Below are 72,089 nucleotides of genomic sequence, written 5' to 3'. Positions count from 1 at the left end.
TACAAGAGATTCACTTAAAAGTTAAACACACACACAAACTAAAAGTAAATCAATGAAAACAGATGTTTTATGTAAATGGGGGAAAATGCTGGGATAGGAACACTTCTATCTAAAAAAATAGACATTCAAACAGAGGGTATAGTAAGAGACAAGGAAGGACACCACACAATGATAAAGGAATCAACCCAACAAGAGGATATAACCCTTGTAAATATTTATACACCACCATAGAACCACTCAAATATATATTATATAAAGCAAATCTGATGGACATAAGAGGAGAGATTGACAGTAATACAGTCAATAGTAGCAAATTTTAACATTCCATTGAAAATAATGGATAGATTTTACAGAGAGAAAAACTACATGGAAACAGCATTATTAAAAGACATACTAGATCACATGATTTTAATTGAAGTTTTCAGAGCATTTTAGCCCAAAGCAGCAAAATATAAATTCTTTTCTTGTGCACGTGGAATATTTTCTAGAACAGACACATCTAAGGACAGAAAAAAGTTTCAATTAGAAATCATACCATGCCTTTTCTCTGATCACAATACCATAAAGCTAAAAATTAATCATAAGAATAAAAAAAGAAACACACAAACACATGGAGGTTAAATAACATGTTACTAAATAATGAATGGTTAACAATAATATCAGGGGGGAAAAATCAAAAGATACCATGAGAAAAATGAAAATAAAAACACAACAACACAAAGTCTATAGGATCCAATGAAAGCAGTCCTAAGAGAGAAATTCATAGCATTACATATCTATTTAAGGAACAATACAATCGCAAATAAATAACTAACCTTAGATCTAAAGTAAATAGAAAAGGAACAACAAATAAAGACCAAAGGGAGAAAAGAGATAATAAAAATAAGAGCATAAATTAAATATATAAAAGATCAACAAAACCAAAAGCAGGTTGTTTAACAAGAATGCTAAACCTTTGAACAGACACATCAAGGTAAAACAAATGAACAAACAAACAAACCAGAGGACCCAAATAAATAAAATCAGAAATAAAAGAGGAGAAGTAGCAACTGACACCAGAGAAATACAAAGAATTGTAAGAAAATATCATGAGTAAATACATGCTAATAAATTGGACAATCTGGAAAACATGGATAAATTCATAGAAACATGTAATCTTTCAAAACTAAATCAAGAAGACACAATTAATTTGAACAGACCAATTACAACTAATTAAATTGTAGCAGTAATAAAAGAACTCCTAACAAACAAATGTTCTAGACCAAAAGGCTTCACAAGTAAATTTTACCAAACATTCAAATGAGAACTAATACCTATCTTTCTCAAACTTACAAAAAATTCAAAATTAGGACAGACTCTCAAATACTTCTTATGAGGTCAACATTATCTTAATTCCAAAACCAGATAAATGCTCTACAAAGAAAGAAAATTATAGGCCAATATCTCTGATGAACAAAGATTCCAAAACTTCAACAAAATATTTGCAAACTGATTTCAGCAATACATTAAAATCATACATTATGATCAAGTGTGAATTATTTTGGGGATCCAATGTTGCTACAATATCTGCAAATCACCACATAACCAAAATGTAATACATCATATAAAGAGAAGAATACAAATCATATAATCCTATTAATAGATTCAGATCTCTTTTTACAAAATCCAACACCGATTTATAAAAAAATTCTCAGCGAAGTGGGAAAGAGGGAGCATGTCTCAACATAAGAAAGGCCATATACAACAAACCCACAGTTAACGTTATAGGCAATGAGGAAAGATTAAATTGTTTCCCTTAAAACCAGGAACAAGACAGGCATGTTTTCTTTTACAACTCTTCTTTAACGTAGTACTGGAATTTTTAGTTACAGCAAACAGACAATAAGAAAACATCAAAAGCATCCAAATTGGAAAGAAAGAAGTAAAACTGTCATTATTTGCAGATGACATGATATTGTACATAGAGAACACTAAAGATTTCACTAAAAAACTACTAGAACTGATAAATTCAGTAAAGTAGCAGGATACAAAATAAATATCTAAAAATCAGTAACATTTTTGTACATCAATGATGAACTGTCAGAAAAAAGAAATTTAAAAACAATACCATTTCTAATTGCACCAAATAAAATACCTGGGAATAAATTTTACCGAAGTGGTAAAAGACCTGTATTCAGAAAATTATAAGACACAGAAAGAAAAGGAAAAGATACAGACAAATGGAAGCATATAGCATGCAAAGTGAGAGAAAAGTAAATGAGAGTAGGACAAACTAAAAAGTTTTTGCACAACTAAGGAAATTATCAACAAAACAAAAAGACAACCCCACTGAAGAGGAGACCATGTTAGTCATTTATATATTAGACAAGTGGTTAATATCCAAAGTTTAAAAAAACCTCAAACAGGTCAGCACTAAAAAACAAACAACTTAATTAAAGAGTGAGCAAAAGACCTGAATAGCCACTTCTCCAAAGAGGACAGGTGGCCAATAGATATGTGAAAAGATGTTCAATGACACTAATAATCAGAGAAAAGCAAATTAAATGCTCAATGAGATATTACCTTACACTTGTCAGCATGGTTATCATCAATAAATCAACAAATAGCATATGTTGGCAATAATGTGAAGAAAAGGGAAACCTCACTCACTGTTGGTAGAAATGCAGTTTGTTTTCACCACTATGGTAAACGGTATGGAGGTTCCTCAAAAAACAGAACTGCCTTATGACATAGTGATTCCACTTCTTGGTATATATGGGAAGAACCCAAAACACTGATTTGAAAGAACATATGCATCCCTATGCTCTTTGAAGCACTATTTACAATAGCCAAACTATTGAAGCAACCCAAATGGATAGCAACCAATAAAAGAGTGGATATCAAAGTGGTGTTACATACATACAATGGAATATTAATCATAAAAAAGAATGTATTTGTACTTTTTGAGAAAGCATTTATAGACAAAAGAGAAACAGACACACAGATACAGAAAATAGAATGATAATTTTGGGGACTGGGTATAAAAGGTGAAGGGATCAAAAAGTCCTAATTGTTACAAGAGTCACCTGATCAGGTGGTGGAGCAGTAGATAGAGCATCAGACTGAGATGCAGCAGACCCAGGTTTGAAAGCCTGAGGTAGCTGGCTTGAGTGCAGGTTCATCCACCTTGAGTGAGAGCTCACCCAGCTTGAGTGAGGGCTCACCAGTTTGAGCATGGGGTTGCTGGCTTGAGTGTGGGATCATAGACATGACCTCATGGTCACAGACTTGAGTCCAAAGGTCACTGGCTTGAAGCCCAAGGTCACTGGCTTGAGCTCAAGTTTGCTGGCTTGAGCAGGGGGTCACTTGCTTTGCTGTAGCTACCCCCCCACATCAAGGCACATAATGAACAATTGAGGTGCCACAATGAAAAATTGATGTTTCTCATCTCTTTCTACCTGTCTGTTCCCATCAGTCCCTCTCTCTCTGTCTCAGTCACACACACACACACAAAAAAAAAAAAAAAGGAAAAAGAAAATAGAGTCACAGGGATGTAAAGTATAGAAAATACAGTCAATAATATTGTAATAGGTATGATGCTGAGGGGGTACTGCAAATATCGAGGAAACACTTTGTAAAGTGTATGATTTAATAACCACTATGCTGTACACCTAAAACAAATACATAATAACATTGAATGCAAGCTGCAATTGAAAAAAAAAATTGCATTCAGTCTGGAGATCAATTTATGAAATATTACTATTATCATCCTAGTAATATTATCATGTTTCATGAATATAGAATATCTTTATATTAATTCATATAGCCTTTAATTTCTTTCAACAGTGTTTTATAGCTCTCAGTGTATTAGTCTTGTGCTTACTTATTATTTTTATGCTATTGTAAATGATATTGTTTTTAATTTTATTTTCTGATTTTTATATATATGAATGCAACTAATTTTTATATTGATATTGCATTCAACAACCTTTCTGAGCTCATTTATTTGTTCCAATATTTTATAATGTATTTCATGGAATTTTAAATGTACAATAGTACATCATCTGCAAGTATACTTTTCCTTTTTCAACCCTGGAACATTTTATTTCATTGACCTGCCTTTTTGCTTTGGGCACTACCACTAATAAAATATCAAATAGAAGTGGCAAGAATAGATCTCTGTGTCTTAATCCTAATCTTAGAGGAAAAGCATTCAAGCTTTTACTATCTATAAGCAGTTTTTTTTTACTGATGAATTATATCATTTGAGAAATATCTTCCATGTTTGTTTGTTGAATGTTTTGTCATGGTAGGTGTCAGATTTGTCCAATTTTTCGACATCTTTTAAAATAATCATGATATTTCTCATTTGCTCTGGTGTTATGGCATATTACATTGATGTGTTTTTGTTAAGCCAATTTAATTTTAATATGTCTCAGTGAGACTCTTTGTATCGATCTCATTTGAAACTCTCTGAGTATCCTGTGTTTGAATCTTTTCTTTCCCAGATTAAAAGAGTTTTTAATCATTATTTCTTTAAATAAACTTTCTTCACCTTCCTTTCTGGTTTTTCTTTTAGGACCTCTATATTGCATATATTGAACCTTTGCTGTCATAATTTTGTTTTCATTTTTTATTTCTTCTCCAATTGGATTAATTTCACTATTTTGTCTTCACATGACTAATTTGTTCTAGTCTTCTGTTCAATCTCTCTTTTGAGTTTTCCAGTTCAGTTATTCAAAATATTCTTTAGCTTTGTGAATTTTGTTTAGTGCTTTTTTATTTAGAAATTAATTTAATGGAGTGACACTGATCAATAAGAGTACATAGATTTTAGGTGAACAACTCTATAGCACTTTAACTATTGATTGTGTTGTATACTCATCACCCAAAGTCAAATAATTTTTCATCACTGTATATTTGTCCCTCTTTACTACTCCCCCACCCCGGGTAGTCATTTCACTTTTATCTATGTTCATGAGCCTCAGTTTCATATTCCACCTATGTGGGATATATATGTATCTCTCTTTACTCCCTTCTCCCCTGCGTCCCTCCCCCTGGTAACCACTTCACTTTGCCTATGTCCATAAGTCTGTTTTATATCACACCTATGTGTGAAATCATATATTTCTTAGCTTTTTAAGATTTACTTATTTCACTCAGTATAATGTCATAAATAGCAATATGTCATCATTTCTTATGGCTGAGTAGTATTCCATTACATACATGTACCACATCTTGTTGATCCAATCTTTTATTGAAGGGCACTTTGGTTGTTTCCATGTCTTGGCCACTGTAAATAATGTTGTGATGAATGTGGGGTACATGTGTCTTTGCATAGCAGTTTTTTAGTTATTTGGGTAGAAACCTAGTAGAGCAGTGGTCCCCAACCTTTTTTGGGCCACGGACTGGTTTAATGTCAGAAAATATTTTCACAGACCAGTCTTTAGGGTGGGATGGATAAATGTATCATGTGACTGAGACAAGCATCAAGAGTGAGTTTTAGACAGATGTAACAGAGGGAATCTAGTCATTTTTAAAAAACAAAACATCATTCAGAATTAAATATAAATAAAACGAAAATAATGTAAGTTATTTATTCTTTCTCTGCGGACCGGTACCAAATGGTCCATGGACCCGGGGGTTGGGGACCACTGCATTAGAGGATTGCTGAGTTATGTAGTAGTTCTATTCTTATTAGTTGAGAAACCACCATACTTTCTTCCATAAAGGCTATACCAGTTTACATTCTTGCCAACAGTGAATGAGGGTTTCTTTGTCTCCACAGGTTCTCCAACACTTGTTATTATCTGTCTTGTTAATAACAACCAATCTAATAGGCATGAGGTGGTATCTCATTGTAGTTTTTGATTTGCATTTCTTGAGTAGCTACTGAAGATGAGCATCTTTTCATATACCTGTTGGACATTTGTGTGTCTTCTTGAGAGAAGTATCTGTTCAGGTCCTTACCTGAGAGAGAGAGAGAGAGGAAGAGGGAAGGGAGGGGTGGAGAAGCAGATGGTCACTTTTCCTGTGTGCCCTGACCGAGAATCAAACTCAGGGCATCACATGCTAGACTGACACTCTACCACTAAGCCAACTGGCTAGGAACTCTTCTTATTTTTAAATTGGGTTGTTTGCTTGTTTGTTGCTGAACTTTTTGAGTTCTTTATATATTTTTGATATTAACTCTTTATCAGAGCTGGTGTTTGAGAATATCATCTTCCATTTGGTTGGCTGCCTTTTTGTTTTGTTGTCCGTTTGTGTGTGTGTGTGTTTTGTTTTGTTTACTTGCTGTGCAGATTTTTAGTTTGATATAGTCTCATTCATTTATTTTTGCCTTTACTTCCCTTGTCTTGGGGGTAAATTCATAAAATATTCTCTACAGTCAAGTTCACAAATTTAGTACCTATGTTTTCCTCTATGTAATTCACTGTTTCAGATCTTATATTTAGGTCTTTGATCCAGTTTGAATTCATTTTTGTGCAGGGAAACAAAGTGTAATCAAATTTCATTCTTTTGCATGTGGCTTTCCAATTTTCCCAGCACCATTTTTAAAAGAGATTTTCTTTTCTCCATTATATGTTTATGGCATCTTTGTAAAAGATTATTTGTTCATATATGTGATTTAATTTCCAGGCTCTTGATCCTGTTTCATTTGTCTATATGTCTATTTTTCTGCCAACACCATGTTGTTTTGATTATTGTGTCTCTATAGTATAATTTGAAGTCAGGTAGTGTGATACTTCCAATTTCACTCTTTTTCCTCAGGATTGCTTTGGCTACTCAGGATCTATTTTGTTCCCATACAAACCTGGTGATTTTTTGTTCTACTTCTTTAAAAAAAAATGACATTGAGATTTTAATAGTGATTGCATTAAATTTGCATATTGCTTTGGGCCATATGGCCATTTTAACTATGTTTTTATTTCTTTTTATTTTTTTTAAGTGAAAGGAAGGGAGATAGTGAGACAGACTCCCATAAGCACCTCAACCAGGATTCACCTGGCAACCTCTATCTGGGGCTGACACTCAAACCAATCAAGCCACTGGCTGCTAGAGGGAAAGAGAGAAAGAAGTGGGAGAGGAAGAAAGAGAGAAACAGATGGTCACTTCTCATGTGTGCCCTGACTGGGGATCAAACCCAGGATGTCTGGACTCTGAGCCAATACTCTATCACTGAACCAACCAGCCAGGGCCCATTGTAACTATGTTGATTCTTCCAATCCATGAACATGGGATATTTTTCCATTCCATCATGTTTTTTAAAATTTCTTTCAGTAATGCTTTGTAGTTTTTAGTATATAGGTCCTTCATATCTTTTGTTAAGTTTATTCCTTGGCATTTTATATTTCTGTTGCATTTGTAAGATAAATTTTTTTCAGCTCATTTTCTGAAGTTTCATTTTTGGTCTATAGAATAGCAGTAGTATTTTTTATATTGTTTTTTTCTTTTTATCCTGAAACTTTGCTGTTTTTGTTTATTGTTTTTAAAAGTTTTAAGGTAGAGTCTTTGGGGTGTTCTAATACAAGAGCATGCCATCTGCAAAAAATGATACTTTTAATTCTTTTTTCGCCAATAAGAATGTCTTTTAGTTCTTTATCTTGTCTGATTGCTCTAGCTAAAAATTTTAGTAGTATGCTGAATAAGAGTGGGTGGGCAGCCTTGTCTTGTTTTCGGTTTTAGAGGAAAAGCTTTCATTTTTTTTTTTTTACCATTTAGTATGATATTGGCTGGTGGTTTGTCATATATGGTTATTATTATCTTGATGTTTTTGATGACACTGATTCTCTCCTCTATCTGGCCTGATCTATCAGCTAAACTTGTTACCTCATTTTCAATTCATGTATTGAGTTGTTCATATTTGTTTGCTTCTTTTTTTAAAGTTTCAGTCTCCTTGGTGAAGTACTTTTCATATTAATCAATTTGTTTGTTGTTGTTGTTTTTTTTAGCTCATTAAATTGCCTATCAGTGTTTTCTTGTATCTCATTGAGTATATTGAGAACTTTAATTTTGAATTCTCTATTGTTTAGCTCCAAGGTTTCCGTATGATTGAGACTGCTTTCTGGAGGTTTTTCATTTTCTTTCTGAACTATGTATTTTTCTCATGCAGCTGTGGTATTTAGTTTCATCTGCCTTCATGGCATTTGAGAGTGGTATTGTTAAGAAATCAAACAAAACATTACTTTAGTTGATTCCATGCATGGATTTTTCCAGGCAAGCCTGCAAGCCCTGCTGTGATTCTTTCACTACCTTATAGCTGTTTAATTGTTAAAAATTCGAAGGGAGAGATGAAGGTATCTCTCATGCTGTCATTACTCTGACATCATCTCTGTATGGTACATTTTATATTTTCTCTGTTAAAATTTTCACTTTGTTCATGCATTGTTCTTGTTTTGATAAACTTCTTTGTGATCAGTATTTTTAACTTCCCTCTTTTTTTTCAATGTGACACAATTTTATTTTAATTTATTCATTTTTAGAAAGAGAGGAGAGAAAGAATGAGGAAAAAGAGAGAGAAGAGGGTAGGAGCAGGAAGCATCAACTTCCATATGCGCCTTGACCAGGCAAGCCCAGGGTTTTGAACCAGTGACCTCAGCATTCCAGGTTGGGGCCCTATCCACTATGCCACTACAGGACAGGCCATTATTTTAAACTTTTTATTGGGTAAATCACTCATCTCTATTTTATTAAAATCTGTTTCTGGAGGTTCATTTTGTTCTTTTGTTTGAAATATATTTCATTTTTCTTCATTTTCTATGTTAGTTTCTGCACATTAAACAGAACAACCATTTCTCTCAGTATTACAGAGCGATCTCATGTAGCAAATGAATTTTGGCAATCAGCCCAACCGACCTCCCAGTTGTCTCTCAAACTTTTGTGATAATCCAATTTATTTTCTTTATTCCTAGTGGCTGCCAGTAGTCAAGGTTTGCCAAGATCGGTCAGTGTCCCAAAGGGGTGGATATTAGTCAGCACTTAGATGCAGACTGTTTAGAAGCTGGACCCTAAGGCAGCAGCTGGGAAAGAACTTAGTTATGCCCTTTTCATGGTGAATCTAAGAGCCAAATATTTTTTTCCTGCTCCCTCTGTGCTATATCCAGGTCTATAACCATGGTGGAGAGCTAAAAACTGCTGCTTTGTTTGGTGTAGTTCTGTGGAACTCAGGAAAGTAACCCCTTTTGGTCATTGGAGCTAGGTGATTTGAGTGTTCATCTTTATGCAGTAGCCACAAAAGCTGGGATATCAGATGTATGTACAAGCTCCTTCCAAGGAGATGTTGATGACTTGGTTTTATTGAAATGGTGAGTGGGAGAAGGTGGCAGGGACATTGAGGGGAGGGGAATCTGCCAGCTACCCCAGTCTCTGAGCAGGATCATAGATAGTATCTAAAATAGTACTAATATTAGAAGCTGTATATTCAGGCTGCATCTTGTATAATAAGCAGTTAGGCCCCTTTCAGGGAAAAACAGAGAGATAACTGTTTTTGCTTGTTCTTTCTGCACTGATCCCTGGGGGAATAGTCACAAAGAGTACTTATGCATCCATTAAGAACTGATTTTTGTTTATTACAATCTTGTGAGTCTCATGCAAACAAGCCCATCGGCTCTCAGAGCTAGGTGTTTTGGGCCTTGTCTTTCAGATTGGAGTCTTACTAGTTAAGATGTTAGATGTGTGGCCTAAACCCTTTGCTTCACAGGGAAAGAAATGGAAGTTAAGTTTTCCGTTCCAGTTTTATGGCACTGTTCTAGGGTTGGAGATTATAACAAGAGTGTGCCTCAGGCTTTCCTATTTGTTTTGATGTGGATATTTCCTCATTCTCCTAATGTATAGGAGTCACTTAGCTAGTATCTGGAATTCTTTCAGAGGGAATTAGTACATGTGTAGTTGTAGATTTGGTGCATCTGTGGAAGAAAGGAAGTTCAGGAGTTTAATATGTCACTATCTTCATTGCTTCAGATGTTTTAATCACAGTTTCATAAGAATAGAAAATAGTTTTAAAAATCAGAACACAGATTTATGTATATTAGTATTTAAGAAAAAATTTTACTTAACCAACTCTTAAATCAAAGAGGAAATATGAACCGAAAGTAGAGAATTTCCTGAAAGCAAGATAATGAAAACATTATATTTAAGAACCTTTGGAATAAAACAAAATATGAACTGAGGAAAACTTATACCCTTAAATATTTTATCTATTTTTTAAAAATGAAAAATTAAATTATCCACCAAATGAAAAAGTTAAAGAACAATAATGTATTAAACCAAACAAAAGTAAAAGAAGAATTAGTAAAGTCATATGCAGAAAATATAAAATTTGAAAGAGAAAAATAAAACAAATTAAATTCAGATCTGGTTCTGTGAAACAATAACAACAAATATTAAAATAGCTCGATCACTAGATAAACTATTTTAAATTGGGATAATTTCAAGTATAAAAAATAATAAGTCATAACAGGCAAAATAAAAAATTGTAGGAATGCTTAATTTTCCAAACCTGACACCATAAAAAAACACTGATTTTCTAATTACATTCTGGTTAAAAAGAAAAAGAGTTTTTTTTGAACCTACACAAATAACTGTTTTGCCATTAAAGGTAAGGAGACTCAAAAAACGTGACCTCTGTGGCATGTGAAAATTATATATCAATTAAAAAGGTTTAATTTTAATTTATACAAATAAAGTCTACAAAATTGTCATGAATTAAAAATAGCTTAAAGTATCCCTGAGTGGTATGTGGATAAATGTTTAACAGCTAGCTCTATAGATACAAACAAAACAGAAAAGCCCCTCTGATCTGCAGCATTTGCCTGTTTCTGAGGTGTAACTATTTCTGTCACTGTTAATTGCAGTTACTTATGGATTTCACAGAACATGGAGTTTGGAAGAGACAGTGGCATCTGTTATATAGTTTCCCTCATACTGATACAACAGTCATAACCTCCAAATAATAGATTCTAGTAAAAACATACTGAAATAATTGAAAGTGATTTATTTTGAAGTATTAATTACCTTTATTATATAATTGCCAATTTATGTAATTTAACTCTTAGCAGTGTATTTTAAATAGCTGATTAAATATGCCCAGAATCATATCAGCTAATTGCAGTATACCCCTCTAGTTATCTTCTGATCACCTCTGGGAACTTACTCTGCAACATATACCTACATACAGTCACAATGATAACCCCACTTGCAGCATTGTTTGTGATAGAAGAAGAAAATCCAAACATCTACTTTTGAAGGACTTATTACTCAAGCTTTGGTATTACTACAAAATGGAATGCTCTGAAGTTAAACAATTTTTAAAAGAATGAGAAAACTTTATTTATGTAAAAATATCTTCAGTATACACTATCTGAGAAACACATGGTACAGAACATTGTATATTTCTTGTATAAAAATGTAAAGAAAGCAAGTTAATTATATTTGCATAAAGAAACATACAGCTTTGTCTCAAAATCTTTGTAAACAGTTCTGATTTTTGATTCATGTCACTATATTACCAAAGCATGTAATTATCTTTTTAAACTAATAATAATAAATTTTGTCTATTTTATATAGGTGATATTTTATCAATGTTTACCAACTAAACTTGATAAATTATAATTATCTATTGTATAATTATTACTTTCACATGTGCTAAATAATTCTGTTCATATGAATTATTTTCCTTAAACATATTTACAGTATTCACTTATTCAATATCTTTCTTTGCATTGGTTGATCAGTCTTTTCTTTTACTTACTTTAGTTGTCTAAATATATCCTTGTTATAAGGGAGTATAATATACTAACATTGAAATATACTTTTCCCACATAATTTTCACAATGATCATTTATTTGCGTTTCATCAAGTACATTAACTAGCTTTTGCACAAACGACAATGAAGCTACAGTTCATGCTTCAATGTTAAAGCAAACACTTGACATTTTCACACTTTAATTTTACCCTTATGACTCATCTCTGCTTTCATTCAAACTAAAATCTTTGTGCAATCTGGGGAGGTGAAAAGATCTCTGGGTGGGATTCAAAAGAATGATTCTATTCCTAGTTCCTTCACTTTTGAAATGATCATGGTTATGTGGCTTAACCCCTTGGAGGCTGTTTAAAATTAGAAAATAGAGAAATCAAACTTTTTCTGCAGAAAGCACAAAGAAATTATCAGGACCAAATGAGATATTATCATCTGAATACTTTGACAAAAGCAGATTTGTACAACTTTATGATATTATTGCTATCAGCACAAAGAGATGTTTTAATATGCTGCACAGTTTTTGAAATGTGAATAAAACGGTACCTTTAAAGTAAAACTGGGTTCAAATTTTCTTGTATTATTGAAAATATTTATATGAGCTCTATTTAAATTTATGCCTTTTTTTTTACCAAAAGTAATATTTTATAGCAGCTACTCCCTCTGATGTTCAAATGTACTGTTTTCACATTTTCATTAAACTAGGGGATTGGAAGGGGGAGAAATCAGGAATAAAATCAAACAGGATTCACCTCTGTATCACTTGAAATATTCTTGTAATTATCTCTTTTTCTCTTAGTGTAGCTTATTCAAACATTTTTAGAGAACTAGTTTTGGATCTTTTTAAATATTACTCTTTCAGTGTCATCTAAAGCTTTTCATTTTAATGGCATATGCTATAAAAAATGCTAGGAATTGAAGATCTTTTTTCTTATAAGACAAAGGAATCAATCAGAGATGTAACTATTAGATGTCATGAGCTACTGTGGCTTCTCCACTTGGAATTTTTTTCTAGACACTAAGTGCTAACTGAATAATTGTGAAATTTATTGCAGAACATTTTTGGCAAGCTCTGCCTTCAGATACAAATCTTATTCTTACTCTGACCTCTTTGGATTTATGAATTCCTAAATTTTGTTAAACTCAGTGAATTTACTAATCTTAAATGTACACAATGCTACATAGGTTTCAAAGGAAACCACAAGCTTGTTTTCTGTTGATTTATTATCCCTTGAGTTCTATCACTTTGTTCATAAGTATGTAAGAAATGGAAGCAACCCAAGTGCCCACATGGACTAGTGGATAAAAACATTGTGTAAATAAATACAATGTAATAATCTCTACCATAAAAAAGAATAAAATCTTTACATTTACAACAACATGGATGAACCTAGATGGTTTTGTGCTAAATGAAATACATCAGAGAAAGACAAATACCATATAAATTCACTTATATGTGGAATCTAAAGAACAAAACAAATGAACAAACAAAATAGAAACAGACTCATAGATAGGGAGGGGGGACTGGGTAAAAAAAGTGAACATATTAGGAAGTACAAATTTGGTAGTTACAAAATGGTCATGGGGATATAAAATACAGCATAGAGAATATAGTCAATAGTATTATAACAACTATGTATGGTGCCAGGTGGGTATTGAAAATATTAGGAGGAACACTTTGTGAAGTATATAATTTTCTAACCACTATGATGCATACCTGGAACTAATACAAAACCATATTTAATATAAAATGTAATTGAAAATAAAAATTTTTAAGTTGGTAAGTAAAAGGATAAGAAAATACTATTAAAGTTGTTAAATACAATCCCTGTCTCAAATTAATGGTAGCTTTCAGACACATGCTACATTTCTATCAGTACTTTCTCTGAGCTCAAGCTCATTCATCCATTTTTTGCTTCTTTGCCATGAAATGTAACATGTAACCTGCCATTATTCTTAATTAATTCAGTCAATTTGTTTTGATTTACTAAATATGTTTTGATTTAATATTTATTAAATCTATATAAATATTAAATATTTAAATATGCATAGTTATTAAATCAAAATACTTTTCAGTGTTTGCATACAGAACAGGGGTATTGGCGAGGTCAAGTAAATTGAGTGAGCAGAAAGAAGAGGGTTTGTGTTTGTGGGATGCTCTGGCTATACTCTGGAGGTTCTGCACAGTCTCTTTGGGCTATTTAAGGGCAAAGCAGAAAGTAGATTTTCAAGTGTCAAGGAGTGCCTCAGTTCTTGGAAAGCCAGTCATCTTCTTAAACCAGCAGTCTGTCTATTCCTCAATGATCAATGCTTTTAAAAACTTAACCTAGGCCCTGGCTGGTTGGCTCAGCGGTAGAGCGTCGGCCTGGCGTGCAGGGGACCCGGGTTCGATTTCCGGCCAGGGCACACAGGAGAAGCGCCCATTTGCTTCTCCACCCCCCCCTTCCTCTCTGTCTCTCTCTTCCCCTCCCGCAGCCAAGGCTCCATTGGAGCAAAGATGGCCCGGGCGCTGGGGATGGCTCCTTGGGCTCTGCCCCAGGTGCTAGAGTGGCTCTGGTCACGGCAGAGTGACCCCAGGAGGGGCAGAGCATCGCCTCCTGGTGGGCAGAGCGTCGCCCCTGGTGGGCGTGCCGGGTGGATCCCGGTCGGGCGCATGCGGGAGTCTGTCTGACTGTCTCTCCCCGTTTCTAGCTTCAGAAAAATACAAAAAACAAACAAACAAACAAAAAACTTAACCTAAATATTTGTGCTTTCTGGATTGTAAATCAGTAGTTATGGTCATTCCAAATGATTAAAAACTCCTGATCTTCTTGCTCTTTTTTTGAAATTCATGGTTTTATATATAAAGTATAATCATGAAACAATCATATGAACTATGAGCAATACTTAAATAATGTGCTCATGTTTTTAAAATGGCTTTTCCAATTCAGTACTCAGAAGGTGAAAATCTGGAGTGCCTTCAGCTACACTCTAAACTAGTATCTTCAAGTAAAATGGAGGCAATAAAGATGGAAGTGGAGTGACATCAGAGAAATGGCACCAAGAGTGGTGTTCCCGATATCTCCCCTTGAAATTTCAACAAATTCAACAATTAAAGACAGAAAAAAAAATCTCAGGAGCATCTGATATATACACACACCAGACAAAAGTATGATTGGGTGAAAAAGTGGCTGAATATATAATCCATTCTAAAGGAAATGGGGTATTTCACTTTTCTCACTGATCTGAGGAAGGGGGGTTTTCGTCTGGAGCAGAGCAAAGCAAAGGTAGAGGGAAGAAGTAGGGCAAGGGTGCACGATCAAGCAGAAGAAAGAACGTACTGGCTCTGCATGAGATTGTGGACACAAGGCAAACATGGGCAGTAGGCTCTGACAAAGGTTACTGGTGCAGGGTGCCTGTAGGAGCCAGCACCAGTGCCAGCAGCTTTGTGTGCTCCCGAATCCATCACAGGCAGTATGCGAGTGGCTCCACCTGGCACCACTGGCATGGGTGCATGTACTCAAGGGCTAAAGGGCTTAACCCAAGATTATCAGTGATGGACATCTCCATGGGCTGTTGCCAGCATCTTTGTGCATTCTCAGCTCCATGACCACCAGCACAGAATGGACACAAGGGCCAGGATCCCTAGACCTGGGACTGCCCAGGCGGGGCGCCTCCACAGGGCTGATACAGGCTTCAAAGTGCATTCCTGCATTCCTGGATCTGACTGAGATCACAGACACTGTGTGCCTAAGTAGGTGGGTACAGATCTCTGTGTGCACTGCTGTAGTTGTGAGGGTTGGGTGCACCTGTGGCTTGCTGTAGGCTACCAAACAGTACACAAGGGAGAAGACTTGTGGAACATTGAGGCATACTAGACATGCCCGGGGACCCCTAGAAAGGTGTTTGATTTGAAGTTGGCTCCCAGCCTACTGCACACTGAGACCTGCTAGACCCGTCCACTGGGCCTTAGAAAGGCACTAGATCTGCAGTCAACTCCCAGCCTTGCCTGCTCTCCCTGGCGGCTCTGGTTGGCATAGCCTTAACCAGAACTGTGCTTTAAATGGTACTGGAGGAAGGACTTGGCTGCTCTAAGAGTCTCTTGCTCTGTAAGCAGTGGCTGGGGCGAACCTCACAGCTAAGTCTCCAGGCTGCTAACTCAGGTGGGAGAGACATGGGGAGAGGCACATGGAAAACTGAGATTCCCATTGTCAGAGCCTAAGCCCTAAAAACCTCCACCTACCAACGGGATCAAGGCCCAGCCTATATGATTGCCACAGTGACACAACAGCAAAACTCTGCTCAAGAGCCCACAGGAGCAAAAGCTGTAGTACAGCACCACCTGTCAAAAAAAAAAAAAAAAAGAAAGAAAAAAGAAAGAAGCTACCTCTCAAACCCAGGAAAAAATTACATTTTATAACTTTTTTTATACTTTTCAATTTTGGTCATTTTATCTTCTTTTCTTTTCCTTTTGAACTTTATTATCCATAGTTGTTACATTCCTCATTATTGTGTTTTTATGATTATTTCATTTCAAAAACCTTTATTTTTTTCTTTTTCTCTCATTCAATGATCATTTATCTAACAAATTATTATATTTTGGATTCATATTTTTCTTTGTGGCATTTTGCATGTTTTTTACTTCAAGTTTTATATCTGTCATTTTTTCTCATTTCCTACTTCTTGTTCTCTGTAGTTTTTGTTCCATTTATCATTATAGAATTTTCATTTATTCACTGTATCCTTTTATTATTTTATTTTTTTCAATTATCTCTTATTAGTGTTATTAACAATACCACTCTCAAATGCCATTAAGAAAAAAATCAAATATCATGGATATAAAAGACAGATATGTAGCTCAGATAGATGATAAAAAAAAATCCGTAGAAAATAATTTTAATTGCTTGGAAACCTTGGAGTTAAATAACAGAGAATTAAAAATTAAAGTCCTAAAAATACTCAGGAAAATATAAGAAAGAACAAAAAGGCAATTTAGGGAGCTCAAAAACAATTTAATGAACAAAAAGAATACTTCACCGAGGAAATTGAAACTATAAAAAACAACCAAACAGAGATGAAAAACTCAATACATGAACTGAAAAGTGAGGTGACAGCTTAGCTAATACAACAGGCAAGATAGAGGAGAGCATGAGTGACATAGAAGACAGGCAACTAGAGATACTACAGAGAAAAGAGGAGAGAGACTCGCTAATTTTAAAAAAATGAGAAAGCCCTACAGAAATTGTCTGACTCCATCAGGAAGAGCAACATAATAATAATGGGTATATCAGAAAGAGAAGAGAGAGAAAATAGAATGGAGAACATATTCAAACAAATAATCAATGAGAACTTCCCAAGCATGTGGAAAGAATAAGATCCTCGAATCCAAGAAGCAAACAGAACATTGAGTTATCTTAACCCAAACAGACCTACTCCAAGGCAAATGGTAATAATATTATCACAAACCAATGACAAAGAAAAAATCATCAAGGCAACCAGGGAAAAGAAGAATGCAACATATAAAGGAAAGCCCTTTAGGCTATTATCAGATTTCTCAGCAGAAACTCTATAAGCAAGAAGAGAGTAAATCCCAATAGTTAAAGTCCTGAAAGAGAGAAAATTCCAGCCAAAAATGCTATATCCATCAAAACTATCCTTCAAATATGAAGGGGAAATAAAAACATTCACAGATATAAAGAAGATGAAGGAATTTATCACCAGAAAACCCCCACTTCAGAAAATACTAAAGGTGGTTATCTGACCAGATACAAAGAATAAAACAAAACAAATTACAAGTAAAAGCTCCAACAAGATCACAATAAAAAAAAACAAGATTAATCTCTGACAACAAAAACAAAAAAAGGGGAGAGCACAAAGATTAACAGTAGCAAAGGAGGATGGAGTGCAGAAGCACTCATGAAATAATGTACTACAATAAATATGATATATATCCTTTTTATTACCTAATGGTAACCACCCCTGAAAAAAAAACACTACAAAATCACATAGCTTAAAAAGAGAAGAAACAGAGGAAAGAAGTATGGAATACAACCAAACAAACACAAATGACAGAAAAAGAAAAGAAAAGAACCAAACAACATACAGAGCTATTTATCAGAAAGCAATATATAACATGGCAATAGGAAGCCCTCAAGTGTCAATAATTACATTAAATGTAAATGGATTGAACTAACCAATAAAAAGACACAGAGTAAAAGAATGGATCAAAAAGAAAATCTAACTGTATGATGCCTTCAAGAAACACATCTAAGCAACAAGGATAAAAAAAAAAATCTAAGTGAAAGGTTGGAAAATGATTCTCCAAGCAAATAACAACCAAAGAAAATCAGGTATAGTCATAATCATATTTAACAATGCTGACTACAAGACAGCAAAGGTAATCAGAGACAAAGATGGTCATTTCATAATGATAAAGTGGACATTGAATCAAGAAGACATAACACTTCTTAATATATATGCAGCAAATCAAGGAGCACCAAAGTATATAAGACATCTACTAATTGATCAAAAAATAAAAACCAACAAAAATACATCATACTTGGAGACCTCAATACACTGCTGACGGCTCTAGATTGTTCATCCAAACAGAAAATCAATAAGAAATATTGGCCTTAAATGAAACACTAGAACAATTGGATATGATAGATATCTATAGAACATTTTATCCCAAAATGTCAGAGTATACATTTTTCTCCAGTGTACATGGAACATTCTCAAGAACTGACCATATGCTGGCCTACAAAACTAACATCAACAAATTCAAAAAGATTGAAATCATACCAAGCATATTCTCTGACCAAAAAGATTTGAAACTAGAATTCAACAGAAAAAAAGTAAACAAACCCTCAAAAATGTGAAAATTAAACAACATACTTCTAAAAAATGAGTGGGTCAAAGAAGAAATAAAAGCAGAGATCAAAATTTACATACAGACAAATGAAAATGACAACACAACATATCAGAATCTCTGGGATGCAGCAAAAGCAGTAATAAGAGGGAAGTTCATATCACTACAAGATTATATGAACAAACAAGAGAGAGCCCAAGTAAACAACCTAACATCACATATTAAGAAACTAGAAAAAGAAGAACAAAGGCAAACCAAAACCAGCTGAAGAAAGAAAATAAATATCAGAGCAGAAATAAATGAAATAGAGAACAGAAAAACTATAGAAAAAAATCAATAAAACAAGGAGCTGGTTCTTCAAAAAGATCAACAAAATTCACAAACCCTTGGAAAGATTCACTAAGGAAAAAAGAGAAAGAACTCATATAAACAAAATCCAAAATGAAGGAAGAGAAATCACCACAGATATCATAAATATACAAAGAATTATTATAGAATACTATAAAAAACTATATTCCATTAAATTAAACAATCTAGAAGAAATGGATAAATTCCTAGAACAATACAATCTTCCTAAACTGAGACATGAAGAAGTAGATAACCTAAATAGTCCCATAGGCAGGGAAAAAAATAGAAACAATTATAAAAACCTCCCAAAAAATAAAAGTCCAGGGCCAGATGGCTATAATAGTGAATTCTATCAAACATTAAAAGAAGATTTGGTTCATATTCTACTCAAAGTCTTCCAAAAAATTGAAGAAGAAGCAATACTTCCAAACACGTTTGTTTTTTTTTTAATTTTATTTATTTATTTTTTTAATGGGGCAACATCAATAAACCAGGATACATATATTCAAAGATAACAAGTCCAGGTTATCTTGTCGTTCCAGTATGTTGCATACCCATCACCCAAAGTCAGATTGTCCTCCGTCACCTTCTATCCAGTTTTCTTTGTGCCCCTCCCCATCCCCCTTTCCCTCTCCCTCTCCCCCCTCCCCCTGTAACCACAACACTTTTATCAATGTCTCTTAGTCTCATTTAATATCCCACCTACGTATGGAATAATGCAGTTCCTGTATTTTTCTGATTTACTTATTTCACTTCGTAGAATGTTATCAAGATCCCACCATTTTGCTGTAAGTGATCCGATGTCATCATTTCTTATGGCTGAGTAGTATTCCATAGTGTATATGTGCCACATCTTCTTTATCCAGTCATCTATTGACGGGCTTTTTGGTTATTTCCATGCCCTGAAACTGTGAACAATGCTGCAATAAACATGGGGCTGCATGTGTCTTTACGTATCAATGTTTCTGAGTTTTAGGGATATATACCCAGTAGAGGGATTGCTGGGTCATAAGGTAGTTCTATTTTCAGTTTTTTGAAGAACCACCATACTTTCTTCCAAAATGGTTGTACTACTTTACATTCCCACAAACAGTGTATGAGGGTTCCTTTTTCTCCACAGCCTCTCCAACATTTGCTATTACCTGTCTTGTTAATAATAGCTCATCTAACAGGTGTAAGGTGGTATCTTATTGCAGTTTTGACTTGCATTTCTCTAATAACTAAAGAAGATGAGCATCTCTTTATATATCTGTTGGCCATTTGTATTTCTTTCTGGGAAAAGTGTCTGTTCATGTCCTCTTCCCATTTTTTTATTGGATTGTTTGTTTGTTTGTTGTTGAGTTTTATGAGTTCTTTGTATATTTTGGATATTAGGCCCTTATCTGAGCTGTTGTTTGAAAATATCATTTCCCATTTAGTTGGCTTTCTGTTTATTTTGTTATCAGTTTCTCTTGCTGAGCAAAAACTTCTTAGTCTGATGTAGTCCCATTCATTAATTTTTGCCTTTACTTCTCTTGCCATTGGAGTCAAATTCATAAAATGCTCTTTAAAACCCAGGTCTGTGAGCTTAGTACCTATGTCTTCTTCTATGTACTTAATTGTTTCAGGTGTTATGTTTAGATCTTTGATCCATTATGAGTTAATTTTAGTACAGGGGGACAAACTGTCACCCAGTTTCATTCCTTTGCATGTGGCTTTCCAGTTTTCCCAGCACCATTTATTGAAGAGGCTTTTTTTTCTCCATTGTGTCTAGTTGGCCCCTTTATCAAAAATTATTTGACAATATATATGTGGTTTTATTTCTGGATTTTCTATTCTGTTCCATTGGTCTGAGTGTCTATTTTTCTGCCAATACCATGCTGTTTTGATTGTCGTGGCACTAAAATATAGTTAGAAGTCAGGTATTGTAATGCCCCTAGCTTCATTCTTTTTCCTTAGGATTGCTTTGGCTATTTGGGGTTTTTTATACTTCCATATAAATCTGGTGATACATTTTGCTCCATTTCTTTAAAAAATGTCATTGGAATTTTGATGGGAATTGCATTAAATTTGTATATTGCTTTGGGTAATATAGCCATCTTGATTATATTTATTCTTCCTAACCAAGAACAAGGAATATTCTTCCATCTCATTATATCTTTTTCGATTTCCCTTAACAATGGTTTATAGTTTTCATTATATAAGTCCTTTACATTCTTTGTTATGTTTATTCCTAAGTATTTTATTTTTTTGTTGCTGTTGCAATCATGAAGGGCATTATTCTTTTGAGTTCCTTCTCAAATGTTTCATTGTTGGCATATAGAAAGGCTATTGACTTCTGTATGTTAATTTTGTATCCTGCGACCTTACTGTATTGGCTTATTGTTTCTAGTAGTCTTTTTGTGGATTCTTTGGGGGTTTCGATGTATAGGGTCATATCATCTGCAAAAATGCCTTTTATTTCTTTGTCTTGTCTGATTGCTCTGGCTAGAACCTCTAGTACCACATTAAATAAGAATGGAGAGAGTGGACAACCCTGTCTTATTATGGATTTATGGGGGAAAGACTTCAGTTTTGTTCCATTTAATATGATGTTAGCTGATGGTTTATCATATATGGCCTTTATCATGTTGAGATACTTTCCTTCTATACTCATTTTGTTGAGAGTCTTAAACATAAAATTGTGTTGTATTTTATCAAAAGCCTTTACTGCGTCTATTGATAAGATCATGTGGTTTTTGTTCTTCGTTTTGTTGATACGGTGTATTACTTTAACTGTTTTACATATGTTGAACCATCCTTGAGATTCTGGGATGAATTCCACTTGATCATGATGTATTATTTTTTTAATATGTTGTTGTATTCGATTTGCTAGTATTTTGTTTAGTATTTTAGCATCTGTATTCATTAGAGATATTGGTTTGTAGTTTTCTTTTTTTGTGCCATCCTTGCCTGGTTTTGGTATGAGGGTTATGTTGGTCTCATAAAATGTGTTTGGAAGTGTTACTTCTTCTTCAATTTTTTGGAAGACTTTCAGTAGAATAGGAACCAAGTCTTCTTTGAATGTTTGATAAAATTCCCTGGTATAGCCATCTGGGCCTGGACTTTTATTTTTCGTGAGGTTTTAATGGTTTTTCCTATTTCTTCTCTACTAATAGGTCTGTTTAGGCTTTCTGCTTCTTTTTGACTCAGTCTAGGAAGGTTGTTCTAGGAATTTATCCATTTCTTCTAGGTTGTTGAATTTAGTAGCATAAAGTTTTTTGTAGTATTCTAAAATAATTCTTTATATATCTACGGTGTCCGTGGTGATTTCTCCTCTTTCATTTTGAATTTTGTTAATATGAGTTCTTTCTCTTTTTTCCTTGGTAAGTCTTGCCAGGGGTTTGTCCATTTTGTTGATCTTTTCAAAAAACCAGCTCCTTTTTCTATTAATTTTTTCTACAGTTTTTCTGTTCTATATTTCAGTTATTTCTGCTCTGATTTTTATTATCTCCTTTCTTTGGCTGGTTTTGGGTTGTTTTTGTTCTACTTTTTCTAGTTCCTTAAGGTGGGAAGTTAAGTGGTTCACTTGGGCTCTGTCTTGTTTGTTCATATATGCCTGAAGTGATATGAACTTCCCTCTTATCACTGCTTTTGCTGCATCCCATAGATTCTGATATGTTGTATTGTCATTTTCATTTGTTTGTATATATCTTTTGATCTCTGCACTTATTTCTTCTTTGAACCATTCATTTTTTAAAAGTATGTTGTTTAGTTTCCACATTTTTGTGGAAATTTTTTCCTCTTTTTTGCAGTTGAATTCCAGTTTCAGGCTTTATGATCAGAAAATATGCTTGGTACAACTTCGATTTTTCTGAATTTGCTGATGTTGCTTTTGTGGCCCAACATATGGTCAATTCTTGAGAATGATCCATGTACATTGATGAAAAATGTATACTCAGTCACTTTGGGATGAAGTGTCCTATAGATGTCTATCATATCCAGGTGCTCTAGTGTTTTGTTTAAGGCCACTATATCTTTGTTGATTCTCTGTTTGGATGACCGATCTACAGCCATCAGTGGTGTATTGAGGTCTCCAAGTATGATTGTAATTTTGTCAGTTTTTGTTTTAAGGTCAATAAGTAGCTGTCTTATATATTTTGGTGCTCCTTGGTTTGGTGCATATATATTAAGAATTGTGCTCGCTTCGGCAGCACATATACTAAAATTGGAACGATACAGAGAAGATTAGCATGGCCCTTGCGCAAGGATGACACGCAAATTCGTGAAGCGTTCCATATTTTTCAAAATAGTTCACTACAATGAACAGGGTAGGAACCCTTTTCATTACTCAAAGGTAACCACCATTGAAAAAACCACCACAGAAGCACATGAGATAAAAAAGATAGCAACAGAGGAAAGATGTATGGAATACAACCAAATAAAAACAAAAGATAGAAAAACGAAAGAGAGGGATCAAACAAGACACAAAACTAACAGAAAGCAAGATATAAAATGGCAATAGGGAACTCACAAGTATCAATAATTACACTAAATGTAAACCGATTAAACTCACCAATAAAAAGGCACAGAGTAGCAGAATGGATTAAAAAAGAAAATCCAACTGTATGCTGCCTACAGGAAACTCATCTAAGTAACAAGGATAAAAACAAATTCAAAGTGAAAGGCTGGAAAACAATACTCCAAGCAAATAACATCCAAAAAAAAGCAGGTGTAGCAATACTCATATCGGATAATGCTGACTACAAGACAGGAAAAGTACTCAGAGACAAAAATGGCCATTTCATAATGGCTAAGAGGACACTGAATCAAGAAGACATAACAATTCTTAATATATATGCACCAAACCAAGGAGCACCAAAATATATAAGACAGCTACTTATCGATCTAAAAACAAAAACTGACAAAAATACAATCATACTTGGAGACCTCAACACACCGCTGACGACTCTAGATCGGTAATCCAAACAGAGAATCAACAAAGACATAGTGGCCTTAACCAAAACACTAGAGCACCTGGATATGATAGACATCTACAGGACATTTCATCCCAAAGTGACTGAGTATACATTTTTCTCCAGTGTACATAGATCATTCTCAAGAATTGACCATATGTTGGGCCACAAAAACAACATCAGCAAATTCAGAAAAATTGAAGTTGTACCAAGCATATTTTCTGATCATAAAGCCTTGAAACTAGAATTCAACTGCAAAAAAGAGGAAAAAAATCCCACAAAAATGTGGAAACTAAACAACATACTTTTAAAAAATGAATGGGTCAAAGAAGAAATAAGTGCAGAGATCAAAAGATATATACAGACTAATGAAAATGACAATATGACATATCAGAATCTATGGGATGCAGCAAAAGCAGTGATAAGAGGGAAGTTCATATCGCTTCAGGCATATATGAACAAACAAGAGAGAACCCAAGTGAACCACTTAACTTCCCACCTTAAGGAACTAGAAAAAGAAGAACAAAGACAACCCAAAACCAGCCGAAGAAAGGAGATAATAAAAATCAGAGCAGAAATAAATGAATTAGAGAACAGAAAAACTATAGAAAAAATTAATAGAACAAGGAGCTGGTTCTTTGAAAAGATCAACAAAATTGACAAACCCTTGGCAAGACTTACCAAGGAAAAAAGAGAAAGAACTCATATAAACAAAATCCAAAATGAAAGAGGAGAAATCACCACGGACACCGAAGATATACAAAGAATTATTGTAGAATACTATGAAAAACTTTATGCCACTAAATTCAACAACCTAGAAGAAATGGATAAATTCCTAGAACAATACAACCTTCCTAGACTGAGTCAAGAAGAAGCAGAAAGCCTAAACAGACCTATCAGTAGAGAAGAAATAGAAAAAACCATTAAAAACCTCCCCAAAAATAAAAGTCCAGGCCCTGACGGCTATACCAGCGAATTTTATCAAACATTCAAAGAAGACTTGGTTCCTATTCTACTGAAAGTCTTCCAAAAAATTGAAGAAGAAGCAATACTTCCAAACACATTTTATGAGGCCAACATAACCCTCATACCAAAACCAGGCAAGGATGGCACAAAAAAAGAAAACTACAGACCAATATCTCTAATGAATACAGATGCTAAAATACTAAACAAAATACTAGCAAATCGAATACAACAACATATTAAAAAAATAATACATCATGATCAAGTGGAATTCATCCCAGAATCTCAAGGATGGTTCAACATATGTAAAACAGATAATGTAATACACCATATCAACAAAACAAAGAACAAAAACCACATGATCTTATCAATAGACGCAGAAAAGGCTTTCGATAAAATACAACACAATTTTATGTTTAAGACTCTCAACAAAATGGGTATAGAAGGAAAATATCTCAACATGATAAAGGCCATATATGATAAACCATCAGCTAACATCATATTAAATGGCACTAAACTGAAGGCTTTCCCCCTTAAGTCAGGAACAAGACAGGGTTGTCCACTCTCTCCACTCTTATTTAATGTGGTACTAGAGGTTCTAGCCAGAGCAATCAGACAAAACAAAGAAATAAAAGGCATCCATATCGGAAAAGAAGAAGTAAAGGTATCACTTTTTGCAGATGATATGATCCTATACATCGAAAACCCCAAAGAATCCACAAAAAGACTACTAGAAACAATAAGCCAATACAGTAAGGTCGCAGGATACAAAATTAACATACAGAAGTCAATAGCCTTTCTATATGCCAACAATGAAACAACTGAGAAGAAACTCAAAAGAATAATCCCCTTCACAATTGCAACAAAAAAATAAAATACTTAGGAATAAACATAACAAAGAATGTAAAGGACTTATATAATGAAAACTATAAACCATTGTTAAGGGAAATCAAAAAAGATATAATGAGATGGAAGAATATACCTTGTTCTTGGCTAGGAAGAATAAATATAATCAAGATGGCTATATTACCCAAAGCAATATACAAATTTAATGCAATTCCCATCAAACTTCCAATGACATTTTTTAAAGAAATAGAGCAAAAAATCATCAGATTTATATGGAACTATAAAAAACCCCGAATAGCCAAAGCAATCCTAAAGAAAAAGAATGAAGCTGGGGGCATAACAATACCTGACTTCAAACTCTATTATAGGGCCACGACAATCAAAACAGCATGGTATTGGCAGAAAAATAGACACTCAGACCAATGGAACAGAATAGAAAATCCAGAAATAAAACCACATATATATAGTCAAATAATTTTTGATAAAAGGGCCAACAACACACACTGGAGAAAAGGAGCCTCTTCAATAAATGGTGCTGGGAAAACTGGAAAGCCACATGCAAAAGAATGAAACTGGACTACAGTCTCTCCCCCTGTACAAAAATTAACTCAAAATGGATCAAAGATCTAAGCATAAGACCTGAAACAATTAAGTACATAGAAGAAGACATAGGTACTCAACTCATGGACCTGGGTTTTAAAGAGCATTTTATGAATTTGACTCCAATGGCAAGAGAAGTGAAGGCAAAAATTAATGAATGGGACTACATCAGACTAAGAAGTTTTTGCTCAGCAAGGGAAACTGATAACAAAATAAACAGAAAGCCAACTAAATGGGAAATGATATTTTCAAACAACAGCTCAGATAAGGGCCTAATATCCAAAATATACAAAGAACTCATAAAACTCAACAACAAAGAAACAAACAATCCAATAAAAAAATGGGAAGAGGATATGAATAGACACTTTTCCCAGGAAGAAATACAAATGGCCAACAGATATATGAAAAGATGCTCATCTTCTTTAGCTATTAGAGAAATGCAAATCAAAATGGCAATGAGATACCACCTCACACCTGTTCGATTAGCTGTTATTAGCAAGTCAGGTAATAGCAAATGTTGGAGAGGCTGTGGAGGAAAAGGAACCCTCATACACTGTTTGTGGGAATGTAAAGTAGTACAACCATTATGGAAGAAAGTATGGTGGTTCCTCAAAAAACTGAAAATAGAACTACCTTATGACCCAGCAATCCCTCTACTGGGTATATATCCCCAAAACTCAGAAACATTGATACGTAAAGACACATGCAGCCCCATGTTTATTGCAGCATTGTTCACAGTGGCCAAGACATGGAAACAACCAAAAAGCCCATCAATAGATGACTGGATAAAGAAGATGTGGCACATATACACTATGGAATACTACTCAGCCATAAGAAATGATGACATCGGAACATTTACAGCAAAATGGTGGGATCTTGATAACATGATACGAAGCGAAATAAGTAAATCAGAAAAAAACAGGAACTGTATTATTCCATACGTAGGTGGGACATAATAGTGAAACTAAGAGACATTGATAAGAGTGTGGTGGTTACGAGGGGGAGGGGGGAATGGTAGAGGGATAGGGGGTGGGGAGGGGCACAAAGAAAACAAGATAGAAGGTGACAGAGGACAATCTGACTTTGGGTGGTGGGTATGCAACATAATTGAATGACAAGATAACCTGGACTTGTTATCTTTGAATATATGTGTTCTGATTTATTGATGTCACCCCATTAAAAAAATAAAATTATTAAAAAAGAAAAAAAAAGAATTGTTATGTCTTCTTGATTCAGTGTCCCATTAGCCATTATGAAATGGCCATTTTTGTCTCTGAGTACTTTTGCTGTCTTGTAGTCAGCATTATCAGATATGAGTATTGCTATGCCTGTTTTTTAGGGGGTGTTATTTCCTTGGAGTATTGTTTTCCAGCCTTTCACTTTAAATTTGTTTTTATCCTTGTTACTTAGATGAGTTTCCTGTAGGCAGCATACAGTTGGATTTTCTTTTTTAATCCATTCTTCTACTCTGTGCCTTTTTATTGGTGAATTTAAGCCATTTACATTTAGTGTAATTATTGCCACTTGTGAGTTCCCTATTGCCATTTTATATATTGCTTTCTGTTAGTTTTGTGTCTTGTTTGATCCTTCTCTTTCGTTTTTCTAACTTTTGTTTTTATTTGGTTGTATTCCATACATCTTTCCTCTGTTGCTGTCTTTTTTAAATCATGTGCTTCTGTGGTGGTTTTTCAATGGTGGTTACCTTTAAGTAATGAAAAGGGTTCCTACCCTGTTCATTGTAGTGCACTATTTTGTGAGTACTTTCGCACTCCATCGTCCTTTGCTACTGTTAATCTCCATCCTCTCCCCCCCCCTTTCTTTTTGTTGTTGTCACAGTTTAAATTTGGTTTTATTGTGTTCTTCTTGGAGCTTTTACTTGTGGCTTCGTTTTTTTTTGTTGTTGTTGTTCTTTGTATCTGATTGGAGAACCCCCTTTAGTAATTCCTGGAATGGGGGTTTTCTGATGATAAATTCCCTCATCTTTTCTGTATCTGTGAATGTTTTTATTTCTCCTTCATATTTGAAGGATAATTTTGATGGGTTTAGTATTCATGGCTGAAAGTTCCTCTCTTTCAGGACTTTAAATATTGGGGTCCACTCTCTTCTAGCTTGTAGAGTTTCTATTGAGAAATCGGAATATAATCTAATGGGCCTTCCTTTATATGTTGTATTCTTTTTTTCCCTGGCTGCCTTGAGAATTTTTTCTTTGCCATTGGTTTGTGCCAATTTCATTGTGATGTGCCTTGGAGTAGGTTTGTTGGGGTTAGAAAACTCAGAGTTCTGTTTCCTTCTTGAATTTGAGGCTTTAGTTCTTTCCACAGGCTTGGGAAGTTCTCATCTATTATTTGTTTGAGTATGTTCTCCATTCCATTTTTTCTCTCTTCTCCCTCTGATATACTTGTTATTCTTATGTTATTATTTTTGATGGAGTCAGATAATTCCTGTAGGGCTATCTCATTTCTTTAAATTTTTGAGTCTCTTTCTTCTTCTCTCTGTTGTGCCTCAAGTTGCTTGTCTTCTATTTCACTAATCCTACCTTCTATCTGGCCTGTTTTATTAGCTAAGCTTGTTACCTCGTTTTTCAGCTCATGAATTGAATTTTTCATCTCTGCTTTATTTGTTTTTATAGTTTCAATTTCCTTGGAAATATATTCCTTGTGTTCATTGAGTTGTTTTCTGAACTCCCTAAATTGCCTTTCTGTGTTTTCTTGTATATCTCTGAGTATTTTTAGAATTTCTATTTTAAATTCTCTGTTGTTTTACTCCAAGGTTTCCAAAATATTAAAATTTTTTCTCCATAGATTTTTCCTCAGCTATCTGTGTTACCTCTGTTTCTTTTGTATCCATGATATTTGATATTCTCTTCCTTAATGGCATCTGAGGGTGGTTTTGTTGATAGTATTAATGAGATTTAATAAAGAATAAAAAGTTAAAAAATAAATCAAATGGAGTTTTTTTAAAATTAATAATAAAGAAAAATAAAATAAAATAAAAACTAAAAAAAATAAATTATTCCCCCCTCCTCTTTTCCTCTCCTCTTCTCTCCCCTCTTTTGAGAAACTCTTGTGGTGAACTGTGAATTATATTGTACTAAATAGAACAAACAATGCCTGTAATGGAGGGCCTCAATTGGAGAGAATTTATAAAGCGGCAAAAAAAAAAGAAAAATATAGGGGTTATGGACCCACAAAAAACAAATAAGGAAACAATTTGGGTCAAGAATAAAATGACTTGCTTTTAGGTGTTGGTTGACTAAGAGTTATGATGAGAGGAATAAGAGGGAAACAGAAAAATGGGGGGATAAATTAAAAAATTACTATTGTATTTAGTGGAACAAGAACTAGATAAAATGGAGAGCCAGGGATGGGAGCACTGCTAGTGAGTTAAGAAGGTGAAGTAAAAACCCCCCAAAATGCCACAAACATAAGTTTGAGTCCCAGATAAAATAATTTGTTCATTATTGAGGTTTGAATGAGAGGAGATGTAAAGGAGAAAGGAAGAAACTAATATAGAGGGAGAAAAGAAAGAGAGAGAGAAAAAAAAGAGGTTACCACTGAAAGAAGAAAAAAGAAAAAAGAAGAGACAGAGTTAAGGATTTTGGAGTGCAACCCTCATAGAGAGAAAGGAAGAGGAAAGAAAAGATAATGGGAGATGTAACATTTATGGGTAGTGTAGTTCAAGGAGAGGAGAGAGTAAGACCAGCAGAGAGTTAAATGACCAAATTGGAGGAGGAAATAAAAATCAAGAATGAAGATAAGAGAAACAAACGAACAAATATAATAAAATGAGATAGGTTATATAGTCTGCGGATTATTCTTGATTTTGAGAGGTTATCTTCTTGCTTTTTCTTTTCTCTCCCTCTTCCTGGTCGGTGACTCTGTACCCCGGGTTCTGCCCCTTTGGCACGCTCAGGTAGAGGTTTGCAGTTGATAAGTCTCTATGGCGATGTCATGTATTGTGCTTCAGTCTCGTTGGCAGTCAAGGCTCATTAGCATTTATAGGCTCCGACAGTGAGAGAGTTCATGTTCCTGAAACCTATCTCCTAGTCTTTCCTTCCTGAATTAGTATCCTGGTAATCCAGCTATGGGGTTGCTGCTGTTCTGCCTGGATAGTAAGAGGCTCAAAGAGCTGGCAACTCCCCACTCTATTCCCACTCAGCACAGGGCTCTGGGTAAGGCTCAGTCAGTCAGAGCTTCTAGCATAATCAGGTGGGGCTTCCACCCACTCAAAGACCTCTGGCTCTGCCACTCTGTCTGGTAACATGGGTGGGCACCCACTCCCGGGGCGCTTAGAGGAAACTCTCGCTCACTATCTGCACGCGCAGACCAGGATATCAGGCCGGCAGTCTCACACTCTGAGTGAAACCCCTGCCCGCACGGAAAAGTTCCAGCTTTTAATTGGCTCTGGCTCCCTCCCCATGCGCAGCTTTTTCAGGGCACTGGGGCGGCCTGGAGATTCTGCTTTTGGCCCACACAAAGGCCCGTGACTCTGTCCCTCTGTGGGATAACACGGGCGCGCACTGCCGAGGCACTTGGAGGAATATCTCGCCCACTATCTGCGTGCATGACCAGGTGATCGGGGAAAATTGCTGCCCCACTTGTCTTTCTTTGTCTGGGTTTGGTGCGAGTGTTAGCTTTTATTGCCTGGGTTGCCACAGGCACAGTTTTTCCTTGGCTTGGATCTCCGTGCCACAGCCTGGTTCAGCCGTTTGTGCCGCGGCCTGGATCTATTCATCCCCTTTGCCCGCCTTAGTTTCTATATTCTCAGTTCCCAGTGAAAGCAGCTCTATTTAGATTAGTGAGGAAAGCGGAGCATTTCTTACTTTTTATTTCCTTCGGGGTTTGATTATATATTTAGCCAATTTTTCGCTCGACCATACCTTCGGGTATATTGCGAAACATCTGGAGGCTCCAAGGATAGGTTTTTCTGTTTCTGGTTGAAGATCTTGTTGAGTTTTGGGGGAGATTTATCGGCATCACTGCCTACCACGCCATTACTTTGACCTTATTTTTTTTTAACCAAGTTAATGGCCAAAATAAAGAGAAGTCAAAATGGGTAGAGCATTAATAGGCCTTCAGGCCACCCCGGTTGCCAGGGGAACCTGGCCTGTGTCTCTGAACACAGTGAGAAAAACTGCTTATGTGGAGAGAGTCAGGTTGTCAGAAGTATTATATTTTATCATAATATTGGAGAAAATCTTATAAAATACAAAAAAAAAATAAACTGCTAAAATGTACACTATTATACACTGATATAAAGCACTACTAGTGAACATACTAGGATTTTATCTGTCATTCTGCTCAATGTAAACATTATGCTTGTAACTACTAGTAAAGCACATTTAAAGTTGAAAAATGTGTTTTCCGTGATTTTTATTGGTAGTGCTACAAAGCATCTTGAGTGGGTGATGCTTTGGCATTTCTGTCATATTAACTAGAAATGCACTGGCAAATTGCAACCAACTTATTTTCTTGTGGATCTAACAGCAGAGATCAACCTACAATGAGTTTATAGCTGAAAGGATCAGTTACATTTGTTTAAGACTCTAGGTGCAGCCAACACAGCCTTGAGAAAGCCAAAATGCAGATCTCTTCACTCACCAGGTATTGTTAAATGTCCCCAAGTTACAGATAAGAAGGTAAGACTTGGGGGTGCAACAATGAACAAGACAAAGGCATTCTCTTCCCAAAGAATATGTATAATTGGGTGTGAGAGACAGGATCTAATTTTTAAAAATGTGATGAATAATTAATGAACAAATATAATTGTCAGGGAAGTGTTATGCAAGAAAAGTGTTTTATAAAACAGAGTAGAAAAAAATGGCTCCCCTTTTTAAAGACACTTTATTAGTATCTGTTAGAAATTGGCATAATAAATATTCAAGATCCATTCATGTCTTTGGCATGAAAGCATATGTAAGCTATTTCAGGTGAGCAATACCCAACTGAGGGGCCCCGTAGACTGGATGTTAGGGAATCTTACTTTGTCCAAAGGCATCAGGAAAGTCCTTGACAAATTGGCGTTGAAGCTGACATTTAAAAACTGTGTGGTAGTTCTCAAGGAGAAGAGATAGAAAGGGGCCATTCAGGCAAGAAAGAGGATATCTGAAGGACATGGATAAACAGGAATAGGGTGCATTTGTGGAACTGAAGGGAAGCAAAAGCATCTGAATCTGATGGCCAATGAAAGTATGACACAAGATAAAATGGCAGTTAAGGCCCAGATCACTCTGGGCCCTAACAAATATGTTTAAGATTTTTGGATTTCAGCCTAAGAGTAATTGAGAGCCATTGAAGAATCTCAAGCAAGAGAGTGGTAGGCTTAGATCTGGGATTTTTGAAACATTACTTACCTTTAACTTGTATAATGTATTGAATGGAAAGAACAGGTGTGACAAACTTCATTTTGAATCAATATCATGCTCTGTTAGAATAGTGGACACTTGGTTCTGTCCAAAACATTCAAGGAGACATTTGGTCTACACCAAAAGGTCCTTGAAATTTTTTCCTATCAAAACCTACATGAGCATATTAGGTCTACATCAAATGGTCCTTGATATTTGGCCCTATTCAAAGTGTCCATGCTTACAAAACATCCCTGAGTTAAAATAGTCCATAATATTTATTTATACTTTGGGATTATTTATATTTACAGGATTAATACATAAAATTACAATTATGTTTTATTCATCCAATGTGTTACGATTATATTGGCCTTGGCAGATTGGCTCAGTGGTAGAGTACTGGCCTAGCATGTGGAGTCCCAAGTTTGATTTCTGGTCATAGCACACAAAGAAGTGACCATCTCCACCCTACCCACTTCCCTCTTTCTTTCCCTCTCTCTTCTCTGTCTCTCTTTCCCTTTTGCAGCCATGGTTTGAACAATTTGAGCAAGTTGGCCCTGGGTACTGAGGATGGCTCCATGGCCTCACCTCAGGCTCTAAAAGGTTTAGTTGCTGAGCAATGGAGCAGCAGCCCCAACTGTTCAGATCATCCTCCCATAGGTGGCATGCTGGGTAGATCCTGGTCAGGGTGCATGTGGGAGTCTGTCTCTGACTCCCTGACTCTCATTTAATTAGAAAAAATAAATAAACAATTATATCGACAATAATAACCCTCTTACCTTGGTAGTCTAGCTGGTAATGACACATGGGATTAGGTAGGTGACCAAATGTCTATGGACATTTTGGACAGAATCCAATATCAGGGACATTTTGGTTTGATTCAGATGTCTCAGGGGAACTTTTGGACAGGACCAAATGTCCTGCAAGGGCACTGCTATAACATTACACATCTTAGTATGCCACATTGGTGAGCAAGAATTTATCAGGAAGAAAAGACATAAAAGCACACATGCAAAGACATGAAAGCTTGACACATAGTTGTCTGTTTGCAGTGTTACTAGCACGATGGTACCTAGGTGAAACTCAGGTGAAAAATGTAGAGAGATGGAAGGGAGAGTCACAAGATCAAGTGCTGCACATACTGAGAGGCAGTGCAGGGGTTGTGGGTGGATTACTATGTGGAAATGGTGCTTCACTGATTTGAGGAGAGAGAACAGTAGTAAAAATATTGTAATAGTCTAGGTGAGAGATGATTCAAGGCAATTGCTGAGAAAATAGAGATGAGATGATAGCTTTGAGAACCATTTAGAAAATTAAATTGGCAAAAATTGTGCTTTAAATGTATATGGAAGTTATGGAAAAGGAAGAGCCTAGAATTACAATCAGCTTATGCTTGGGTGACCAAGTAAATGATGGTGCCATTAACTGAAACAGGAAATATAGGAGAAATCACAGCAAGCTGGGGGGGTGGGGCATAATGAGCTTAGTTTTTTTGAGGCTGTATTTGAGTCACCTGTGAGGCATTTTTTGTGTCCATGGTGTAGGAGCATCTAATGCTGGGAAGATTCAGCGTTGGAGAGACAAAGGGCAGTTAGAGCTATGCAAGGGAATAAGGCTGCCAAGGTGAAAATGGCAAGAAAATCAGCTGATGAGAAAATGCTGCAGAAACCTTATCATTTAATAAGGATCTCACTAAATTACCCCCTCCTATATCTATTGTCTTTTGGCAAAGAGTAGTTCTATATTTCTTCTCTTATGTGAAATCATTCAGTTCAGTCAGTATATGGCAAAGGCCAGAAAAACCTGTGGTTGAACCCAGCTTTAGTATTATCAACTGTGTGAGCCACCTGAATGCAGACAGAAAAAAAACCATCCCCAAACTAACGAATGTTGTATGGGAGTGCAAAAAGGGGATATTGTAAACACTATTTCAGAAGTGTATAGCACAGGACAGTTGTATCTTCAATGCATGAAATTATAAATAAATATACTATAATAATATAAACTATGCACAGATATCCATAAAGATATATATCACAGATATACAGAAAGATAAATGGATCATTCTGCCCTTCCCAGTCATTTTCTTTAACATATTATTTTTACTTCTTTTCTGACTTGGATACCTCTGAATCTTTGTGAACTTCAAACAAAACATCTTGCTGGGCTGGTGTGGTGGTAGCATGGGATCCTACTAGCAGGCAGTGAGCTCCCTGATGTCTGGAGAAAACTGTCTGCCAGCTTGCTTACAGAGAGAAGGCTCTCAGACACGTGCAGGTCTCAGCAGTTCCACTGTTCTGAGAATGCAGATATCTTCTAATGAGAATTTGCAAACAGACTTAAAAATATGCATAACATTTGATAATACCTATTTTCAAAACTTCTAAGGTGTCCAGGATTGAAGGGAGATTACTGGGGCAAAGGGGAGTTTTTCCATTCTTCATATAACACTGCCCAAGAGACCTGGACATTTTCAGGCTGTGGCAAGGCTCTAGTGATTAAAATCTCTCTTTTGGAGTAACAGTGTCTTGAAAGAGATAGGAGCCTTTTTCTGCTATCATCCAATGAATAGAATGACTATATCAGCTATTAGGGTGTCCTGGTGTGGGCATGGATGTAAGCTGTGGGAAGCAGTGGGGAACTGTATTTGTCTTAAGCAGTCAGTCTTAGACAGGAATCTGCTTGGTAAAAGCCAGGTGCCTTGGTCTCCTGGAATGCTGTCTGGAATACCCAATTAGGAAAGGGGAACATCCCCACTCTCCTTCAGAATCCTCATCTCAGTGGCTGAGTCCTGGCTCCCCTCCCGAAACCTACCTTTGCTATTCGACTTTTTTGCCATTTTCCCAGTGGATCCCTTTGCCTGATGGCCTCTTTCACCCAGCACAATCTGACAGCTTTCCTTTGACTGGCAGAGTTATGCAAAGAAAAAATGATGTCTGAGTTTCTATATGGGGGTTCGGATTCTCAAAGGTACCAGAGAGAAAGCGCTACAGTCAGGGATAAGGAATGGCTGAAAGAATTAATGTAAAAGAAAGAGGCATCATCACCTACTTGGACTAACACTGAAGCTTGAGTTAAGAGAGTGTTGTGTTCCTCTGCAGGTAATACCACACAGGACAGGTAACACCTGCAAGGTTCAGTCTGCATAGACTTAGAGGTTATGTATATTAAATCAATATTTTATTATTTGTCTTATTCTAATTGGATCATTTTGCTACTGTATTTGGATGGGGCATTCAAATAAATACAACTACATTTTTCTCCTCACCTGAAAAGAGATGTGCGCTGAGAACTGTGCCTACAATAAATTCTAAGTATATTAAGAATAATCTACATGGCATACTCGCACGAAACAGGCACATGCTGCCTTACTATTAAACCTACATGACGCAGCGAGGCTCACTGTGTTAGGACGGTGAAAAGACTCCAGAGCCACCCAAAAGAGACTGTTGCGTGGGTCTGAGAACTTCATACGAAGGATGAATCCGAGCGGCGAGTGTGGGGCGCGGAGCCGCACCCCCAAGCTGCTGGCTGGTTGTGAGTGAGCAGGGCGGGGCGAGCGCACCATCCGAGCTCGGCGCCCGCGCGCCCCTTGCACCCGCCACGTCCTCGTCGCGTCCTGCCTGGCTGAGCGCCTCCAATCCTGGGAGCCGCTGGCCGAGCCGCGGGTATCACGCTAGGCTGAAAAGGCGCCCAGGGGCAGAACGTCGAGCTGGGGTCTGAGAGCCCGAGCAAGGCTGCGGGTGCGCGGCGTCCCTGAGAGCTAAGCAGGACCGGGGAACGCGCGGTTCAGCATCCGCAAGGGCGACCTCTGGACCTCTCTGCGCGTCTGAGAGCCAGAGGTGAGCTTTGGCTTTTGGAGACGAAGTCCTTGGGAGCTAGGACACTGTGCTCTAGGTCTCTTGTCCCTAGGGTCTCAGAGCTGTAGCTCTAAGGACCTTTCCACCGGGGGATCCTGCATAGGAAAGGGAGAGGGCATCTCAGGAGTCAGGGAAAAGGAGCGAAAGCTCTCCGCCCCACCCGACGCCTCACCTAGCAGCGCGTCTGTTACCTAGGGTGGCAGCTAGACATCCTTTTCCTTGTTCCGCCCCGGGGACGTGCGGCCGGGGTGGGCATTAGCGGGTCCTGGGTCCCCAACATCACCGGCGCGCTAACCTGGAGGCGGGCAAAGTTTGCCTTTCCAGGTCCAGCCTATTCTCTCGCTCCCGCAGTCCCGCAGGTGCAGCCTTTCCTCACTCTCCACCTGCAGCCACCCAACCATGGAGTTCCCGATTCAGATCTTTCGCGGCGATCAGGGCCCCACCTGCGCTCCGAGCACCTGCCTGCTCCCCAACAGCAGCATTTGGGTCACGAACTGGGCCGAGCTGGACAGCAACAGTAGCGCGGGCTCTGAGGACGCGCCGCTGGATTCCGCACACGTCTCCCCCGTTATCCCGGTCATCATTACCGCGGTCTACTCGTTGGTGTTCGTCGTGGGCTTGGTGGGAAATTCCCTGGTCATGTTCGTGATTATCCGGTGAGCTCTGGGTCCTGGCGCCACAGTGGCTGGAGCCAGGTGGGCGGATCGGGGCCGGCCACCAAGACCAGCAGTGGGGAGCAGCCATGTGTTGGGGACTCTATTCTGTCTGTGCAGGGCTCCAGAGATTCTCTAAGGGAGGTCTCTTAGACTTGAAAGATTTCCTAGGAGAGTTTTTGGTGAGGGGCTGCGAGATTCACACAGGGCGGCCAGAAGCTCTTGAAGAGGTAAAAGTTATCCCTTTCTCCCAATTCCTCCTGAAAATTGTGCACAGGGTAAGTACCACGGTGTGACACACGGGCAACGTCTTCTGGAAGAAAACTAGTCCATTCGTCTGGGTTTTGCTTGGTTGTCTGTGCCAGTTTGGAACATTTTGTTATGTTTTTTTTGAAAATATTTCTCTTTTTTTTTCATTTATGATTTTAATTTATTGTGTTTACATAGATTCAAGTGTCCCACCGAGTACATCCCCCCACCCTCGTGTTCCCCTCAACTTCCCCCTTCCCCCCCATTCCTTCCCCCCTTCCCTGCAGGATTTGCTTTCCTGCTCTCTATAACACTGTGTTATGTATATATAATTTCACCAATCTCTTAAGATTAAATTCAGACCCACCCAATGCGCTGTAGATAATTCAGAATTTCCTGTGATTCATCAGATTAGTGTTATGCTTTATGAAGCAAAAACCAATATAGCATTTAGGGTTGTTGATATCCATACATAGCCTTTTTTTTTTAAGTACTGAAATTCTAGTTGTTTAGAATATCAGTGACTTTGTAAATAAGCCATCTAATATTAATCTTCTAAATGTGGTTGTGGAGGTTTTCAAAATTGCTTTACCTTTTATTTTCCACTGTGAGAAATTGAAGGTTTAATTTTATTGTTCTTTGGTGGAATTAGGTTAAATTCAACTTCCAATAATAAATATCCACCTATCCACATAATGCTAATTTTCTGGTAATTGAAGCGATTCTTATTTTGGCCTCTCTCAACAAAGAAAAAGAAAAGAAATTCCAACTTTGTTGTGGCTGCCCATTACAAAATATGTGTATTTCACTCTCTGGGAGACAAAGCTCTGGAGATGCACCTTTGAGAGTAATAAGAAATTTATAATCCTCTGAGAAGTTTCTGTGTAATAAAGTATGCAAGTCACTCTATTTAGGGGCATTGAGAGGATGAGGAACTAATTTTTTAAAATCTTGACTTTAGTTCAAAAACAGGCTTTTTATTTATATGAATTTTAAGAATAATATCTACAGTAGCAGGAGTCTAATTCTCTTGGAAAACCACCGTCACACAAATGTCTTTTATTTTATTTTATTTTATTTTTTGGCTTGGGAATGTCATGTCATTTATCCTTATTCATGCTCTGGAACTAAAAACCATGATTTAAACCTCCAAATACATTTCAAAGCCAGTTTTTTACTTACAGTTAGTGTCTGTACCTTGGTACCCTTGGTTTCCATAATTGCTTCTTGTATTTTACAGGAATTCTATCAGTGATGAATAAAGGTTACAGAAGGGGGGAATATTTTAAAAACAAATTGTTTTTCCAAGTCATTAGTAATTTCAGGCTGCTCTCATTAGAGAGAATATTATAGTAACTAAAAGAAAAGATAGCTGTATTCCGTATTGTAGTTAAAATTTTTTAAAGATTTTTGGTACAGAGGCTGTTTTGTAAAAAGACAAGTGGATACCAAGAAAAAACCCAACCCTGTTTCTACTCATGTTACATCTAAATGCTTGAGTAAAACAGATATAGTTTACTGTCATTTGAAAGAGCACCTGAAGTTTTTGCTTGAGAAGAACTTCTTAGCTTCCCTACAATTTTTTATATGGCCCTGCAGACTAGGATTAAAAAGAATAACAAATCCTAAAATTCTATATATATGTGCAAAGGCAATGAGGAATATTAGACATGTCAGAAAAGAAAAAAAGAATTACTATAGATTTACTAAGATTTGATATATAGAATATATATACTAATCCAGGACTAAATTTGTTAGAAGGGGATAAATTCAGCTAAAAATACAAAAGAACTTAGATAGTTCACATATAACATCACCATTCTTCCACCTCTTTCTAAATTACTTGGATATTAAATTTGCTAATAAATGAAAAATGAGGAGTTATACTGTATTGTCATCCTGGAATGCTAACCTATTGAAATGATAGTTCTCTTAAATCTAGACCTAAGAGGACTGTGGAGTATTTAGAATTTGTTTAGACTGATATATAGCCAAAGAATTGAAAAATAAAACCTCAGAAGAAAAGTTAGTGGACTTGGGTTTAATTGGCTCAGATGAATAAAGGACAGAAGATCGGAGAGGGTGGCATCAAGAGGGTCCTGGAATTTTGTCAGAACTGAAAGCAGAATCTAAGTGTGGATTAAAATGCACTGTTTACAACTGATGTTGTAATGAGGGCTGAGCAACATTGCTGGAAAATATGGAGGCTCACTTTTGAGAAGAACGCTATCTTAGTAAACATGAAGAAGGGTCCTGGTATAGTTCAGTTATCTAAGAACTCATTCTGGAGATGGAATTTGGATGCTCACATGTGGCATTGACTGTTTTTTGACCTGCCTTACAAATTAAAGTTTCAACTGTTTACATCATGTAATGTGTGTGATCTGCCACAATTCCCGATTATTAGAGCACATTAACCTTTCACTGAAAAAAACCTTAAAATTTGTTGTTCCAACCTTCCCTCCCTCCAGGTTTTTCGGTTTGTGGCCTTGGGGTGGGAAGTTCTTCCTCAGCCTTTGGTCCATGTCCTTATGTCCTACCAATACTATGTGCCTGTGGGTGTGACACTCAGGATCCAACCTTGTGTCCTCTTCACCTGTACTCCTGTCCACATCCCAGACCTTGCCAGGCAGCCCCATCTCTAACATCTTAAACATCCGTTCTCCCACCCTTATTACAAATTCCCACACAGACAGCTGTCTTTTCCTTAGCAAAAATAATTAAAATTTAATGAGCACTTAAGATATGCTAAGCTGGTGAAGCTACCTCCTTTGTGTGAATTATTTTATTTAATCTTCACAGCCAATCAGTATATTAACATGACCTCTTAACATATAATGAAACTAAAACAATGAAAGATTAAATAAACTAAGGTCACACCTTGCTAACTTCTGGGGTTAGAATGATCCCAGAAGCCTGACCCCATATCCTGTGCTTTGAGTTATTTCGCTTTTCATTTTCCACTATGCCACTTCTACAAACATTGGGCTACCTTCTTACAGAGCAGTTCTTCATCTTCTCCCAGACTATTTCTTCTTTCTTACCTAGCCTAGACCCAAGGAGCCTTAACTTCAGCCTCTATCAATAATATACTCAATCACCTTACCTTTTTTATCTTCTGCTACTGTCTTCTACCAAATCATAATCCTATATCAAGCCCATAACCTTTCTTTTTCCTATACCCAGCTAACTGAATGCTGCTGAATAAAATCAACTTTATCTTTGTCAGGGCAGCAGTTTTTCTGTCTCTCCTATTTTCCAGAAGAAATCAATTCCTTTTACCATTTCCCATTTTAAAAAACCCTAACTTAGTTGGTACTAATCCCCAAGCCTTCTTATCTGACCATATTCCCCTCATGGTAAGCAAATGGTCTTCACTGCAATACAGTAGCATCCAGATGCTAGGACCACTCCTTCTCTTACTTACATGCATTAGCAGCTATCCTTCCCTCATTCCCTTTCAGCTGAGTTGAAGAGTTCCCTTTCTTTTATTCCAGGTAAATCCTCCTCCTTTGTTTTGAACTTCATTTTCCACTCTTTCCTGGCCTCTTTACCGTATCGGTGGTTACCTATTTTCTACTCTATTTGCAGTCTCTCTTTCCACTGCTTTTGTCTCTTAAGCACCTAGACATATTTAAGTATCTCTCATTTTAGAAATAATCTATGCCCATGAACCTTCCATTTTTCTGAGTTCCCTTAGCTAATATCTTTCATCCTCTTGTCTGTCATAGGTCAACTTCTTGGAGGAATAATTCCTACTCTTAATTTTCCTGTCTAATGCATGTTCCTCAGCTCAGTGCACTTATATTCTCTCCATGACATAGCACTCACATTTTTTTAAATGAATGCTCTTTTATTATTTTATTTTATTCATTCATTTTAGAGAGGAGAGAGAGAGAGAAGGAGGGGAGGAGCAGGAAGCATCAACTCCCATATGTGCCTTGACCAGGTGAGCTCAGGGTTTCGAACCAGCGACCTCAGTGTTTCCAGGTCAACGCTTTACCTACTGCGCCACCACAGGTCAGACATCACTCACATTTCAGATGCTCACATTAGGCTGTTTATCACTTGATTTCTATGGAGATTTAGAATGCTTGACCAATCTTACATTTCTCACTTTCTCCAACAGCATCTTGTCCTTGACTTCCTTATAGATTCTTTAGGTTTCTCTTCAGTCTCCATTACAGATTCCTCTTCCTCTGGTGTTTCTTAAATAGTCATATTTTCCAGAGCCTTCTTAGTTCTCTTCAGTTCTACTTGGCTTACTCTCTGCATTAGGCAGTTTTCCACTAGAGAAGCAGATCTAGTAAAGGAAGTACATGTTAAGAGTTTATTGCAAGGAATTTGCTTACATGATTGTAGAGCTGGCTAGGCAAGTCTAGAACCCATAAAGCTGATACCAAGAAAGGCAGGATGTCATCCCCAGGGGGAATTTTGTCTATCTCAGGGAAGCCTTAGCTGTACTCTTAAAGCCTTTCAACAGTTTTGATCTGGCCCACCAGATTGGGATAACATCTCTTGTTTAAAGTCAACTGATTATGGACTTTGACCGCATCTACAAAACACCTTTACAGCAATATCTAGGTGAATATTTGACTGAATATTATGGAGGCATAGTCTGGAGAAGATGGTACATCAAACTGACCATCAGACTCTTTCTTTTTTTTTTTTTTTTTGTATTTTTCTGAAGTGAGAAGCAGTGAGGCAGAGAGACAGACTCAGGCATGCACCCAACCAGGATCCACCCGGCAAGCCCACCAGGGGGCGATGCTCTCCTGTCTGGGGCATTGCTCTGTTGCAACTGGAGCCATTCTAGCACCTGAAGCAGAGGACATTGAGCCATCCTCAGCACCTGAGCCAACTCTGCTCCAATGGAGCCTTGGCTGCGAGAGGGGAAGAGAGAGATAGAGAAGAAGGAGAGAGAGGGAAGGGTGGAAAAGTAGATGGGTGCATCTCCTGTGTGCCCTGGCCAAGAATCAAACCCAGGACTTCCACATGCTGGACTGACGCTCTACCACTGAGCCAGCCGGCCAGGGCTCACCATCACACTCCTAATGGTATTATCCATTCCTCTAGCCATACATTCAGGTAAATTCTGACCAATGCTAAATCCATGAATCTCTCTCCTAGGTATTCTTAACTAACTGCAGACTCATTTGGCTGACTTCCTTCTAGATGGCTCTATATGATTATCTTGCAGGTACCTCGGGTTTCTAGAGAATCTGCGTGTATTAACTTGTAAGGGCTGCTATAACAAAGTACCACAGACCAGGTGGCTTAAATAACACATTTATTTTTTCATACTGCTGGAGACTAGAAGTCTATGATCAAGACATTAGCAAGGTTGGTTTCTTCTGAGGCCTCTCACCTTGCCTTGCAGGTGGCTGTTTTCTCTTTGTGTCTTCCTATTGTCTTCCCTCTGGGTGTGTCAGTGTCCTAAATTTCTCTTCACATAAGGACACCAGTAAAACTGGATGAAAGGATATCTTAAGAGCCTGTTTTACTTTAATTTTATCTCATTTTGCCACTTTAAATGCTCTTTCTTCCTATACAGTCACATTCTGAGGAGCAGGGGTTAGGACTTGAACACATGAATTTGGGGGCTACATAATTCATCTCTAAACACTGCCTATTCTCTTCCTGTTCTACTTAAGAGAATACTGTCCTCAAGCTTCAGTATTCATGATAATATATATTTTCTTTTAATTTATAGAAAATCTTTACCTGACTCAGTCTGGGCCTCATGGTTGAACCTGTGCCAGTCTGACCAAAACCTTGTGGCTGTAACCAAATTGAAGAAGTATGGAAGAAATGAGGTGGCCCAATCAGAGTGTCTGCTATAGTGCCTGCCCTTTTTTCCTTCCCAGCTGTTTTATTCCTTCTCTCTTAAGTATTATTGCAGTTTATGTGCACACATATTCCATAGTCTCTCAAATGTCAAGATAGTGTATCTTAGATAATATCATCAAGCTACACCTAGAGGAGAATTAGAGAAAAGTCAGAGATATGTTGTATAATTAGACATATGTTGTTCCCTATTATTTAACATCAGTCTTACCTTAGGCTTTGGTTTAAAAAATGTGTTTGGTTTATCCTGAATTCTCTTTCTTGGGATCAACATTAAACATTTCCTTTAAGGCAAGAATAGCAAAGAAAACTTAAGAAGTTACTTACAAAAGAGCCTGTCTTACATTTCTCAAAGTAATTTTATCATTTGACAAGCTCCAAAAAGAGAAAATTGATTTTATTGCAAGTGTTTATGTGGATTAGCTATTTTCTTCTCTGTGGGACATGTGATTGCAGATGAAGTACAAATTCTTGTGGAACTGTTTCAGAGACGAGAGACTAAATAGCACCCCCCCCTACACACACAAAATAAAAAGAAAAAAAGAAAACAAATTTTGTGATTAGTATAGAGCTCCTAAACCCTAACAGACTCCATAAAAAGTTGTAGTCTCCATGATTACTTCTTGATTATCTTGACTTTACAAGATAACAGGTTTTCCTGGTGCCTGTCTTAAAATTACTTCCAGGGGGAACTTATTTCTTGCTGGGAGATGATAGAGCTTCTCCATTTTCATTCAGCTTCATCTCCTGAGCAACAGGATCTTTATGTGAATTGTGCAGTTGGCACCTCTTTTTCTCCCCATTAATTTATGAATACACTCAATTGTAACCCTGGGAAGCTCTGTGCTCAGCTAAAAATCTGAAATTATATGGCTGCAAGACAGGCCAAGCCTGTATGAACAAAAGATCATTTCAGAATAACATTTATTTATTCCTCAACAGAAAACCAATCAATAGATTTTGTTTGTTTCTTTCTTTTTTTGGAAGGGGTGCTGGCTTATGACTTAGATTAGGATAATTTATATAGGAAGAATATAGATTTTAAGAGTGGACAAAATATTGCAAAAGGCTTGCTGATCAAGCAAGTTAGAATTTACATGAAAGATAAGAAAATATAAAACATAGTGAATTGAGATTTTTCAAAGGAATTGGTCTACAGATAGGCAAGGAAGCCATTAGATTAAAATGGCCAGAGGTGAGCATTTAAAAGTCAGCTATACAATAGAAACAATTTTCTGAGTTCCTGTTGAGCTCATTAACTTACTATTAACTCATTTAACAAAACTCAATGTTGCTTTCCACCTAGTGAAGAGCTCACTTCCTCTGACAGAGGACAGAGCAGACGGGAACTTGTGTTTCCTCTCTGCCAGGACCTTTTGGTCTACCTTAGCTAGGTCAGTTTTTAGTATAAAAATGGAAAAATAATTTAAGATATCTACGTACATATCCAGGTGGCTATACACTAGGAAACAACCCTTCAGTCATTTGAGATTTGTAGTTTTCCAGTAGTGTTATTGGCCTCTCTAAGCACACTACATACAAAGTTGAATTTACTTAAACATTGTTCTGAAAATCAGGTCCCTGACTACAGGCAGAATGAGCAGTTCCTGGGGTACTGGCTATTTCAGTAAAATTACTACTTTGACATTCCCCTTCTTCCCCTGTCCCCACCACTGACCTGTTTAAGGTGTGATGTTATGCATATTCACTACTCTGGCTATGTGTCACTACTTGCCCAGTGACTACAGTCTCCACAGTTGTACTCAGGGACATACTTTACTTCTTAATTCTCTTTCTAGTTTTTGCTCTTTGTATGGGAGATTAATTCTGGGGAAATGAAGGGGCTTGATGTCTTTGGGAATATGACTCCTTTAAAATACTATAAATTGAAGTAATTTTAAAGTCAGATCATTGGAGATACAATAACTAAATTTCCCTTCTTTTTGTAAAATTAATAAGCTACTTCCCTTTAGGAAAGAACCATAATTTCAATAATAAATAGTTCAAAATGACAGAGAGCAAATTAATTTCAAGATAAACTGAAGGTATCTGCAGGATGTAATGAAGCACACTTGTTATGTTTTCAAATTAATTCTTCTGAGAATTCACATCAGTACAGCCATCATTATTTTTCACCATTTTAAACATAAAATCTAGAAAGTCATATGTCTACAAAACATGCCCAGGAAAAAGAGTAAATTATGCTTGTTGTTGACAATGAAGAGAAAAGAGTGCTGAAACTTGTCTTTCACTATGCTAGTCTTCCACTGTTGGTTAAAAGGATTGCATTTTTTCAGGGACTGCAGACCTTTCCTCCTGCTGAATCTGGTGTTTGGGGATCTTCAGATTCCTAGTGCAGCTCTAACATTGTAAATTAAAGTCTGGCTTGTAGGTATTTATTGTTTTCATTATATTGGAACTATAGTTTGATGGCTACTCAGAAGGCTCAGATTTTAGTTCCCCTGTCTCATGAATTGGTGGTTTCAGGCAAGTAACTTCCTCTTTACTCAGTTTCCTCACCTGAAAAATGTGTACTGCCTTTAGAAAAAATCAAACATCATAATGTACATGAGCATTTGTCTATTAGCAGTATGCTAATGTTTTACATCAGTATTACCTTCTGAACCATGCCCTGTTTCTTCATGTCAAATGTTATGTGCCCTCATGATACAGATGTGACCACACTAATCAGAATGTTTTCAATTTTTAGCTAATGGATGTGGCAAAATTCTAAGAATCACATTATTTCTCTGATAAAACTTCTGACTCCTTAAGAAGCTTTGGAATGACAGTTCTGAATTCCTTTATTTATTAGAAATGACTCTCAGAAAACCTGAGAATCATATTCAGAAAAAAATGGGGGAATTTGTATCTTCTGGGATTGTGATATGGATTATCAGAACTGTAGCAGATAATTAATAATAATAGTAACAACAATAACAACAACAGCAGTAACATCAATAATAACAACAGCAATAGTAGCAATGATGACAATGACAGCTGGCATTCACTGAGCAATTATCAAGTACCAAGTCCTGTGCTAAGTAATTGGTACTTAGCCATCAAGATCATAGATTTCTCATACTGTTATAAACTTAAAAAGGAGCTTCTGATTAATCATTATTTAAATTGGAAAAAAGCACACTTGGACAATACACTTTAATAGCAAGGCAAGATAATAATCCAAGAATGATCTCCCTGTATGTCGTCTGAGCACACAGCTGGCACATGGAAAGGGCCCTGAGACCACTGTGTCACAAGCTCAACATTCTTACCACTGGTACCTATTTCTTGGGTGACAAGTGTAACATTTTCCCAGAAACCTTGTCTGGAGACATTGATTCCTCATAGCTCATAAGATAACTTTGTCCCCTTTGCCATCACACAAGGGTATATGGTTACCAAATTAAAAGCTCTAGTACTCTGTAAGAAAAACTAACTCAAGACAAGGTCTTGCGTTAAGGTGTCAGAGGGAGCATTTTTAACTCCTAGAGACACCCTCTGCCATATTGACTGATGGCTCCCACTCTCAGTTCCCTAGTTGACCCCTCTTTTTGGCCTGCTCCACCATCTCTCCTTATACACCAGACTGTCATTTTCAGGTTTGTAACCCTGTCAAGTTTAGTGAGGGCAGCCCACAGACTTTGCTCTTTTAGTGCCATATGTTCCTGTGGTGTGTGTGCTAAAAAGTGCAACCACTTGCTTCCAGCCCACTTCCAACTTCTCCACATAAGTCCCAACTCCCCCCAACCCCCAGATGGTGCCATTTCACTTGAAATACTTGTGAATTTTTGTAAAGCAGTGTAAATGAAGTGGAAAATATTTTCATATCCTATCATAGTAAGAAAGCTTACTTGTGTTTTTTTCAACTGTGGATATACAGTGACTGGAAGGACTACTGTTTCACTTTGGATTATATACAAATAATACCCAACAGCATAACCAGACTATGGTTTAGGGTGAGGGCATTGTCTTATAATTATTACTTATAGGATCCAGTCCAGTGTAGTCCAGAAAAGACTGTCAATAAATATTTGTTGAAATCATGTTTATTTATTATTTTAAATTATGCCTGTTATTTCTCCCTTTTCTGGTGTTGTAGGGTTATAAGCATGTGTCTTTCAGAAATGTGTAAGAGGGGCCTGCCTTCCTGCCCCTTCCAGATCGTCCCACTGAATTCCTGCCTCTGCTAACACTAGACAGATTACTTACCTGAGTCTGTCTTAAGCTATTTTTGAGAAAAGACATAAATCTTCAGTTAACCTGAAAGAGAGTTGTGAGAATCAAATAAGATACATGGAAGTAAAAATATTGAGTTTCATAAAATACAGTGCTGGGGAGAGTAAGAATGGGGAAGCTGGGATTAGACCTCTGGGTTTGAATTCCTGCCATGCTCTTCATAGCTATATAACTTTGGGAAATTTACAGAATAGGGAATCCTACAGAATTTATAGAATAGGAATACTGATATTTACCACACAGAGTGACGGTGAGGACTAAATGGAAAACAGCATGTGGAATGCACAGCAGACTGCCTGACACAGGGAGTGTTTTAAAATAAATGGTGATTATTATTGTTGTCATTATTATGAACCTTCTCAAAATAGGAAGGTGATGCTATGACATTGGGATGTTATCAGATCCAGGACTCTCCACAGCAGGAGAGCACAGGGACCTCTCTAAGTCCTTTGTAGCTCACATGAGTGATTGGCTGAGCTTGTTAAAATTAGTGTAATTTGTAGACATTTTTGTTGTGGGTGCATTTGTATTCTGAGATCTGATGACAGAATTTGAATTCTTTATTACTTGTTAAGAAATTTTATGCATCCATTTGTTATAAGTATTTTTTGAAAAGCCAAGAGCAAGTTACCATTCGACATTTTATAATTACTTAAAATGTACATTATATTCTTATATTATATTATATTCTGCTCACAAAAATTAAGGACTATTTTATTGCTTCATATTTATTTTGAAATATCCCCTAATTTTTGTGAGCATTAGATGATATTATATTAACCATATCATACCATAACATTCTATTCTTCTTCTTCAAGTGTGTAAGATACTGGGCTTCATTTTTACTCTTATCCTTTATATTCAAACTAAGTTAGAAAATACAACCATGGGCCTTAAGAATAACCTATGTTCCTTTCTGCTTCCAGTAGTAACAGGTGGCTTTCATCCACATAAGAGAGAAAAGAGGAGTTGGGGAACATGAAATAAATTATATATATTCTCCAGATTATGTGCATGCTTCTAATTATTTCAGGAATTTTATAAAATAGGCATTCTATTTCTCATTTTATAATTGGGAAACTGTAGTTCAGAGTTTTTAGTGACTTCTCCAAAGTTTATCATATGGAAGGAAAAAATGACTAGAACCCACATCTGCCTAAGCTTGTAAGGCAGAGATCAGTCTAATTTTATAAAGAAAAAGGAGAATACCAGAAAAACTATATGAAAATAAAAAAGTCAAAGATATTGCCTACTAAAATCTTTGCTAATATTTGGGCTCTGGGGGAAAAAGTTGAAGAAGTAAAAGGTGAGTTGGTAAGATGCAGTATTTAAACATAAAACCGTATTTTTAAGAAGAAACTATTTGAATAGATAGCGTTTCAGTCTTGTGAGTTAGAAATATTTGACTCTGTTTCAGTAAATATACCATATTTTCCCATGTATAAGATATACTCTTTTTTGAAAAATTTGGGGTCTAAAAACTGGGTGTGTCTTATAGTTGTAGAGGTTTATACTTGCATTTTCCACTATTTTGCACTTGTTTTTTTTTTTGGTTTTTTTTTTTTGTTTTTGTATTTTTCTGAAGCTGGAAACGGGGAGGCAGTCAGACAGACTCCCGCATGCACCCGACTGGGATCCACCCGGCACACCCACCAGGGGGCGATGCTCTGCTCATCTGGGGCGTCGCTCTGTTACAACCAGAGCCATTCTAGCACTTGAGGCAGAGGCCACAGAGCCATCCTCAGAGCCAGAGCCAACTTTGCTCCAATGGAGCCTTGGCTGCGGGAGGGGAAGAGAGAGACAGAGAGGAAGGAGAGGGGGAGGGGTGGAGAAGCAGATGGGCGCCTCTCCAGTGTGCCCTGGCCGGGAATCGAACCCGGGACTTCTGCACGCCAGGCTGATGCTCTACCACTGAGCCAACCGGCCAGGGCCTTGTTTGTTTGGGGTTTTTTTTTAATTTTTTTTATTATTTTTATTTTTGACAGAGACAGAGAGTTAGAGAGAGGGACAGATAGAGATAGACAGGAAAGGAGAGAGATGAGAAGCATCAGTTCTTCGTTATGGTACCTTAGTTGTTCATTGATTGCTTTCTCATATGTGCCTTGACCAGGGGACTCCAGCTGAGCGAGTGACCTCTTGCTCAAGGCAGCAACCCTGCACTCAAGCCAGCAACCTCGGGGTTTCAAACATGGGTCCTCAGCATCCCAATCCGATGCTCTGTCCACTGCATCACCTCCTGGTCAGGCTTTTGCACTTGTTTTTGCAATGACTGTTGTAGATTATTTTACTTTCATTTCCTGCTTTTTTTGTTTGTTGTCTTTGCACTCATTGTTTTGCACTTGTTACCGGTATATTGTTAGGTTACGTTTTGCCACATTCTGCATAGAAATGGTTTAGAAAAGATTTTTGTACAGTGCTGAATTGAAGTTAAAAGTGATCCAGTTTACAAAAGTAAATGGAAATCATGCTGCTATATGTAAGTTTGGTCCTCTGCCAACTGAGAAATCAATCCAAGACTGGCTACAGGAAGAAGAAACCCTACTGAAAATGCCAGAGCAGAAGAAGATCACAAGAGGCAAGTCAGAAAAATGGCCTGATTTAGAGAGGGATTAAAGATATGGGTTGAAGAGCAAAGAGCAATTGGAATTTCTTTGTCCACAAAGATGGTTCAGCATGAGGCAAGAAGAATTGCTGAGGAAGAAGAATGTTCTGATTTCAAAGGTGGACACAATTGATGAATCAGGTTCATGAAATGGAATGGACTAAGCATGCGTACACACACCAGACTCACCCAAAAGATGCTTGAAAGCTATGGGCAGAATGGCATTCCTTGTTAGAAGACACATCAGTTTGAGTTGGGACATATTGCAAATATGAATGAAGTCCCTCTTCAATTTGATGTCCCAAGTCACAGAACTGTTGATAAGGGGGTAAAAACTGTAACTGTGAAGACAAGTGGACATGAAAAGAGTCATTATATAGTTGTTCTAGCTTGTGCCAAGAGAACAAAACTGCCTCCTATGCTGATTTTCAAATGCAAAACAATGTCAAAGAAGACATTCCTCAAGGAGTGATTGTCCACGTTCATGACAAGGGTTGGATGGATCAAGATGGGATGAAGATCTGGTTTGAGAAAGTTTGGAAAAGGAAACCAGGTGGGCTCTTACACAAACCTGCCCTATTGGTGCTTGATCAGTTCAGGGCACACATAACAAAAAACACAAAGAAGATTGCTGCAGAGCAAAAAACAAAACTTGCCATCATACATGGAGGCTTGACATCCTAGCTCCAACCACTTGATGTCAGGATTAACAAACCCTTCAAAGCTGCCATGAGAGATGAATGGAGCCAATGGATGAAGTTTTCTGGAGACAATTTTATACCAACCAAAAGAGTGATGAAACCAACTGTAGGAGAAGTTTGTACCTGAGTGAAAATATCCTGGGATAATATCAAGATTGAGATCATTGTCATGTCATTTACTGTGTTCAATTTATGTTTAAGACTCTCAACAAAATGGGTATAGAAGGAAAATACCTCAACATGATAAAGGCCATATATGATAAACTATCAGCAAACATCATATTAAACGGCACAAAAATGAAGGCTTTCCTCTTTAAATCAGGAACAAGACAGGGTTGTCCACTCTCTCCACTCTTATTTAATGTGGTACTAGAGGTTCTAGCCAGATCAATCAGACAAGACAAAAAAATAAAAGGCATCCATATCAGAAAAGAAGAAGTAAAGGTATCACTTTTTGCAGATGATATGATCCTATACATCGAAAACCCCAAAGAATCCACAAAAAGACTATTAGAAACAATAAGCCAATACAGTAAGGTCACAGGATACAAAATTAACATACAGAAGTCAATAGCCTTTCTATATGCCAACAATGAAACATTTGAGAACGAACTCAAAATAATAATTTTGTTCACGATTGCAACAAAAAAAATAAAATACTTAGGAATAAATTTAACAAAGAATGTAAAGGACTTATATAATGAAAACTATAAACCATTGTTAAGGGAAATCAAAAAAGATATAATGAGATGGAAGAATATTCCTTGTTCTTGGTTAGGAAGAATAAATATAATCAAGATGGCCATATTACCCAAAGCAATATACAAATTTAATGCAATTCCCATCAAAATTCAAATGACATTTTTTAAAGAAATGGAACAAAAAATCATCAGATTTATATGGAACTATAAAAAACCCCAAATAGCCAAAGCAATCCTAAAGAAAAAAAAATGAAGCTGGGGGCATTACAATACCTGACTTCAAACTATATTATAGGGCCACGACAATCAAAACAGCATGGTATTGGCAGAAAAATAGACACTCAGACCAATGGAACAGAATAGAAAACCCAGAAATGAAACCACAGATATATAGTCAAATAATTTTTGATAAAGGGGCCAACAACACACAATGGAGAAAAGAAAGCCTCTTCAATAAATGGTGCTGGGAAAACTGGAAAGTCACATGCAAAAGAATGAAACTGGACTACAGTTTATCCCCCTGTACTAAAATTAACTCAAAATGGATCAAAGATCTAATCTAAACATAAGACCTGAAACAATTAAGTACATAGAAGAAGACATAGGTACTAAACTCATGGACCTGGGTTTTAAAGAGCATTTTATGAATTTGACTCCAAAGGCAAGAGAAGTGAAGGCAAAAATTAATGAATCGGACTACATCAGACTAGAAGTTTTTGCTCAGCAAGAGAAACTGATAACAAAACAAACAGACAGCCAACTAAATGGGAAATGACATTTTCAAACAACAGCTCAGATAAGGGCCTAATATCCAAAATATACAAAGAACTCATAAAACTCAACAACAAACAATCCAATAAAAAAATGGGAAGAGTACATGAGCAGACACTTTTCCCAGGAAGAAATACAAATGGCCAGCAGATATATGAAGATATGCTCATCTTCTTTAGTTATTAGAGAAATGCAAATCAAAACTGCAATGAGATACCACCTCACACCTGTTAGATTAGCTATTATTAACAAGACAGGTAATAGCAAATGTTGGAGAGGCTGTGGAGAAAAAGGAACCCTCATCCACTGTTTGTGGGAATGTAAAGTAGTACAACCATTATGGAAGAAAGTATGGTGGTTCCTCAAAAAACTGCAAATAGAACTACCTTATGACCCAGCAATTCCTCTACTGGGTATATACCCCCAAAACTCAGAAACATTGATACGTAAAGACACATGCAGCCCCATGTTTATTGCAGCATTGTTCACAGTGGCCAGGACATGGAAACAACCAAAAAGCCCATCAATAGATGACTGGATAAAGAAGATGTGGCACATATACACTATGGAATACTACTCAGCCATGAGAAATGATGACATCGGATCATTTACAGCAAAATGGTGGGATCTTGATAACATGATACGAAGTGAAATAAGTAAATCAGAAAAAAAACAGGAACTGCATTATTCCATACGTAGGTGGGACATAAAAGTGAAACTAAGAGACATTGATAAGAGTGTGGTGGTTACGGGGGGAGGGGGAAGAGGGAGAGGGAAAGGGGGAGGGGGAGGGGCACAAAGAAAACAAGATAGAAGGTGACAGAGGACAATCTGACTTTGGGTGATGGGTATGCAAAATAATTGAACGACAAGATAACCTGGACTTGTTATCTTTGAATATATGTATCCTGGTTTATTGATGTCGCCCCATTAAAAAAATAAAATCATTAAAAAAAAAAGAAGTGTGTTATTTCAAATGCCATAGATGGAACTGAGGATGAGGCAATATATGAATGCAGTGATTCATCATCAGACACAAACGAGGACAAGCTAATGGATGGGAGTTTTGACAGTGATGAGGACTTGTATGAATTTTATGATGACTAAAAAACTTGAGTTCAATAATTTTATATAATACATTTTTTTCCAAATTTTGGGCCCCCAAATTAAGGTGCATCTTATACATGGGAGCATCTTATACAGGGGGAAATATGATACTTGTTTTGTTATCTATGCGTTTATAAAACCTATGCTCCGAGCATTGACTTTGCACATTTACTCACTTCTAAAACCTGTGGGCCATTTAAAAATATTTGAGTAAAAACTATAAAGCAAAGCATATTTTTAAATCAACTTCTCCACTTTCCAGATTAAAGTGCTGGTTAGTCAATAGAGTATCAAAATGGAAACCAAAAATTATTGAAGTCTAGTACCAGTTCTTATAATGCCTCATCCAAGCACAAATACATTTCCTAACAAGAAGAGAAATGAGGAATAAAATATTGAGTATTGGATGGGGGACCTTGAGAAACTGAGACTGAAGTGTGATTCTGTGTGTCAGATATTTTAAATCAGGCCATCTACTACCTTTATCTTATGTATTGCCAGTTCAGTTTTATTAACCTTTTTTAACAGAAGCTGAAACCCAGAAAAATCTTATACTGAGTTCAGATTCAGGATTATCTTACTTCATATTAGAACATACTATTTTTAATGGGAACCAAGGTTGTTCTATAATTTTATGGTAAAAGAGGTTTCTCATGTGGAAATTTATGTTTTGAATGACACCAACACAGTGATCAATGATGTAGAGCCGAAACAGAAGTGGTTTTCCATAAAAAAGTTCCTTTGAAATGACCTTTAATAAAAATCATCACCATAACATTGAGGAAGACTGGCTCTTTGAAGGTTCACGGGGCATGACTGAATTAATTGTGATAAAGTCTGCAAATCAGAAATGTGTAGAAAGTAATTAACATACAGAGTTTTTCCAACATATGTTAGCTTGTTGCCTCTGAAAATCTGCTGATAGTTTGGAACATTTCATGCCCTATAAATCCCTGAGGAAACATCCTAAGTAAAAGAATTTTCTTAATTTGGTTTTAGCTGAAAATGGAATTGTTCTAAATTTCATGTTGTAATGAAAAGAATAATTTGGGCTTAAAGGCAATCTTTCTGACCTACTTTGAAAATTACTCTTCCCTCAGTTGGAAGATGAAACAAATTATGTGCTTGAAAACTAACCTAAAATGGAAGTAAAGAAAAACAATTCTTATCTATTTACATTACATTTAGTTATATGACATTTAAGGGGAGAACTCAGACTGCTCTGTTTACATAATGCATTGAAAATGAAAAACCAGTGCACAGTGACAAACAAAAATCAACAGTTAGTTGCACTTTAGCCAGTCTGTTGAAAAGAGCTACACTATGTATATTCACCTATTTATCTCTGCTGTTTTCTTAACCTGTTAATTTTTAATTTAAATGTATTTTTTTGCACAAAGCACTAGAATAAAAGCTAAATTCAGAACTTTTTGCCCATTTTTATACTAACCCTAAAGTCTAGAATAGTTCTTTTTCTAATAGACATTCAATAATACGTAAAGAATAAGTGAATGAAAAACAAATTTAATAACCCAAAAGTTTTTTGCAAGCACATTTACCTCATGGACTTGACATAAAATGAAGGAAAATTATCTTGTTTCTGGTTTTTTAGATACACTAAAATGAAGACAGCGACTAACATTTATATATTTAATCTGGCTCTGGCGGATGCTTTAGTTACTACAACCATGCCCTTCCAAAGCACAGTTTATCTGATGAATTCCTGGCCATTTGGGGATGTGCTGTGCAAGATAGTCATTTCCATCGACTACTACAACATGTTTACCAGTATATTCACCTTGACCATGATGAGTGTAGATCGATACATTGCTGTGTGCCACCCTGTCAAGGCATTGGACTTTCGCACACCCTTGAAGGCGAAGATCATCAATATCTGTATTTGGCTCCTGTCTTCATCTGTTGGCATATCTGCAATTGTCCTTGGAGGAACCAAAGTCAGAGAAGGTAAGGAGGCATTTTTATTTCATTTTTTAAAATATAACTTCTAATGAAACAAACTTAATTTGGGAGTGATTAGGACACACATCTAGGAGAAAAGTCAAAAGACAATGGAAATAGAATGCCTAAATCCATGGAAGATAAGAAATAAAACAAATTTGTGTTTATTTTCACATTTAAACACAAGATGAGATAATGACATTACCTGAACACAGAACCCCTCCTACCTCCTATACTGCTCAAAAACATTAGGGGATATTTCAAAATGAATATGAAGCTATAAGTATATAATTTTTGTGAGCAGTATGTTTTGGAAGTGCTATGAGAATCTGGAGGGATAAAGCTGAAAGTAAAAAAACCACAGGCCTATGGATTTTTGAGATACAATTCCATTATATTCTGTCAATTCTGAGATACAACTCCTAGCTCCTCCTCTTTCTCCTACAAAGGGCCAGGTTATTATTAAAGACATACTGCTCTTTTCCTTCTTCTTAGTAGTTTATCACCCGAGCTCTAGCTTAACAGCTACATATTGCTGTAGGCCATTCAAAATCAGGTTCACTGGTGGATGGTAGAGCAGATGACCAGACCATTAAATTTTGTATGTATTAGTTCTTACCTCATGCCAACAAGATACTTGATGTTTTTCCTTTACTTCTAGGACAGTGGTTCTCACCTTGGGCTGCACATTGGAACTACTTGCATACTTTAGAAAATAATACTGCCTGGATACCACCCTGCAGTGTTTGGTTCAACTGACCTGAGGCATAGTCTCTGTGCCAAGACTGTTAAATCTCCCCAGACTGATCCTGACCTGCAACTATGTTGAGAACTACTGTTTTAGGAGTTTTGCTTTACTAGTAAAAAATAAAAGAGTGAAAATATATTTGGTCTTAATAGAAACTCCTGGAGAAAGGGGAGTAAACAACCATTTTGGACTTTATGTTATTAACTGCCTTAGCAGTTGTCTAAATGTGACAGTGTGTTAAGAATGTTTATGGTACCTATGAGTACAGATAATTGAATATGACTTTCTAGGTCATAGTGAAAGAGCAGATGCTAAAATCATAGCTTATCTTGCATGGTACACATTTTTTTTAATGGAGCATAATTTTTTTTATTCTGATGCTATGAAATGAATTTCCAGCATAGCCACTGCAAGTGTTAAGAAAGGCAAAATTTAAGAAATGCAAACTTTGTCAAAGAAGAGTATTCATATAAGATTATTTACATACAGGATTTTGTTTCTACAGATGTAGAACAAATAGAAATAAAATTGAAAGAAACTAAGCTTTAGGTGTTTAAACATAATTACTTTGATATAAGAGGAGATGCTGCATATATACTATTATGAACTTGAAAGAATAGGCTAAATAATAAAAGAAGATGGATGATTTTTCCCAGAGAAAAGTAAAGAGCTTATTTTTATATTTCATGTTATTCTTGTAAACTTAACCACTACCCTCCTCTAATCTTTGTCAGAAAATGACATCCTAGAAGAAATGGATTTCAATTAAGTTTTTGAAAGAGAAAATGAAGATAGATATGAGTTTTCCAGGAAGGACTTTCTATAGATGAATGTGTGCTGATGCAATGGAAGAAAAGATCCACCAGTGTAGACAGAAGATTCATTTATTCAGCAAATAGAGGAAAAAATGGGAGAAAACTGAAGTGGTCTTGTCAAAGGGCTCTATGCTTTCTTTGTGTCTTTATTTTCTGAAGCTGATTTTGTTCACATAATAAGAAATCGTCTCTAGAACATTTTGGTGTTTTCTATCACACATATGTCAAGAGTCCTGGATGACAAAGAGAAGTGTGTTTTGTGTTTAGATAATTTCTGTAGACCAATCAGAGCTGAGTGGTGTTAGTAGTTCATAGTGTTGTTTATGGAGAATGCTTACTGAAAGGAATCAGCCATTAATTGCACTAAAGTTCAGAAAACATTACTAATAAAACTGTTTCACTATTTAAACCCACTCTTGGTACTTTTCAAGCATATTTTTCCAATGTCAGAAGAAAATATTTTTATTATTAAAATAGTACTCAATATTGCTCACAATTACTTTACCCATAAGGAAGTATCAGTACAAAAAGAGTTTTGCCTGCCCTGGCCGGTTGGCTCAGTGGTAGAGCATTGGCCTGGCGTGCAGGAGTCCCAGGTTTGATTCCCGGCCAGGGCACACAGGAGAAGTGCCCATCTGCTTCTCCACCCCTCCCCCTCTCCTTCTTCTCTGTCTCTCTCTTCCCCTCCCGCAGCCAAGGCTCCATTGGAGCAAAGTTGGCCTGGGCCCTGAAGATGGCTCCATAGCCTCTGCCTCAGGCGCTGGAATGGCTCTGGTTGCAACAGAGCAACGCCCCAGATGGGCAGAGCATCGCCCCCTGGTGGGCATGCCGGTTGGATCCCGGTCGGGTGCGTGCGGGTATCTGTCTGACTGCCTCCCCATTTCCAACTTCAGAAAAACACACACACACACACACACACACACAAAAAGAGTTTGCCTGCTTTGTGCTATATGGCTTCTCAGAGACAAGAGGAAAAAATGTGGGCTGGCTGATGCTTGGGGAAGAGGAAAGCTCTGGAGGGGTGAGCAGATCCACAATGAAAGCATTAAAAAGGTACTTATCTTGGGTCTCTGCTCTTTCTGATCTCCGTTCTTTGTAATATTATGGTCACTCCCCCAAAAAAATACTCTCCATTAAAAAGAAGCAGGGAAAATATAGCAGTTTTCTTAAGTTACCACATAACAATATTTGTTTTATGTTACATAGTCAATGTTGGTAAAAATGAAAAATGTGTCTGATTTATGAATTTCCTTGATGATGATGATGATTCTCTTCCTCCCCTTTCCTTCTTTTAAATTTTTCTCCTTCTCCACCTTCTTTTTTTCTTTCTCCAAAACTTTATTTATGTTTCAACAATATCCTTAATCACTAGGGTCACCATTGGTTCCATTAAATCATAATACCTGGATCATATTAAGACAAATTTCATTTTTACTGACCTACTTAATGATTCTTGTAAACCAGTTAGTGTTTTTAGGACAAGTCGCCTGTTGTTAAATTAAATGGCTGGTTTGCAATATTTAGTCATTTATTACAAATAAATACTAGCTTTTATTACCAGAACCTTGGGTCTGGGAGAAATTTAAATAAATGGAAATGCAAATATGAGCTCATATTTGAATGAACAGTTTAATTGTTGTGAAAGTAATCAATGTCAAACCAGTCTCCACAACTAGATAATTCATACTGATGGCTAATTTAATTTATTCTGTAGTTTAGTGTATGTTAGTAATAAATGGTGATTTACTGGTTCCATGTTCCATGATAGGATGGTTGATATACATGGCATTTACTCTTTTATTTTTTTATATTTATTCTTAATTAAATAATCTGCTTCAGGTAATGTCATCTCAGTATAAATTAGACCTTTGCAACCAAAATTATTAACATTTACATTTAAAACACTTTGCAGCCATGGTAATTATAATTTTCTTTTTGTGGTTTTGTTTGTTTTGTTCACCTCTCGCAGACATGGACACCATTGAGTGCTCCTTGCAGTTCCCGGATGACGATTACTCCTGGTGGGATCTCTTCATGAAGATCTGCGTCTTTGTATTTGCTTTTGTGATCCCTGTCATCATTATCATTATCTGCTACACCCTGATGATCCTGCGCTTAAAGAGCGTCCGACTCCTTTCTGGCTCTCGAGAGAAAGATCGCAACCTCCGTCGAATAACCAGGCTTGTCCTGGTGGTGGTTGCAGTCTTTATCATCTGCTGGACTCCCATTCACATTTTCATCCTTGTGGAGGCTCTGGGGAGCACTTCTCACAGCACAGCTGCCCTCTCTAGCTATTACTTCTGTATCGCCTTAGGGTATACCAACAGCAGCCTGAACCCCATTCTCTATGCCTTTCTTGATGAAAATTTCAAGCGGTGTTTCAGGGACTTCTGCTTTCCAATTAAGATGAGGATGGAGGGGCAGAGCACTACTAGAGTCAGAAATATGGTTCAGGATCCTGCTTACATGAGGGATGCTGATGGGATAAATAAACCAGTATGACTAGTCGTGGAAATGTCTTCTTATAGTTCTCCAGGAAGAGAAGAGTTAAATGATCTAGGTTTAACTCAGATTACTACTGCAGTCTGAGATGAAAAAGTGGGATTTCTAACAAGATTTTAGGAATCTCATGGTTTAAAGTCATAAATAAAGCTGCATTAGTCATCCAGGTCAGTGGAATTATCAAGGCTTATGGGATTGAGTACCAAAGGTTCGAATAAGCAGATACAGCCCCTCGGTAGGACAGGGAAGCAAGGATGGCTCCCAGGTCCTTTGATGAACAAGAAACAAGCATTTTTCTTCTGGTTACCTATATTTTATTCAGGACATAGCTGCTGTGGCTTTCCTATGCAATATGTTTTCAGAAGTTCCATTTAGAAAACAAAAACAAACAAACAAAAAACCACATTGGTTTTAGAGTTTAGTGGGCATCCAATCCAGATGCTTAACACTGACAGTAACAACCTCAGTAAGAATGACAACCATTTCCACGGTTTCTGCCCAGCTTACTTTATGCTTCATGGACATACAGTTCATGTAGCTGTGTTGTAAGGATTCTACCTTAAGTTTGACTTGGACCCACACCTGAAGTGTCTGATGTTTATATATAGTAGAAAATTATCTTGATATTTAAACATTCACAATGTGGTTTCCAACATAGTTGAATTCCTTGAAAAACTATTCTTTAGCATGCTATCTAGATAAATAATCTCATAATAAAGCATGTTATGATGTTAAGAAGCGTAAAATGATTTAATTATCACCAAAAGTATATATATGTATAGTTTCATCTGTAAGTAATATAGTATATGTGTAAACAAGAATTGGGTTTGCCTTCTATTCAGCCAGTTTTTTGAAAACATGTTGATAATATCACTGAGTTATTTAGAGTTGATGCAAAGACATTTTCCTGCAACATAAACTTTTCTCTGGGAATCAGAGATGCCATCTCTTTCCGACTCCCTGAGCACCAATTAGTCTTCTATAGTGCCTGTGTTAATGAATCTCACAATATTTAACCCCAAGGTTGTAGCTTTTGCAGAATCTAGTCTATATACAACATCTCTTTATGAATATATAACTATTACCATATTCTCTATATTCAGGAAGGGAAGGCATTTTGCTCATGTAAATCTTAAGATATTATTTTGTGTCTTTTAGTAAAAAGTAGAATTGCTACTGACCATGAGCTGAATGAGGACACTACGTTACTCTTGGTGATTGGACTTACCTTGCACTGTGTTCTGAGACTAGCATACCTGAGAGAATAATGTCATGAGCATCACATTTAGGGTAATTTTGCTAAAGCTTTCAGATGATATATAACTTCCCCCTTTCTTTCTCTGAAACATACTGTTTCAGAAGTAATGGCTTTTTCTGTAATTTGCCTGGGCAGAAGAAAGGGATAATTTAAAAATAACACCCATCTTTTCTTTAGCTTATATATTATGTTATTAAGACAGCACCCTCCAAAATTTAATTGGAAAATCAAAGTTATAGACTTATGTAACTATAGATATCATTACTTCTATAATTCTGTTCAAGGTGTGCTTTCTCTTATGTATTTACTCTCTCCTTTTGTATTGAATTTTTTACATGTGGCTTCAGAATTTTAGTGGGATGATATTTGTAAATCCCAGATTTTAATGACACCTGATAAAGATGGCTTATGGCAGCAAGGTAAGGTTTTTCATGAGGAATACATAGAGCTCTTTTGAGCAATTCTTAAGTTTTATTCATTTTTCTTAGGTATCCTTATAGTCTTATAAAATAAATGTGGATAGCAGTGGCTTTATTATTGGTTGACGTTCACCCTATGGTTAAAAATCTTGACTATCATACAGGAAGGATATCTACATGACAAGTAGTTCCAGGTATAAACCCTACTGAAATGGAAAATATAGAAACCTCTTTATTTCAGTAAATTTCAGGAGATTTTCTTTTTGTGTGTGTGTGAATAAAACATTTTTATTTCTTTCCATTGAACTTTTCCTTGGTCCTTTATTTTATTTTTTTATTTAATTCATTATGTTTACATAGTTTTCTAGTGTTGCCATGATGCATTCCCCCTCCCCCATATTCCCCTCAACATCTCCCTTTCCCCCCCTCACAAAAGCACCCTCCCCCTTTCCTTCAGGTTTATCCCATCCTATCATCCCCTTTCCCTCTGTCTCTTTTCCTCTGTTCCTTTGATCTCTCCTCTGTGTCAATTCCATTCCTCAGTTCACATTGTTCCTTGGATTCCACAAATGAATGAGGTCATATGATATTTTTCTTTCTCTGTCTGGCTTATTTCACTTAACAGAATAGTTTCCGGTTTCATCTATGTTGTTGCAAAAGGTAATATTTCCTTCTTTTTCATGGCCTCATACTATCCATTGTATATATGTGCCACTGCTTTTTAATCCACTCGTCCACTGACGGACTAGATCTGGGCTGTTTCCAGATCTTTGCTATTGTGAACAATGCTACCATAAACATTGGAGTGCATTTCTTCTTTTGAGTCAGTGATATGGTGTTCTTGGGATATATTCCTAAGAGTAGGATGGCTGGGTCAAAAGGCAGTTCCATTTTTAATTTTTTGAGGAATCTCCATACTGTTTTCCACAGTGGCTGCACCAGTCAGCATTCCCACCAGCAGTGCAGGAGGGTCCCCTTTTCTCCACATCCTTGCCAGCACCTATCATGTGTGGTTTTGTTAATAAGCGCCATTGTGACTGGTGTGAGGTAGTATCTCATTGTGGTTTTAATTTTCATTTTTCTAATGATTAGTGATGTTGAACATTTTTTTCATCTGTCTATTGGCCATCTGTATGTGTTCTTTGGAGAAGTGTCTATTCATTTCTTTTGCCCATTTTTTGATTGGCTTGTTTTTCTTCCTGGTGCTGAGTTTTACAAGCTCATTATAAATTTTAGTTATTAACCCCTTATCAGACGTATTGTCAAATATGTTCTCCCATTGTGTGGTTTGTCTTTTTATTCTGTTCTATTGTCTTTAGCTGTACAAAACCTTTTTAGTTTGGTATAGTCCCATTTGTTTATCCTGTCTTTTATTTCACTTCCCCGTGGAGATAAATCGGCAAATATATCGCTATGAGAGAGGTTGAAGAGCTTACTGCTTATGTTTTCTTCTAAGATGCTTATGGTTTCACGACTTACATTTAAGTCTTTTATCCATTTTGAGTTTATTTTTATGAATGGTGTAAGTTGGTGGTCTAGTTTCATTTTTTGGCATGTATTTGTCCAATTTTCTCAACACCATTTGTTAAAGAGACTGTGTTTACTCCATTGTATGCTCTTACCTGCTTTGTCAAATATCAATTGTCCATAAAGGTGTGGATTTGTTTCTGGGTTCTCTGTTCTGTTCCATTGATCTATATGCCTGTTCTTATGCCAGTACCAAGCTGTTTTGAGTACAATGGCCTTGTAAGATAACTTGATATCAGGAAGTGTGATACCTTCCACTTTTTCTTCTTTTTCAAGATTCCTGAGGCACCCAGGAGATTTTCTTGAAGGGTTCTTATATAGTACATAAAGATAAAATAATGGAATCAACTTATAGTAACATGTTCTCATTAAATTAGTACCTCACATGTCTTCATAGCATCAGTTGCCATTATTGGAGCCTGAGTTTTGCTGATTATCTTCATCTCTCATATCTAAGTTTGCAGCCCAAGGATAGGGAAGTAGCTTTAATTGCCTATGAGGAGTGTTATAAACTCCATTATTGTTAACACCAATTTCCCCAAACTGTAAGAGGAGAAAGGATAGCTATGTCATTTTAGGATACTACATTAAAGAAAGATCAGAGAGCCATGTATGTTAGGAAAAATACCACTTAAACAAATTTGTTTCTTTGTTAAAAGTGTGTATGTGCACAAGACTGTGCATGCATGTGTGTGAGTGTGTGTATGATAGTATGTGCGTGCATGAATAAATAGGTGAGAATTTATGTGCATGTGTGTGTATGTGTGTGTGTGTAGTGTCCTGAATCAGTGGTCATATTTTGATTCCTTTATCATTCCATACAATATATTTGTCTAAGCCTGTCTCTCAGGTACTGTCTCATTCTTGATGTTCCTATCCTCCCCTCACAACAAAGAGGGCACTCTTCACTATCTCTTTGAGAACAGAACTAAATGTATGAGAATAACTCTCTACATGAGCTTTATTTTCTAACCTGAGTAACAACTTCTGGAAGATAGAATATAATAAGGAGTCAGAAAAAAAAATCAGAGAGATGAAATAGACATGCAAGAGGCATGTGGGTAAAAAACCACAATTCTAACTGGGAGGAGAATATTAGTGTTCCAAACCACTCTTAGAAACCTAGGAACACCCCCTATGTGAAAAGTTTAATAAAACTCCAGGCTTTATACTAAAAAAGGAAGCATAGTTTAGAAAGATAGTTTTGAAAAAAACAAGAAATAGTCACATAAATATTAAGAAAGTGGCTCCATTCTATGATGTATTACTGAGAAATAAAGTTCCTAAATTTGTATAATCATTATCAGACAATTTATAGATATTTTAATCTAGTGTTGGAACAAAGTAAGATGAATTACTGAAATAAAAGAAATACATTGGCTGGCTTTAAATTAGAGCTTTTTTTGGAAAAACTGACAAGTTTATATGTCTACTTGATGAGATTTATTTCTAAACAAGAACTGTTTGAAAGATTCAGCATAAATATGAAATCTTGTCCTAAAAGCAATTTCATTCTCTGAAACAAATGTATATTCACATATGCTTTACTATAATGTTTATTATCTTGTACTTTTAGAAGTTGGTAAGTATACATTGTATATATGATTGTGTGCCTTGCAATAAAATAAAAATTATACTGCTAAAAATCACAGCAGAGGATTACTGTGGTAAATGATTTATTCTTCAATGCCTGAAATGATGCTGTGCTTGAGCAAAAATAATGTTAATTGTTTCTTAAAACTATTCACAATTTTTCAGACTTTGTATTAATGACAATTCTGTGGATGATTAATGGAAGGACCAAAACATGTAGAAATCTAAACTATTATTTTAAATTTTCAAACCTATAAGTTGCTTACCTGTTTTCACAACAATGCTGCCAAGATCCCAGAAACAAAATTACGTACTTCTCTTCCTATGAAAACCTATGTATTCACAATGAAAATATGCAAAATTCAAAATCAACCTGTCCCACCAATAGCAACATAAACTCAACCTAGAAACAAAAGCAGCCTTCTGCTCTGATCCCAATGCAATATAACCACCTCACTGCCGTGAATTATCTGTTTCTAAACCTCATGGTGTTTGTATACACAAAGAGCAATTTAAAAACCAGCATCATGGTTAAATGAAAAGACATGAATGGATTTAATGTCCAAATGATAATGTCAGGACTTTGCTTTTTCCTGATTTTTTTTGTTCTAGTGCCTTCAATGTTCCCTTTGTTCTCAGGAAGTCTCCAAGTGTAATACTGGCAGCTCCAGGATTATGTGGTTCAACAGCTCATGATATCTGAGGAACAGAGAGACACTCTTTTCTTTCCAGCACCCATCCATCCAAGGAAGACGTTCTGTCTTATCCCTGCATCAGTCATTTTTACTTGGGGTGGGTGGTAATGTAGTATTGCAATGAGCCAGGCTTCAGTTGTGTGTTCTCTCCAGCACCACTTGTCTGTTAGCTGAGAGGAGTCAGGAAGGGTTAGTTTCCTCAAACCTCACAGAATAAATATCCATCAGAAAAAGAGACTATTACTGGAAAGAGAAATACGACATCTATTTACCACAGTGTCCATCTAGTCAAACTTTATCCTTTTCTCAATGGTTTTACAGGAAGAAGGAAAAGATTTTGTGGGAATTGGAAAATAAGGATAGTAACTCTGAAAGAAATGTACATGTAAAAGGTATTTGCAGGTAGAGGTGAAGGGTGAGCTAAGATGTTGAATGATAGGAGCATCAGAGCAGCAGTATCATTAACATAGGCTGTCACAGGATTGAGAGACATGGCATTCCTGAAACCCACTTACTTGTCTCTTTTCTGGGAACTGGGCTCCAGATTTACATATTGTCAAGAAGAAAACCCACACTAAAATATTTATAGTCCTGAGTATTAATTCTAAATAGCAATTAGAATTCAAATTTATAAATTTTATGTTAATAAAAAATAATAAAATATTCTTAAAATAAGTAAGCAAAATTTAACACATAAACCATAAAATAAGTAATACTTTTGAAGAGTATTAACACCAACAGTATTTTATAAATAATACAAGGTGACATCTGTTAGAAAAAAATAGAGGGGGAGAGAGAAGAGGGAGGGAGAAAGGGTAGGGGAGGGGCACAAAGAAAGCCAGATAGAAGGTGACAGAGGATAATTTGACTTTGGGTGACAGGTATGTAACATAATTGAATGACAAGATAACCTGGAGATGTTTTCTTTGAATTATGTACCCTGATTTATTAATGTCACCCCATTAAGATTAATAAAAAAAGAAAAAATAGATATCTGCAGATGTTAGAAATAACACTAAAATGGCACTTCTAATAAAAAAAATGTACAAATGTTTACCCTGCTGATTAAATTAATGTTTTTCTTATTCCCCCTATATCTTCTGTATCTTACACCTTTTAACATTTTCTATAAAAATGAGACTTTGTCAAAGATGGCTATTTGTACTTAAGTTTATCCTACAACTATTAGTAAGTATCAGCTCTAACTTAGACCTCATTTTAAGGTGGATAGATCTAGGGGTTTTACTGGCATGAAGAAGAGGTTATGAAGCAAAGACAGTGAGGGGAAAAGACATAAAATAATGTGTCTCCAATCTATACAGAGGATACCATTCTTCCTTGTGAGCCAACACAAAACTGTGACATATAACAGTTGAAAGCTTGTTTCCATTTGAGTGAAAATTGAGTGTTTTCGTGCAGAAATAATTTGAGGAATGGTACATTAATGAACGCTAAATAGATTTTTTTTCCACAGGTTCTTTTTATTTTGGAATTCTGCTTAGATGAACACACTATAATAAGATGACTCTCTCAAGGTACTTTGTCAGTTATGCTTTCTTTATGATATTTTCTCCCTCATCTTTACTTTCAGATTAAAAAATAGATCTTTGTAAGACCAGTTGCCGCAGCCACCATCACAGCTGTCTGGCCCATGCAGGTTCTCATTTGATTTGGAAAGATGATAATGAAACAATGGAGCCAAGAACTGGTGGGCCATCACCTTTAATCCTAGCTTGCACCCAGCGGGCGAGAAACACACACAGTGAGAAGACACTTCCCTTTCCATTCAGGGCTCCCAAAGCCACTGACTTATCCGAGTTTCCTAGAATCAAAGGTTTCTACCTCACCAGCCTTATTCACCTCTGTTCCCCATCTCCTTCTCTCTGCGCAAACTCTGCACAAACTGGCTTCTCCTTCAGCACTCAACCATTTGGCTGCTTCTCCTCTCCTTCACATGGCTTTTTTCTGCTCTCCTCCAGCATGGGTTCCTCTGCCCCATTTTATTGTATAGAAATCATAACATTTAATTCAATATACAAACAAGGAAGTCTCTGATACAAAGTCACTTATCTGAGGCATAATGGGTTTCCTCATGAGACTGCACCACCCCACATCATGCAACAGTCAAGGGTGTGGGGAAAAGCTTAGTTTTGAAACTAAGCGTTAGGCTACAACAACCCTGCCTGCTTACAGCCTGTCCCCCACACCCAATGCAAACTATAAGTGAGCAAACATATTATCATATTTACAAACTTACTTGACCAACAATCTTAATATTCCTTTAGGTTGTATTTAGAAATATTTCCTCTGTGTATAAACATTTGTTTCTAAGGACTACTTTTTTAAGGAATACATGATATTTTCACTTTGATTAGTACTCAGGCAAAAATGCATTTGACTTGTAAAAAATTTCTTTATTATATCACTCAAATATTAATTCAAATGTTATTAAAATCTGGAATAATATGCCATACCAAAAAATATTTGGTCAGTAAATAAAAATGTTTGTGGGCCAATATTGTCTTTAATACTACATTGTTTTGGCATGGTTCTCAGGTATTTTTAGGCTTTCATTTTTAGTGATTCAGGTGCATATTATATTGAGTTTTCCTGGCCACATTTACTTTACCAAGCTTTGCTGGTGTCTTTCTTCAACTAATATAAAACTGATCCTAATAATAGGCAATAAATGGGTAACATTCATTGTCTTACATCACACTTTCTTTTTTATAGTAATACAGAAGGAGCAGAGATCCAGTCATAAAGAATTGATAAACAATACAACAAGTTTTGTTGTCTTTGGGGAGAGGCCCATGCATGGTATAAATAATTTGACTGGTAAATAGTCTCAGACTATTGAATCTTTTCATACTTCTGCTGTTGGTAAACCACATGGTGTATACGATATTGAAAGTATGTTTTCAAGATCTGACTCATTGTGGCAGACTGTATTTTCCAAATTGGCATGACAATATTTTCCATTCCATGTGATTTTCAGTGTGATCTTGGCATTCTTCTCTCTCTCTCTATCTCTCTCTCTCTCTCTTTGAATCTAGTTTAACCACCGTTACATCCATACACTTTTGCTTTTCTTTCCTAAAATACTGGCTCTTGGAACCAGCCGCCAACTTGTGAAGAAGCCCAAACCAGCCCTTGCAGAGAGGTCTCATGGAAAGTTTATAGATAAATATAAGAACCAGCTGAGGCCCCAGTCAATGGATGGCATCAACTGCCCAACAAGTAAGAGAAGACACCTCCCTGTGGTTCCACACCCTAGCTGAAAAGTCACTTCCAGCTAAGAACCCAGACATTATAAATCAGAGCCAGTTATCTTTGTCTCCAAATATCAGTGAGCATAAACAATGGTTTGTTTTACACTAGTATGTTCTACAGCACTTTATGTAACAAAAATAATAAAATGCATACAGACAGTAGTTAAGTTTCACCACCTTCCTCCACTTAAACCTTCATTGTTCATGTCTTCATAGTACAATTAGGGAAAACTACTCCTTTGTGAAAATAATCATCATGAGAAGATTTAGCCTTTCTTCCCAACCTTGTTAGTATACCAATTCACATTCTTTCTAAGGAACAAGAATAAATAGCCTGACCAGGCGGTGGCGCAGTGGATAGAGCGTCGGACTGGGATGTGGAAGGACCCAGGTTCGAGACCCCGAGGTCACCAGCTTGAGCATGGGCTCATCTGGCTTGAGCAAAGAGCTCACCGGCATGGACCCAAGGTCGCTGGCTCCAGCAGGGGGTTACTCCGTCTGCTGAAGGCCCGCGGTCAAGGCACATGTGAGAAGGCAATCAATGAACAACTAAGAAGTCGCAACGCGCAACGAGAAACTGATGATTGATGCTTCTCATCTCTCTTCGTTCCTGTCTGTCTGTCCCTGTCTATCTCTGCCTCTGTAAAAAAAAAAAAAAAAAAAAAAAAAAAAAAAAAAAAAAAGAATAAATAAATGCTAAGACTTCTAAGAAACTCACATTAAATTTCCTTCTTTCCTACCAGCACTGGATTATAAACGTTAGTTAATGGACATAATAACTAAAAGACAGCTGAGTAGTGAAAAATAATACTAAAAATAATTTATTCACAACAGAGGAAAACAGTGAATATAGACATCTGATCGTTTCCTCATTATAATAGTTTGTAGTAAAAAATAAGGTCATCATTGCATATAATCTCTGACTTTTTTTTTTGTTGTTGTATTTTTCTGAAGCTAGAAACCGGGAGAGACAGTCAGACAGACTCCCGCACGCGCCTGACCGGGATCCACCCAGCATGCCCACCAGGGGGTGACGCTCTGCCCACCAGGGGGCGATGCTCTGCCCCTCCCGGGCGTCTCTCTGCCGCGACCAGAGCCACTCTAGGGCCTGGGGCAGAGGCCAAGGAGCCATCCCCAGCGCCCGGGCCAACTTTGCTCCAATGGAGCCTCGGTTGCGGGAGGGGAAGAGAGAGAGAGGAAGGAGAGGGGGAAGGGTGGAGAAGCAGATGGGCGCTTCTCCTGTGTGCCCTGGCCGGGAATTGAACCCAGGACTTCTATATGCCAGGCCGACACTCTACCACTGAGCCAACCAGCCAGGGCCTATAATCTCTGACTTTTAAATATTATTGTTTCAAATTATATAAATATTATTCCCAATAACATCATGGGAAAGTTAAAAGACTATATACAGTGTGTCCGTAAAGTCATGGTGCACTTTTGACCGATTACAGGAAAGCAACAAAAGACAACAGAAATATGAAATCTGCAACAAAAAAAAGGAGAACTCTCCCAGTTTCATACCTATTTAGTGCAGTTCGATGTGGGCTCACGCACAGATTTTTTAGGGCTCCTTAGGTAGCTATCCCGTATAACCTGTACAGACTTGTCACTGGCTGATGGCCCTCCAGAATGGGCTTTCTCCACCAAACTGCTGGTTTCCTTCAACTGCTTATCCCACCGAGTAATGTTATTCCTATGTGGTGGCGCTTCATTATAAATGCGTCGATATTCACATTGCACTTTGGTCACAGATTCAAATTTAGCAAGCCACAGAATACACTGAACTTTCCTCTGTACCGTCCACATCTCGACTGGCATGGCCGTGGGCTGCTCCGCTGTATACACGGTGTTACGTCATCATCTGCGCATGTGCACATGCTGCCACTTCATCCTATAGAAACTGGGAGGGTTTTCCTTTTATTTGGTGCAGATTTCCCATTTTTATCATCTTTTGTTGCTTTCCTGTGACTGGTCAAAAGTGCACCATGACTTTATGAACACACTGTATAGTATGGCAAGTCAGAGAAATTTAGATTTGCAATCCCTTCCAATTACTGGCTTTATGACTTTGAACATGTCATGTAACTTTTTTTTGTCTTAGTTTCTTTTTATTTAAATTAAATTTTATTTAGTAAATTAACTTTAACAGGGTGACATTGATCAATAAGAGTACATAGGTTTCAGGTGAACGTTTCTATAGTATTTGAACTTTTGATTATGTTGTATACCCATCACCCAAAGTCAAATCATTTTCTGTCACTTTATATTTGTCCCTCTTTACACCCTTTCATCCACTCCCTTGCCCCTCCACATTCCCCCACATCCCCTTTCCCCTTCTCCATGTTCCCTTCCACCTAGTAACAACTTCACTTTTACCTACGTCTGCAAATCCCAGTTTTATATCCCACCTTTGTATAGAATCAACAGTTCTTAGCTTTTTCTAATTTATTTATTTCATTCAGTATAATGTTCTCAAGGTCCATCCATGTTGTTGTAAATGATACTATGTCATCATTTCTTATGATTGAGTAGTATTCCACTGTATATATCCTCTTTATCTAATCCTCTATCAAGGAACTCTTTGGTTATTTCAATATCTTGGCCATCGTGAATAATGATGTGATGAATGTGGGGGTACATTGCCATTGCATACCAAATGTTTTTCGAGTTTCTGGGGTAGATAACCAGTAGAGGGATTGCTAAATCCTAAAGTAGTTCTACTCTTAATTTTTTCAAGAATCAGCATTATTTATTCCATAATGGCTGTAACAGTTTACATTTCCACCAGCAGTGAATGGGGGTTTCTTTTCTTCCACAGCCTCTCCAACACTTGTTATTACCAGTCTTGTTGATAATAGCCAATCTAACAGGTGTGAGGTGGTATATCAGTGTAGCTTTGACTTGCATTTCTCTAATAGCTCGTGAAAATGAGCATCTTTTCATATATCTGTTAGAATTTTGTATATGTTCTTGAGAGAAGTATCTGTTCAGGTCTCTACTCCATTTTTTAATTGGATTGTTTGCATGTTTCTTGCTGAGCTTTGTGCATTCTTTATATGTTTTATGTATCAACCCCTTGTCAGAGCTGGAGTTTCTAAATATCATCTTCCATTTGGTTGGCAGACTTTTTATTTTGTTGTTGTTTTCTTTTGCTGTGCAGAAGCTTTTTAGTTTGATATAGTCTCACTCATTTATTTTTGCCTTTACTTACCTTGCCTTTGAGGTGAAATTCATAAATTGTTCTCTATGGCCAACATCCATAAGTTTAATACCTATATTTTCTTCTATGTAATCTATTGTTTCAGACCTTATATTTAGGTCTTTGATCCAGTTCAAATTCATATTTGTGCAGGGAGACAAACTGTAGTCAGCTTTCATTCTTTTGCAAGTGGCTTTCCAATTTTCTCAGCATCATTTATTAAAGAGGCTTTATTTTCTCTATTGTGTGTTTTTGGCTCCTTTTCAAGGATCATTTGTCCATATATACATGATTTTATTTCTGGACTCTCAATTCTGCTCCATTGATATATGTCAGCATGAAAAGGAAAAGAGAGTAACTTTACAGTGGAGAAACATGACAAACACTGCCTCAGCCAGGTGACCAAGGTCAACATCAGCCGTATGTCATGTTGATAGTATGTACCCTTGATGGCATGATGACAATGGCATTTTACATTTGTCTTCCTTCCAAAACACCATAACTCAAGGACAGGTCATGATAAAAAGTACCAGAGGAGATGACATCAGAGTAATGGCACGGTAGGAAGCGATACCGATAAATCTCCCCCAAAACTCAACAACATCTTCAACCAGAAACAGAAAAACCTATCCTTGGAGCCTCCAGATGTTTTTCAATATACCCGAAGGTATGGTCGAGTGAAAAATTGGCTAAATATATAATCAAACCACGAAGGAAATAGGGAGTAAGAAATGCTCCGCCTTCCTCACTAACCTAA

At 36.7% G+C, this 72,089-nt stretch overlaps 1 protein-coding gene and 1 non-coding gene across 2 annotated transcripts; both read left to right on the top strand.

Moving 5' to 3' along the window:
- The first annotated feature begins 23,085 nt into the window (after positions 1 to 23,085).
- On the top strand, positions 23,086 to 23,192 carry LOC136332633 (U6 spliceosomal RNA). Its single transcript, XR_010730800.1, has one exon. It is a non-coding gene; the product is annotated as a U6 spliceosomal RNA (small nuclear RNA).
- Positions 23,193 to 36,328: 13,136 nt separating this feature from the next.
- On the top strand, positions 36,329 to 59,369 carry OPRK1 (opioid receptor kappa 1). The gene is made up of 4 exons (XM_066264657.1): positions 36,329 to 36,457; positions 36,827 to 37,131; positions 54,958 to 55,310; positions 58,837 to 59,369. Exons 2-4 carry the CDS (start codon positions 36,875 to 36,877, stop codon positions 59,367 to 59,369), a joined length of 1,143 nt encoding a protein of 380 aa, XP_066120754.1. The 5' UTR covers positions 36,329 to 36,457; positions 36,827 to 36,874.
- Positions 59,370 to 72,089: the final 12,720 nt, after the last annotated feature.

This window comes from Saccopteryx bilineata, chromosome 3 (assembly GCF_036850765.1).
Source record: "Saccopteryx bilineata isolate mSacBil1 chromosome 3, mSacBil1_pri_phased_curated, whole genome shotgun sequence".
Classification (NCBI taxonomy): domain Eukaryota; kingdom Metazoa; phylum Chordata; class Mammalia; order Chiroptera; family Emballonuridae; genus Saccopteryx; species Saccopteryx bilineata.
Note: the sequence above shows the minus strand (reverse complement) of the source record. Positions and strands in the feature narration are given on the sequence as shown.

Excerpts from the sequence above, each read along its gene's own strand:
- OPRK1 (XM_066264657.1), top strand. The coding sequence starts at position 36,875 with ATGGAGTTCCCGATTCAGATCTTTCGCGGCGATCAGGGCCCCACCTGC. Across the intron at positions 37,132-54,957 it reads GTCATGTTCGTGATTATCCG|ATACACTAAAATGAAGACAG; the intron begins GTGAGCTCTGGG and ends CTGGTTTTTTAG. Across the intron at positions 55,311-58,836 it reads AGGAACCAAAGTCAGAGAAG|ACATGGACACCATTGAGTGC; the intron begins GTAAGGAGGCAT and ends CACCTCTCGCAG.